General features: G+C 39.4%; 1 protein-coding gene across 1 annotated transcript; it reads right to left on the bottom strand.

The window, feature by feature from the left end:
- Window positions 1-14581: 14581 nt before the first annotated feature.
- On the bottom strand, window positions 14582-49601 carry LOC136121199 (zinc finger protein 474-like). Its single transcript, XM_065875028.1, is given in 5 exon segments — window positions 14582-14748; window positions 17927-18107; window positions 48586-48771; window positions 48773-48878; window positions 48880-49601. Coding segments are annotated over 5 exon segments (1347 nt in total). The 3' UTR covers window positions 14582-14596.
- Window positions 49602-72089: the final 22488 nt, after the last annotated feature.

The raw sequence follows: 72089 nt of genomic DNA, 5'->3' as shown, positions 1-72089 counted from the left end.
AATATTTGAAAAGACTATAGTTGAAAACTTCCCTAATATGGGAAAGGAAATAGTCAAGTCCAGGAAGCACAGAGAGTCCCATCCAGGATAAATCCAAGGAGAAACATGCCAAGACACATATTAATCAAGCTATCAAAAATTAAATACAAAGAAGAAATGTTAAAAGCAGCAAGGGAAAAACAACAAATAACATACGAGGGTATTCCCCATACGGTTAACACCTGATCTTTCAGCAGAAACTCTGGAAGCCAGAAGGGAGTGGCAGGACATATGTAAAGTGATGAAAGAGAAAAAGCTACAACCAAGGTGACTCTACCCAGCAAGGATCTCATTCAGATTTGATGGAGAAATTAAAACCTTTACAGAAAAGCAGAAGCTAAGAGAATTCAGCACCATGAAACCAGCTTTACAACAAATGCTAAAGGATCTTCTCTAGGCAGGAAACACAAGAGAAGGAAAAGACCTACAAAAACAAACCCCAAACAATTAAGAATATGGTAATAAAAACATACATATCGATAATTACCTTAAATGCAAATGGATTAAATGCTCCAGCCAAAAGACATAGACTGGCTGAATGGATACAGAAACAAGACCATTATATATGCTGTCTACAAGAGACCCACTTCAGACCTCGGGACACATACAGAGTGAAAGTGATGGGATGGAAAAAGATATTCCATGTAAATGGAAACCAAAAGAAAGCTGGAGTAGCAATGCTCATATCAGACAAAATGAACTTTAAAATAAAGACTATTACAAGAGACAAAGAAGGACAGTACATAATGATCAAGGGATCAATCCAAGAAGGAGATATAACAATTGTAAATATTTATGCACCCAACATAGGATCACCTCAATACATAAGGCAAATGCTAACAGCCATAAAAGAGGAAATTGACAGTAACACAATCATAGTAGGGGACATTAACACCCCACTTTCACCAATGAACAGATCATCCAAAATGAAAATAAATAAGGAAACACAAGCTTTAAATGATACATTAAACAAGATGGACTTCATTTATATTTATAGGACGTTCCATCTAAAAACAACAGAATACACTTTCTTCTCAAGTGCCCATGGAATATTGTGCAGGATAGATCATCCTGGGTCACAAATCAAGCCTTGGTAAATTTAAGAAAATTGAAATTGTATCAAGTATCTTTTCTGACCACAATGCTATGAGGTTAGATATCAATTACAGGGGAAAAAATCTGTAAAATATACAAACACATGGAGGCTAAACTATAAACTACTTAATACCCAAAAGATCACTGAAGACATCAAAGAGGAAATCAATAAATACCTAGAAACAAATGACAATAAAAACATGATGAACCAATACTTATGGGATGCAGCAAAAGCAGTTGTAAGAGGGAAGTTTATAGCAATAAAATCCTACCTGAAGAAACAAGAAACATCTCAAATAAACAACCTAACCTTACACCTAAAGCAATTAGAGAAAGAAGAACAAAAAACCCAAAAGTTAGCAGAAGGAAAGAAATCATAAAGATAAGGTTAGAAATAAATGAAAAAGAAATGAAGGAAGTAATAGCGAAGATCAATAAAACTAAAAGCTGGTTCTTTGAGAAGATAAACAAAATTGATAAACCATTAGCCAGACTCATCAAGAGAAAAAGGAAGAAGCCACAAATCAATAGAATTAGAAATGAAAAAGGAGAAGTAACAACTGACACTGCAGAAATACAAAGGATCACGAGAGATTACTACAAGCAACTCTATTCCAATAAAATGGACAACCTGGAAGAAATGGACATATTCTTTGAAAAGCACAAACTTCTGAGACTGAACCAGGAAGAAAGAGAAAATATAAACAGACCAATCACAAGCACTGAAATTGAGACTGTGATTAAAACTCTTCCAACAAACAAAAGCCCAGAACCAGATGGCTTCACAGGCGAATTCTATCAAACATTTAGAGAAGAGCTAACACCTATCCTTCTCAAACTCTTCCAAAATATAGCAGAGGGAGGAACACTCCCAAACTCATCCTACAAGGCCACCATCACCCTGATACCAAAACCAGACAAAGATGTCACAAAGAAAAAAAACTACAGGCCAATATCACTGATGAACATAGATGCAAAAATCCTCTACAAAAGAATCCAGCCACACATTAAAAGGATCATACACCATGATCAAGTGAGGTTTATCCCAAGAATGCAAGGATTCTTGAATATACACAAATCAATCAATGTGATAAACCATGTCAACAAACTGAAGGAGAAAAACCATATGATCATCTCAATAGATGTAGAAAAAGATTTCAACAAAATGCAGCATGCATTTATGATGCAAACCCTCCAGAAAGTAGGCATAGAGGGAACTTACCTCAACATAATAAAGGCCATATATGACAAACCCACAGCCAACATCACTGTCAATGGTTTAAAACTGAGACCATTTCCTCTAAGATCAGGAACAAGACAAGGTTCCTTACTCTTACCACTATTATTTAACATCGTTTTAGAACTTTTAGCCAGAGCAATCAGAGAAGAAAAAGAAATAAAAGGAATCCAAATCAGAAAAGAAGAAGTAAAGCTGTCACTGTTTGCAGATGACATACTATACATAGAGAATCCTAAAGATGTTACCAGAACACTACTAGAGCTAATCAATGAATTTGGTAAAGTAGCAGGATACAAAATTAATGCCCAGAAATCTCTTGCATTCCTATACACTAAAAGTGAAAAATCTGGAAGAGAAATCAAGGAACGACTCCAATTTACCATTTTACTATTGCATCAAAAAGAATAAAATAGGAATAAACCTACCTAAGGAGACAAAAGACCTGTATGCAGAACACTATAAGACACTGATGAAAGAAATTAAAGATGATACAAACAGATGGAGAGATATATCATGTTCTTGGATTGGAAGAATCAACACTGTGAGAATGACAATACTACCCAAAGCAATCTACAGATTCAATGCAATTCCTATCAAACTACCAATGGCATTTTTCACAGAAGTAGAACAAAAAAATTCACAATTTGTATGGAAACACAAAAGATCCCGAATAACCCAAGCAATCTTGAGAAAGAAAAATGGAGCTGGAGGAATCAGGCTCCCAATCTTCAGACTATACTACAAAGGTACAGTAATCAAGACAGTATGATACTGGCACAAAAATAGAAATATAGATCAATGGAACAGCATAGAAAGCCCAGAGATAAACCCACGCTCATGTGGTCACCTTATTTTTGATAAAGGAGGCAAGAATATACAATGGAGAAAAGACAGCCTCTTCAATAAGTGGTACTGGGAAAACTGGACAGCTACATGTAAGAGAATGAAATTAGAACACTCCCTAACACCATATACAAAAATAAACTCGAAATGGATTAAAGACCTAAATGTAAGGCCAGACACTATAAAACTCTTAGAGGAAAACATAGGCAGAAAACTCTATGACATAAATCACAGCAAGATCCTTTTTGTCCCACCTCCTAGAGAAATGGAAATAAGAATAAAAATAAACAAATGGGACCTAATGAAACTTAAAAGCTTTTGCACAGTGAAGGAAACCATAAAGGCGAAGGTGAAAAGATAACCTTCAGAAAGGGAAGAAATATTTCCAAATGAAGCAAGTGACAAAGGATTAATCTCCATAATTTACAAGCAGCTCATGCAGCTCAATATCAAAAAAACACAATCCAAAAATGTGCAGAAGACCTAAGTAGATATTTCTCCAGAGAAGATATACAGATTGCCAACAAACACGTGAAAGGATGCTCAACATCACTAATAATTAGAGAAATGTAAATCAAAACTATAATGAGGTATCACCTCACACCAGTTAGAATGGCCATCATCAAAAATTCTACAAATAATAAACACTGGAGAGGGTGTAGAGAAAGGGGAACCCTCTTGCACAGATGGTGGGAATGAAAATTGATACAGCCACTATGGAGAACAGTATGGAGGTTCCTTAAAAAACTAAAACTAGAACTACTGTATGACCCAGCAATCCCACTACTGTGCACATACACTGAGAAAACTATAATTCAAAAAACGTCATGTACCACAATGTTCTTTGCAGCTCTGTTTACAATAGCCAGGACACGGAAGCAACTACGTGTCCAGCAACAGACAAATGGATAAAGAAGATGTGGCACATATATACAATGGAATATTACTCAGCCATAAAAGGAAACGAAATTGAGTTATTTGTAGTGAGGTGGATGGACCTAGAGTCTGTCATACAGAGTGAAATAAGTCAGAAAGAGGAAAACAAATACTGTATGCTAACACATATGTATGGAATCTGAAAAAAAAATGGTTCTGAAGAACCTAGGGGCAGGGCAGGAATAAAGAGGCAGATGTAGAGAATGGACTTGAGGACACGGGGAGGGGGAAGGGTAAGCTGGGATGAAGTGAGAGAGTGGCATGCACATATATACACTACCTAATGTAAAATCGATAGCTAGTGGGAAGCAGCCAAATAGTAGAGGGAAATCAGCTCAGTGCTTTGTAACCACCTAGAGGGATGGGATAGGGAGGTGGGAGGGAGACACAAGAAGGAGGAGATATGGGGGTATATGTATTTGTATGGCTGATTCACTTTGTGATAAAGCAGAAACTAACACACCATTGTAGAGCAATTATACTCCAATAAATATGTTAAAAATTAATAAATAAAAGACCATCAGTATTTATATCATTGGGAATTACACCCTTGTGTGCTTCCAACACCAACAGAAATTCCAGCTTCCCAGAGCATCAGGGAAACTCTTATCCACAGACAGATCTGGAAATTCCCTAGTCTTGTTTTATCCAAACTTCCACATACCCCCGACCTTCAGGTACACAAATTACAGAGCCTAATGTAAAATGAAAATGGGAATCTCCTGTTCAAAAATTAGTAAGAATTTCCTGCTTGTAAAATCAAGACATTAAATCAAGCATGGGGCCTTCTAAGTGTGGTGCTCCATGTGATACCCCGATTATACACTTATGAGGCCGCCTATGTTTCCTACCTCAAACCCTTTCTTTATTCCTTAATACTTTGTTATCAGCAGTTTATCTGTAATTTACCTCTAGCCCCAATTTCTTAATATTCAAAAAATTTCTTCTTACTCTAACTAAGTCTATTCTGTCCCCCATGGACACTGTCAGATCCCCATATCCCATATAACATAATGCCTGGGGATGGGGCAGGTGTCATCTGTACACACCATTGCTTTCCCTTTTTAGAACTTTCTTTTCCTTCTTCAAAAATCCAGTTTCTTTCAATCCCACATCATCCATCTATACCACCTGGTTGTTTACATACCTCCCCCTTGTCCAGGCAACCCATGACACCTCACAGGTGCTCAAGAAATATGTGTTGAGAAAGTTAATAAGTGACTTGTGCAATCACTAAAAGAACAACAACAACAACAAAAAAAACCGGTAGAATACAAATTCAACCTTGCCAACTGCATAATAAGAGCCAGCATACTTTAAATAAAGTGCCTCTTTGGCCTGAATTACTCACAATATCTAGATATTTGCATTCAATAGTCTATGTAAGTTTTGTCAGAAAACTGGCTGAAACATCGCCTGTGATGAAGCCAAGTTGGTATCTATACCCTGAATATTTATGATTATTCCTTTAAGAAGCTGGGAGCGGGGGAGATGAAGGAGTCACTTGATATGACTTCAGGGATAAATTCATGTTTATTTCAGAGTTTGCTGCTAGAATAAACAGAAAGCCAGACCCTGTCTCTGCCTGGCGGGACTTGTGCCTGCACAGTGAGGATGCCTCTGCTCATTGCTTCCCAATGCTGTCCTCTTCTGGCAGAGCGTACTCATTGCTAGAGCTGTGCGAAATGAGCCCGCTTGGAAATAGAAAGGGAACTAGGGGCCAGAGACAGTGATACTATGAGAGGACGAAAAGGAGGAAAAGGCAAATGTGGGAACAAAATGGGAAAAGCAGATTTATACTCCTCCTACCCTTTGTGTTCACTCACCCTCATTTTTCCTTTAGATGTCATCTTGTCCAGTGCCCTCCTGAACAAAAACAGAAAATTGTACACCTCTTCAGATTTGCTTTGCACCTACCTCAAGTTGCAGGGTTGGAAGAATAAATCCATGACCACCCTGGCCTCTGCCTTGTCATTGCCCCTCATCTTCCTTACACACAAATCCTGCACATGCCCTTTGTCCTTGCTCAGCTGTTCCTCTCACTTGCTGTCCACTGTTGCTCTCCTAGATAATTTCCACACACAACAGGGCTGCTCTTGAGCCCCCAAGCCTGCCTGTTTGCCCAGCTATATATGGGGACTGCTTCTAACCCTCTGTACTAATGCTTTACCACCTTCTGGATCTGGGTTCTTCATCTCTGGAAAATACCAAATTGGTGACAGAAGTTGGGCAGGAAGCATGTTTAAAAAGAGAAAGAGAAATACCTTTATCCAGAACAAATAACTCAGCTGTTAACTTTGAAAACTTCTTGTATGAATTGATCCCATAGGTCTAAAAGCTCTGTACTTGTCTTTCCTGTGGTCAAGTCACCCATCAACATAAAGAATATAACAACATTGTAAATCAGCTACACTCTAATATAAAATAAAAATTAAATTTAGAAACACCCATAAAGGATATAGAGCTTCCCGCTGTGCTTCACCTGGAAAATGCTGATACTGGTATTATACAGAGTGTTCATCCCTGAGGCTGCTTACAGGGATATGGAGTAGACCACAGTTTCTGTAAGCTTCTTCCCTCGTGTGTCCTTTAGTACCCCTGCTGCCTCTACCTGTTCATCGTTTCAGGGACAGCTCCGAACTCCCTCTGCCTTGAGGTCTTCATAAAGATGTCATTTCCCCCATCTGCTTTGGCTGCAGGAGTCAGAACCTGTGTACCACCACTTGTCAGTTACATGCAGTGCTGTGTTGTTCACTGATGCTTTACTGAAGCACATTTAACCATATACCTACGGTCTCTGGCATTCCAGGGTTTGCTAGCTGAAAAACCAGGATCTAAGTTGCTCATAGATGATGTCAGGAATCCCAGTCCTCTCCTCAGGTGATTCTGAGGATTCCTGGAGACTCTGCACCTGCCTTGGCTGTTGCTTGCCATCTGTTGCTCCTGACTGCTGCTTGGGGGCTCCTTGTAGCTTCAAGGGCTTCCTTGGTCTGGTTCTCCATGTGTAGACATTGGCTTCTCTCTTATTTCACAGCTCCACCCCACACCCCAGCACAGCTAACAATAAGGCAAAGTGAAGGCTCGAAGATAACATACAGCATTAGAGTGCAGGAAAGGGACATTTAAAATTCGGCAGCAGTGACTGCTGCTCCTAAGTCCACCAGCCTTGTCCCAATGTAGGGCGCCCCCTACCTGCTGTCTTGCTGAGGTGTTGCTGTGGTTTCAGTCCCTCGTCACATAGGTGGGAGTTCCCCTTGACCTAGTTCTGAGTCCCAAACTCCAATTTCTTTTTTGTCAGTCTCTAACAAGAGGATGAAAAACCAGTGTACTCAATAATACGTCCTCAAAGTTGGAGCTTTGTCCACTGTAAAGGTGGCCATTCACATTCTTTTGCAAAACTGCTCTTCTTTGCCCCAGCTACCCTTGTGAGACTAAACTCAGGACTAAACTTTGCATATCAAAAATGCCTTTTAAAGTGTTTCCTCAAATAATAAAAAGAAAAAGGGCAATCTTTCCTTCAAATATTGAATGCTGCTATTTCTGATATGTGAAAATGGCTATAATTTTTTAAAGTTTTATCTTTTGGGGGGCCTAATTTACCAACCTTGCCTGCCTTGATGGCAAGAATAATTTCTCGTCCTCTGAGGTTTATGCCCAAATATTGTCAATTTCCCACAAAAGGGAAAGTGGTCCCCTAACAAGAAGCCAGGAAGAGATTTGAGCTCATGCCAGAAAATCCTAATTATTCCCCCAAATCCCTGGTCACCTCTTCCTCCTGCTGTGGCAGTGAGAACACAATGTCCAGACCTCCTTGCACTCAGGTACAGTCATGTGGCTGAGATTTAGCCCATGAATGTGAGTGGAATGATGAGCATTTCTTCTAGGCCGAATAGGTAACTCCATGCTCTTTTCTCCTCGTGCATGAGCCGAAAAGAGAGGACCTACCAGGGCAACTTGTGTGTCACATGTTGAAAGTGGCAGAGATTCCATCAGCCTGGGGCCCTGAATGATGTCACAAAGGAGGGACGCCTCACTATACTGCTCACTTGCCCAGGGCAAGAAATAAAATTCTGTCTTATTCAAGCCCTTAGAATATTTTGGTCTATTTGTTACAGCACTTAGCCTACCTTAATACAAGCTGTCCGTAGAAACCCTGTCAGAGGTGTCTCTGCTCAGGTGTGGAGTTAACAGAGGTCTATGTGGTGTGATGAGGGTCACTAAAGTCAAGGAGAGACCTGCTTCCCATGCCCATTGACTTCCATCCCAACATTTTGTCTAAAATTCCACCACATGGACTTCATTACTTTGGATATAGACATAATACTTCTAAGAAACTTTTTTAAAAATAACCATACCATCTGAGAGAGATAGAGCATCAAACCATCAACTTCCATGAACCCCTTAGCGTGGATGACTTTCTCAAGTTTCTTTCTAATGAAATAGCTAGTGAAAAGTCCAGAAAGGGACACAGGAAGAGAAATGTGGTTGAGCAGACTAGGAGAGATGGAGGGATATCTGGAAGGTGGAGCACCTGAGTTTCTTCTCCAACAGAAACAGAAGTCTGGACAGTCATAGATAGAAGACAGGACAGCAGGATCCTGGAGAAACCTTCATGGGGGTTGGGAGGAAAGAGTTCAGAAGGTTCAAAGATGGGAAATGAAGGCATTGAAGGGAAACTTCTTGCTTGATAATTCGGCTGAATGACGGTCCTCAAATCAGGTGCTTTTTCTACCCTTCCCCTAAACTTTGAGCACGTTTCTTTGATGGTCCAGCCTACTTTTTAGATCCACACATGGCCCCTCAGAAAAGCCCTGCTGAAGATCATAAGAGAACGATGAGATTTGTTTAAGCCATATCTGCATTTTCAGTGCTTGGATATTTTCACTGTTTTTCAGCTAGTACCTTATTTAGAGATTTGCATCACAATAACCTTCTACCATTTCAGATTATACAGTTATTTTCTTTCTGCAGCTCGTGGAAAAGACAGACAGGTGGGTAGGGCAAGGTCATGGGGTCATTGGCATGAAAAGTCAACTGCCAAGTAATTCAACTGCATTTGTCCATTTATTAGTTTTTAAACAAGTGTGTACATCTAACAGAATCCTTTTTATGATTAAAAATATTAACAGAACATTAAAAATTTGCATCCATATTTTGTGAATATTGTAAAATAGCTAGGTATTTTGTGGGTAGCAAATCTTGGAGCCAGTTTTTGTTGGGCTATCTGGCCCTACTGAATTTGATTATGGTGCCTTCTCACTAATGCAAGCAGTGGAGGTGGCCAGTGTCCCATGTGGAGTTGAAGACTCTATCTCTCTGATCAGTAGAAGGTTTGGGGGTCCTACCCTGTGCCACATACAGGTACACCTTATTTTATTGTGCTTTGCTTTACTGTACTTTGCTGATGAGTTTTTGTTTTGTTTTGTTTGACAAAAGTTTGTGGCAACACTGCATCAAGTAAATCTATCAGCACCATTTTTCCAACAACACTTGCTCATTTCATGTCTCTCTGTCACATTTTGATAATTCTTTCAATACTTCAAACTTTATTATTATTATTATATTTGTTATAGTGATCTGCATTCAATGATCCTTGATGTTGCCATTGCAATTGTTTTGGCATTTTTTAGCAATAAAGCATTTTTAAAATTAAGGTATGTGTATTGCTTTTTTAGATATAATGCTACTGTCCACTTACAGACTACAGTGTAAACATAACTTTTCTAAGCATGAGGAAACCAAAAAATTTCTGTGATTGGCTTTACTGTGATATTCACTTTATTGAGGTCATCTGGAAATGAACTCACAGTATCTCTGAGGTCTGCCTGTGGATGCTGCTTCTACATGTTGCCTGATGCTTTCATAACCAATTATTATAAACAATGGGTTAAACAACACACACTTATTTTCTTACAGTTTTGTAGGTCAGAAGTTCAACCCTGCACTCACGAGATAAAAACAAGTTGTTGGCAGGCTGTGTTCCTTTCTGGAGGTTCCAGGGGAGAATCTGTTTCCTTGCTCATTCAGGTTGTTGGCAGAATCCAGTTCCTGTGGTTATAGGACTGAGGTTCCAGTTTCTTTGCTGGCTGTCTGCTGGGGATGCCCTTAACTCGGAGAGGTTTTTCTCTGGTCATTGCACATAGTTTCCTACATCTCAGAGCAAGCAACAGACTGTTGAATCCTTCTTATGCTGCCATCTCTCTCAAGCACCCGTTTTTCTTCTTATTCCACTACTAAGGACTCATTATTATACTGGGCCCACCCAGATAATCCAAGATACTCTCCCCATTACAAGGCCCAAAACCTTAACCACAATCTGCAAAGGTAGCATAACATGCAAGGTAACATATTCGTAAGTTTGGAGAACTAGGGTATCAACATCTTTGGGGACATTATTTTGCCAAACACACTCTCAATTAAGTATTATCTGAAAACATCGGTCTATAGGTGACCAATATGAATCAATGATAGGACTTAGCCTCCATGATGCCTAGGCCAGGTTTCACTTTCTTACTTGCAGTTGGTTTATATCCATGCTGGCTTAATCTCATGTTTCCAGAAGTAGAAATAAAAGGCATTATCAGAGATACTCTGCAATCTTGTGCTCCCAGCACCTCTCCCCACATCCTTCATCCTCTTATACCCAAAAGAATAGTAGCTGAAATTTAGACCATTCAGATTCAACCTTAGTGAGGTTTCAACTAAGTTTGTCTGGATGTGGAGGACATAAAACTTCATTATCCTTTACTCTACAGGTGTTATCTATTGAATATATTTATAACAAAAATTTAAAAGAACTAAGCACAAGAGTGTACCATCCTATGCTAAATTAACAGTGTTTTTCCTGGTGTAATTCTCTCTATACCATCCAGTTTGGCCCCCGCCGGAAACTCAACTGCCTCTCATGTGTGCTGTTTCTTCCAAGTGCAGGAAAACCTCATTTCCATCTCTGGCCACAGTGCTCACAGAGAGTGGGCAGGGCCAGCTGAAACAGGCACAGCCGTTCATGTGCACCAGACAGAGAGTCAGGAGGGAAGTAATAAATGATAAGGGAAGGTTGTCCATTGCCAGAGCAGGGAAAGGTCCCCACAGGGTCGGGGAAGGAAAGGGCTGAACTTCCTGACTTGACCTGGTATGGGATTAAAGCCATATGAGTTGGTTTAGATGAGGGTGTAAAGAAGAGATGCTGCTAATGTCAGAAGTACAGAGAGACCAAGGGCTGTTTTCAGGTTTTCAGGAGATGGAAGGCTTTGGATATCTGCCCTCTTTATCTTCCCTGCTCACAAATGGGTCTGCTTGTCAGTAGAAGCTTCTTTTTCTGTGAAGAGACTCAGGCCAATGTTCCCCAAGCTGAAGCAGTGTCATCTGGGAGCCATCCTTGGAAATACTGGGACCCTACTTGGAAATACATCCAAGGCTGCCAGATGAGGAGAAGCTCCCACAACCTGAGGAGCTCCCACAACGGAGCTCGAACAGATCTCCATGCTTACTCACCAGAGGAGAGTCTCCCCATCCACATCCCTTAGTAGGACAGGCTTGTTCTGTCTCCAGTGTTCCCTTCTGATAAGACATGCCCCACAACTTTGATGTGAATTTAATGTGCAAATGAGCATCAAGAAATCCTGGAATTCTTCCCATAACCTCAGCTAAAGGGGAATTCAATAAAAGATTGTGCAGCGCCAGTTGCCAGAGCAGAGAGGGAATTGTATTGTTGCCGATGCCTCTAATAACATTGCATCCCAAGCTGATACCTACCTGAGCCAGTGTAAGAGCTCCAAGTACCTTCATCTAGTATCTGCTCTTCATCACCTAGGAGACTATCTATGGGAACCATTACAAGATTCAGATTCAAAGCTCATGGATGTGCCAACCATTGTTAAAAAAATCATTTTCCTTTTTAGAGTAAAAAAATCTGCACAGATGTGAACAAATTGGGGGGAGGGCTGTCGGCAGAGAGCAGGTGAGCTCTGTCCTATTAATGGTGAGACTTCAGTGACTTGCCTTGATGAAAGATGGGAGCCCTTGGATTGATGTCATTGTGACTGAACTTGCTTCAGATTCGATCCCCTGTAACGTTTCCAGGCCAGCTCAGATGGAGCTGGAGCTGGAGCCAGAAGTGGAAGTCCCACGGTCGGCACCTTGACATTCCTCAAGCTGTTCCCTGTGGAAACACAGTTCTTACAAGAGCTCATCTTCTTCAACCACTTCAAGAACTCAGATTTAATAATTCCTACAGATAAAGTAGTTTTGGTTTGTTTTTCTCATGCTTTGAAAGCGAAGGCCCACGAATCTCTCTTTATGACCCCAAATGGCCACTCATTTCAAAGTTGAGGCCAGAACTCTTGCTTTATTTCCCTTGCTGTCTGGCTTCTGAACATCAGCAGAATACAGAAGTGGCTTTTAAAACACAACGCAGGGCTTCCCTGGTGGCACAGTGGTTGAGAGTCCTCCTGCCGATGCAGGGGACATGGGTTCGTGACCCGGTCCGGGAAGATCCCACATGCCGCAGAGCGGCTGGGCCCGTGAGCCATGGCCTCTGAGCCTGTGCGTCCCACGCCTGTGCTCCACAACGAGAGAGAGGCCACAACAGTGAGAGGCCCACATACCGCAAATAAATAAATAAATAAATAAATAAATAACACACAATGCAGTTCAAACTTTTGTTTTCACCTCGGGTTTAAGATAAACCCAGACCAGCAGCCAAACTGCAAGCATGCTAAAATTCCCATTTGCCTTAGTTACTAAACATTGTACAAAATTGACATTTGTCAGATCATTTGTGTTGGAGTTAATCTTATTAATGGTGGTATCTAGCACACAAATGGCAATGGATAAGATTATGGGCTTGGAAGTCCAACAGTCCTGAGTTTGCTTCCTGACTCCAACCCTTAACTCAAGTCCAGTGTGACCTTGAATTTGCTACTTTAGTCTAAGTATTAGTTTCCTCACGTATAAAATAAGTATACTATCTACTTGTAGGGTTGATGTGAGATTTATATAAACTGATATATAGGAAGCACTAGGCACAGTGCCTGACCCACAGTACACTCACTACACATTAGATGTTGTTGTCATTTTTTTTAACAAAAGAAAAGAACAAACCATCAGGTATGAGTCATTAAGGGCTATCCTTTACAAGATGCTAATCTTATGTGGGGATATCTAAAAGACTTTTTAAGAAGTTCATCTCTTGCTTCCTTTGGAACAGGCAGGAAAACCCAAATAATTAGCACCGTTATCCTAACCTAAACTTTTATAACCTGTAGATTATGACCAAATTATTAGGTCAAATAAATTTGCTTGTATAATTTGGACTTAACTGTGCTGTGTAAGGTCATGAATGCAAGGTTTGCAGGAACCTACCTGGTGGATCCAAAATGGCGCTGAAAGTCAGCCATAAAATGAGCAAAGATCTCAAGCAAAACCGCTGGGAGTCCAGGCAAAGCAGCGCTGCCCCGGGGGAGCAGAATTTCCTGGGCAGAGCACCTCCCTGGCCCTGGCCTCCTCCCAGGAGTCCCGCCTCTCTGAATACACATTCAAGGACTCAAATCCAGAGCAGCTTCACAACCCATGTACTGTGCGTGGCCCTTGGTTTGGGAGGCACAGGACTTCCAGGCAGGCTTTTAGATCTCCACAATAAAACACCTATAATCCCCTAGGAGGGCAGAGAGAACTCTTGCTGGACCTCTTCTATAGGAGGAGGGAGCTAGCTTCCACCCATGTGATGAATCACATCACAGCAATCTCCCAACATATGAGGCTGGCACTGATGCTGAATTTTCCTTGTAGCATTTTTCACTATTTGTAAGGGAGCATAAGTTCTGTGTGCTTCTAGTACTTTGAGTCCTTAGCTCTTCTTTTGTATGTGTCTCCTGTTGAACAATTTTATAGAGAAAAGAAGATTCCTGGTCACTAACTCAATTAAAAACACTTCCCTGGATCAGAAATAGCAGGGAGTGGCACATTATTTCAGAAAGCACAGGGATGGGAGGGAATCCAGTTTTTCTCGGGAACTAAAGAGTTGCCTGAAGTCACCACCCAAAGTCTCTGTTCACTGAATAATAGTCCTAAGTGTGAGGTTCAGAATCTTGTTCAGGAAATCAGACCAGAAGAAAAACAGCAACAACTGGCTCTGAAATTTCCTGGAGATAAAAATGCCAGCTCTGATGAGGGGCGGCCACGTGTAATTCTGCCTGACAACCGTGTGACATGCGAGGCCCTGGCATACCAAGGCACACACACACAGCTGCACGCTAAAAGCAGTGACACAGTGGTCACACCAGGCCCCCAAAGCACTGAGCTGGGCGTCTCGTGCTCGATGGCCTTTGGTCAATTCCACTTTTCCTTGTTTCCTCTCCTCCCCTCCTTTTCCTCCTCCCCGTCATATCCCAGCTCTTTCCAAAGGATTTAATTCCTGCAACTATTTCGTAGGGGGAAAGAGCTTTACTTGGCGACTTTTGGTTTACAGGATCGTTGGTGAACAATCAGTCTGTCTGGCAGGAAGGTACGCCCACAAATATTACAGGGAACCAACTGGCTCTGGGCACTTCTCCAAGCAGCTTCGTTTAAGGCATCAAGATCATAGAAACCCTTGGCTGAAAAGTTAAAGAAAAACAGAGGAGAAAAAAAAAGAAGAACAAAAAATAAAAGAAAATGGGAAAATGGATCAGTTTTCATTCTGGAGAACCATGCTCTACTTTTTATGGAAAGTATTTTCAGGAAATACCTGTTGACTGAGGCTTTTAAACAAATCGTATTACTTTTGCCAAAAAAAAAGTGCTGCTCGGTCTTTTAAGGGTTGAGTACAGTTAGCTCTGAACTAGAGGTTTTTCAGTCCTCAGATTTTAAAAAGGGGAAGACATTGTTTTATGTGTTGTGATATGCATTCTTCACTAATTATTAACATCTTTGCTTACACATTATTATCTTGCAAATATAACTTTTGGCTTTCTTTCAGTTGACTCTAAATATAAGCTTACAAAAGGAAAAGAACATTTATTTGAATTTTCTTCTCCTGTAATCCTTCAGTGGAATGTTTTTAGAGGACATAACTGACAATTGAGAGTGAATTTAAGATGAATTACATCCTAAAACTTTATCATCTCTTTATGGCCGTAAACTCAGAGATTCTTTAAGTAATTAAAGTGAAGAATGCAAACAGAATAGTTCATCTGATGAAAAAAAGAGTCCTTAAGAAAACAACAAAGGCAGCTGAGAGATATATAATCTCCATTGGCAGAGCACAGGAAAAAAGGCATATGGGTTTATTTTAGAGAAACAGTATGGGATTTAACTTTAATAAACCTTATTTAAATAGAATGGCTTTAGTACATTAAATTGACTATGTCTTAGAATTGCCCAAAATAGGCCCCCCCAAATGTAGCCAGGCATGCAAAAATATATCACATAGTTTTTAAAAAATTATTTTCACAGCATATACTTCTTCATTAAAGCCCAGGCAATACCCATATGACTTCTGTATAGTGGTTCACACAAACATAGCAAACCTTAGATTCTTTAACAAGCTTACTCATGTTCTTTTTCTTTTATTTTTTTCTCCGTGAGAAATTAAACTCCAGCACAACAGGACAACCTAGTATTTCTCCCTTGGATAAAGGAAGTGTCACTTTCCATGCAGGATATGAATGTATATATATATATATTTTTTTTTTTTTTTTTTTTTTTCCGGTACGCGGGCCTCTCACTGTCGTGGCCTCTCCCATTGCAGAGCACAGGCTCCGGACACGCAGGCTCAACGGCCATGGCTCACGGGCCCAGCCGCTCCACGGCATGTGGGATCTTCCCAGACCAGGGCATGAACCCATGTCCCCTGCATCGGCAGGCGGACTCTCAACCACTGCGCCACCAGGGAAGCCCTGAATGTATATTTTGAGTGCTTTAAAAGCAGTTTAAAAAGGAATGGCACTGACTTTCTCTTTACTCATATAAGTTTTAATATGGACTCAAAAATTCCAGAGTATTCACTGATTCTCAGTTGAAGATGATTCATCACATTTCTAAAAGTTTTAGGGCTTGTACTTTGGATCTGGAAGAAGGGCTATTTGAATCCTATGACTACAGTAAGTCCACGGGATGGAAATGTTCATGCGAATTCTCTTTGCCTAGAGAGGAAGGGCAACCTCGGAAATAACAAAAGCATGGAGCCAAGAGAAAAATTGCAGAAAGTACAATTATAGGACCTGCCTTTTCCATCTGTAGCCAGTAACAGAATGGCGAACACTCCAGGGTTTCCAAACCAGTCGTTTCTCTCACCTCTTCTAGAATTGTGATAAGCATGCTCAAGCAGAGAAAGTGATAAAGATCAGAAGTGAAGGAAATAGATTTTTGACACCAAATGAGAAATGATGGGAAGACAGTCTCAAAGAGGCGAACAATTTCTTTGTGAGCAAATGTTCTAATTTCAGTAGATGGATATTTTCATCTTGAGCTCTTTTCCAACCTTTTTCATGCAGAGTCTTCCTTTAGGCAAGGACTGTGAATAGTTGGGTTCTAGCAGCCTTTAGAACTTTATCATGACAATCTAGATTCCACTCTGTGGGTTGTTAAAAAAAAGTCTCTTTGGGTCACATCTCTAACAAGAGTATTTTGGGCTAACTGATACTAAATGACCTCCAAGGTACCTATGGTTACATAAAGAAAATCAATTAATTGAATGATTCTCTTAAAACCAAGAATAGTTTTCCTTTGAGGGGAATCAGGAGATCAACTGAGAAAATGACAATGGCAGATGATGAGCAAGTCTGAGCTTGTATGGCAAACACACTCTCTGAACTACTTCTTTCTCACCCTAAATGAGTAAGTAATAAGGCTCTGTAATGTGACCACACATGGCAGTTTATGAAGTTCCAGTGTCAACCTGTGCAGTGTTTTACAAAGTATTCATTGCAAAATTTTTAAAATCTGGACATTTCATATAGAAGTCTAGATTTCCAGTTTCTTTTTTATTATTGAAAGATACATCACAGTAAATTTAAGGCTAAATTTCTTAAATGTAACACCAGCTGGAACTGGATAGCAGCTGTCTCCTTTAGAAAGGCAGTGTTGGGCTTCCCTGGTGGCGCAATGGTTGAGAGTCCGCCTGCCGATGCAGGGGACATGGGTTCATGCCCCGGTCCGGGAGGATGCCACATGCTGCGGAGAGGTTGGGCCCGTGAGCAATGGCTGCTGAGCCTGTGCGTCCGGAGCCTGTGCTCCGCAATGGGAGAGGTCACAACAGTGAGAGGTCCGCGTACCGCAAAAAAAAAAAAAAAAAAAAAAAAGAAAGGCAGTGCTCTCCCACTCATAGTCTCCACCTTCCCTTTTTCCACACATGGACAAATTTATTCAATTGTGTATCCTGACTAGCAGACCCTATAAGCATTTCACTTTCGTACCCCCGCTCTTCGAACACTAAAACACATTCATATTTGAAAACATGTTTCCAGATGTCCCCAAAGGTTTTTTAAGCTACAAAGTTTTCAAGATTTGTGTTTGATAATATATGAAAGCAACTTTTGGGAAATATAGCAAATACCAGTGAGTCCCTCTCCTTGTATAGTCTGCCAGGATATAGTATCTTTATGTCTCAGCATCTGAAGACAACACTTTGGTCAGGTATTCTGGAACTGTTTTTTCTATTTGGCTGTAGCCAAGACAGTAAATGTTGCTGATTTCAGTTACTTGAACAAGTAATAAAAGAATACCTCTACTCTTTTAAGTTTAGAGGGAAAAGTCTTCCCTTATACACTCAAGTCTTTTTTTCCAAAAACTTACCAGTAATGGTCCTGACTTCTGGCTTTTTCGGTTCTGGTCTCCTTAGCTCTTTAGGCAACAAGTTGTTTTCATTATGCCATTTTTTCAGACATTGTGGCTCATGGATGAAAATTGATTTTGTTCCATATTCACGACCACAAATGTAGCAAACAACTGTTGGTGGATGCCTTATCATTGTTGGCTGCAAGTAATACAAAATATCTGTTAGATAAAGTTCAGGTTTGGAAATTATACTTTTAAATTATAATACATTTAAATTAGCTAGAAAAATCAGTAATTTTTTAAAAGAGTCTAACCATTCTGGTGAGTTTAACCTTTTTGGCAGTTAAGAGAATAAACTATACTACCTGGGTGATTGAGGTGGGGGGTAAGGATGTTGGTTTGGGAGGAGGACAGGAAATGAAGAAGAGCTAACCAGAATTTTACATATTTGTATTTTATAAAAGTTATTTTCTCATTGAATAAATAGTGATTGATTGTCTTCTGACTATTCTCCATGCTGGGAGAATACAAAGATACATCAGGTATGAATCATCCTCTCAGTACATCAATATGACTGAGGAATAAAGTAATTAATGTCCTAACTGGCACAGAGAGAGTTTTTGACAGACACTGTTGTGCCCTCTCGCATTCCCTCATGTATAAAATTTCTGCAGCACCTGCGAGTCTCTGCCTTTTTTGATCTCCAGTAGACTCCGCTTATAGGCAGGACAACTAATCAATTACACTTGGGAGTTGGTGGATAAAGACCCAGCTTGCTCACTTAGGCTGTTTCCATACAGTGCTCCAGAATTCCCCAGTGGGACTGTATCATAGTTACTCATTAACACACTATGTAGATTTCCTTCTTTCCCTGTCTCTCCTCCCACTACTTTTATTGGGGTTCCTGGGATCACCTCCCCCCAGACTACTTGAACTCAAATCCTTTTCTTAACGTTTGTTTCTGGGAGAACCAAATCTAAAGAAGAGTTAAGGATATAACCCTTCTGTCTAGGATATAGAACATTACAAGAAACATTTTTCCCACCTAAACAATGAGAACAAATCAGATAGCCTGCAGAAACATAATTTTTGAGCCTATTAGATACTCAAAGTTGCAAGGTAAACTAATGAACTAAAAGGAGTGCCTCAGTTTGAGGGTGGATCAGCAGAAACAAGAGAACAACTCCCACCCTCCAACTTTACATGAATTAGAAACAACATTTGTCTGCCACAGAGATAAGGGCAGGACAGCTGAGTGTGAGCATACAGGTCCTGTCTATAGAAACTTTCCCACCCACTGGGTCTTGCACCTAGTAACAGAGGGTGACAGTCCAACACTGGAGAGAGTCAGGAGCATTGAGATCAACGCTCACCAATTCAGGAACATAGGGCCTGCCTAAATGTGACAGTAAAGCTGGAGAATTAGGCCATGTGCTAGTCCCAGATAAAAGCAGTATACTGCTGGGGAGGCTTGGGAGTACTAAGAGGGAACCCCCCTCTGTTGCAGGCATGTAGAGTCCACAGGAGTCTAAAGGTGTAGTAGAAGAACCAGGAGGAGACCTTTGGCTCCAGGCCTTACACTAAGTACAAAGCACGGGCAGTTTACCATGGAGGAATTTAAAGCCTATAATGCATTGAACATAACTAAAAATGACATACCTGAGAAGCTCAGAGAAATCCAAGCACGATAAACAAAAAAACAGAACTAGATATGTACTAGTAAAACTGCTAAGAACCAAAGATAAGCTTGAAAGCTCTCAAACAGATACAATACATACAAGGGAATAAGGAAACGATAAGAATTTCAGGTGACTTCTCATCAGAAAAAAAGAAAATGAAGAACAGGAAACAAGAGAATGACATTTTAAAAATGCTTAAAGGGAAAAATTATCAAGTCATTTCAAAATTCCATAGTCAGTAAGAATACCTTTCAAAAATGAAGGTGAAATAAAGACTTTTTTTTTTTTTGGCTGCACCGTGTGGCATGCATGCAGAACTTCCCTGACCAGGGATCCAACCCATGCCCCTTGCAGTGGAAGCACAGAGTCTTAACCACTGGACCACCAGGGAAGTCCTAAAGATGTCTTTATCTAGACAAAAGGTGAAAGAATTTCCTCAGCAGAGTTGATTTACAAGAAATGTTAAAAGACATTATAAATGCTGTAGGAAAATATCAGCTAGAAATCTGGTTCTGCAAGAAGGAATGGAAAAACACTATAAAATGCAAATAGGTCAATAAATTAAAACACTCTTTTAAAAAATGTTTCTAATTTTTGTACATATATATGACAAAATCACTTTAGACCATGGGCTCTTTAAAGAAAAATAATAACAAAAGAAAATGGAGTTTATATCCTCTAATGTGTAAAGTTATAGTAAACAAGAGCATAAATTGTAGGGACTAAAAACTGGAAATAGATTGTCATAGAATTCTTATATTTTTCTTGAAGTAATTTTTAAACATAGAATGTGATATGCTAAAGATGCATGTTTTAGCCTCTATAATAACCACTAAAGTATAAAGTCATGCCAAGAGGAATAACTAAAAAGTCAATGAGAAGAGAGAATAATTTTTAAAAGTTGATGAGTTAACCGTCCCCCAAAGAAATATAGGAAAAGAGGAACAGAGGATTAAAAGAAAAGGCAAGGAGAGGACCTTCAAGATGGTGGAGGAGTATGATGTGGAGATCACCTTCCTCCTCACAAATACATCAAAAATACATCTACATGTGGATTAACTCCTACAGAACACCTACTGAACGCTGGCAGAAGAAATCAGACTTCCCAAAAGGCAAGAAGCTCCCCACGTACATGGCTGTGTGGCTGACAGGGTCTTGGTACTCTGGCCAGGTGTCAGGCCTGAGCCTCTGAGGTGGGGAAGCCAAGTTCAGGACATTGTTCCACCAGAGACCTCCAAGCCCCTTGTAATGTCAATCAGTGAGAGTTCTCCCAGAGATCTCCATCTCAATGCTAAGACCCAGCTTCACTCAATGACCAGCAAGCTCCAGTGCTGGACATCCCATGCCAAACAACTAGCAAGACAGGAACACAACCCAACCCATTAGCAGAGAGGCTGCCTAAAATCATAATAAGTTCACAGACAGCCTAAAACACACCACTGGACGAGGTCTTGCCCACTAGAAAGACAAGATCCAGCCTCATCCACCAGAACACATGCACCAGTCCCCTCCACCAGGAAGCCTACAAAACCCACTGAACCAACCTTATCCCCTGAGAGCAGACACCAAAAACAATGGGAACTACGAACCTGTAGCATGTGAAAATGAGACCCCGAACACAGTAAGCTAAGCAAAAAGAGAAGATAGAGAAACACAGAGCAGATGAAGGAGCAAGATAAAAACCCACCAGACCTAACAAATGAAGAGGAAATGGGCAGTTTACCTGAAAAAGAATTCAGAGTAATGATAGTAAGGATGAGCCAAAATCTTGGAAATAGAATGGAGAAAATGAACGCTTAACAAGGACCTAGAAGAACTAAAGAGCAAACAAACAATGATGAACAACACAATAAATGAAATTAAAAATTCTCTAGGGGCTTCCGTGGTGGCGCAGTGGTTGAGACTCCGTCTGCCAATGCAGGGGACAAGGGTTCGTGCCCCAGTCCAGGAAGATCCCACATGCCGCAGAGCGGCTGGGCCCGTGAGCCATGGCCACTGAGCCTGCGCGTCCGGAGCCTGTGCTCCGTAACGGGAGAGGCCTGTGTACCACCAAAAAAAAAAAAAAAAAAAAATTCTCTAGAAGGAATCAATAGCAGAATAACTGAGGCAGAAGAACGGATAAGTGACCTGGAAGATAAAATAGTGGAAATAACTACAACAGAGCAGAATAAAGAAAAAAGAATGAAAAGAATTGAGGACAGTCTCAGTGACATCTGGGACAACATTAAACACACCAATATTTGAATTATAGGGGTCCCAGAAGGAGAGAAAAAGAAAGGGATGAGAAAATATTTGAAGAGATTATAGTTGAAAACTTCCCTAATATGGGAAAGGAAATAGTCAGTCAAGTCCAGGAAGCACAGAGTCCCATCCAGGATAAATCCAAGGAGAAACACACCAAGACACATATTAATCAAGGTATCAAAAATTAAATACAAAGAAAAAATATTAAAAACAGCAAGGGAAAAACAACAAATAACATACAAGGGAATCCCCATAAGGTTAACAGCTGATCTTTCAGCAGAAACTCTGCAAGCCAGAAGGGAGTGGCAGGATATATTTAAAGTGATGAAAGGGAAAAATCTACAACCAAGGTGACTCTACCAAGCAAGGATCTCATTCAGATTCGACGGAGAAATTAAAACCTTTACAGAGAAGCAAAAGTTAAGAGAATTCAGCACCACCAAACCAGTTTTACAACAAATGCTAAAGGATCTTCTCTAGGCAGGAAACACAAGAGAAGGAAAAGACCTACAGAAACAAACCCAAAACAATTAAGAAAACGGTAACAGGAACATACATTTGGATAATTACCTTAAGAGCAAATGGATTAAATGCTCCAACCAAAGACATAGACTGGATGAATGGATACAGAAACAAGACCATTATATATGCTGTCTACAAAAGACCCACTTCAGACCTAGGGACACATACAGACTGAAAGTGAGGGGATAGAAAAAGATATTCCATGCAAATGGAAATCAAAAGAACACTGAAGTAGCAATTCTCATATCACACAAAATAGACTTTAAAATAAAGACTATTACAAGAGACAAAGAAGGACGCTATATAATGATCAAGGGATCAATCCAAGAAGATATAACAATTGTAAATATTTATGCACCCAACATAGGAGCATCTCCATATGTAAGGCAAATGCTAATGGCCATAAAAGAGGAAATCAACAATGACACAATCATAGTAGGGGACTTTTAACACCCCACTTTCACCAATGGACAGATCATCCAAAATGAAAATAAGGAAACACAAGCTTCAAATGATATATTAACAAGATGGGTTTAATTGAAAGTTATAGGACATTCCATTCAAAAACAACAGAATACACTTTCTTCTCAAGCTGTCATGGAACATTCTCCAGGATAGATCATACCTTGGGTCACAAATCAAGCCTTGGTAAATTTTTTTTTGTTTTTTGCAGTATGCGGGCCTCTCACTGTTGTGGCCTCTCCCACTGCAGAGCACAGGCTCCAGATGCACAGGCTCAGTGGCCATGGATCATGGGCTTAGCCGCTCCGCGGCATGTGGGATCTTCCTGGACTGGGGCAAAAACCCATGTCCCCTGCATCGGCAGGCGGACTCTCAACCACTGCGCCACCAGGGAAGCCCAAGCCTTGGTAAATTTAAGAACACTGAAACTGTAACAAGTATCTTTTCCGACCACAGTGCTATGAGACTAGATATCAATTACAGGAAAAAAAAAAACTGTAAAAAATACAAACACATGGAGGCTAACCAATACACTAATGAATAACAAGAGATCACTGAAGAAATCAAAGAGGAAATAAAAAAATACCTACAAACAAATGACAATGAAAACACAACGGCTCAAAACTTAGGATGGGATGCAGCAAAAGCAGTTCTAAGAGGGAAGTGTATAGTAATACAATCTCACCTCAAGAAACAAGAAACATCTCAAATAAACAACCTAACCTTACACCTAAAGCAATTAGAGAAAGAAGAACAAAAGAACCCCAAAGTTAGCAGAAGGAAAGAAATCATGAAGATCAGATCAGAAATAAATGAAAAAGAAATGAAGGAACGATAGCAAAGATCAATAAAACTAAAAGCTGGTTTTGGGGGACATAAAAAAATATTGATAAACCATTAGCCAGGCTCACTGAGAAAAAAAAGGGAAAAGACTTAAATCAATAGAATTAGAAATGAAAAAGGAGAAGCAACAACTGTCAGTGCAGAAATACAAAGGTTCATGAGAGATAACTACAAGCAACTGTATGCCAATAAAATGGAAAACCTGGAAGAAATAGACAAATTCTTAGAAAAGCACAACCTTCCGAGCCTGATCCAGGAAGAAATAGAAAATATAAACAGACCAATCACAAGCATTGAAATTGAAACTGTGGTTAAAACTCTTCCAACAAACAAAAGCCCAGGACCAGATGGCTTTACAGGCAACTTCTATCAAACATTTAGAGAAGAGCTAACACCTATCTTTCTCAAATTCTTCCAAAAGTTTGGAGGAACATTCCCAAACTCATTCTACGAGGCCACCTTCACCCTGATACCAAACCAGACAAAGATGTCACAAAAAATGAAAACTACAGGCCAATATCACTGTAGTTTGAACATAGATGCAAAAATCCTAAAAAAATACTATCAAACAAAATCCAACAGCCATTAAAAGGATCATACACCATGATCAAGTGGGGTTTATCCCAGGAATGCAAGGATTCTTCAATATATGCAAATCAATCAGTGTGATACACCATATTGACAAACAGAAGAATAAAATGTATAAGACCATCTCAATAGATGCAGAAAAAGTGTTCAGTAAAATTCAACACCCATTTATGATAAAAACTATCCAGAAAGTAGGCATAGAGGGAACTTATCTCAACATAATAAAGGCCATATATGACAAACCCACAGCCAACATTGTTCTCAATGGTGAAAAACTGAAACCATTTTCCCTGAGATCAGGAAAAAGACAAGGTTACCTACCCTCACCAGTATTATTCAACACAGTTTTGGAACTTTTAGCAAGAGTAATCAGAGAAGAAAAAGAAATAAAAGGAATCAAAATCGGTAAAGAAGAAGTAAAGCTGTCACTGTTCGCAGATGACATGATACTATACACAGAGAATCCTGAAGATGCTACCAGAAAACTACTAGAGCTAATCAGTGAATCTGGTAAAGTAACAGGACACAGAATTAATGCACAGAAATCTCTTGCATTCCTATTTGAAAGAGAAATTAAGGAAACACTCCCATTTACCATTGCAACAAAAAGAATAAAATACCTAGGAAAAAACCTACCTAAGGAGACAAAAGACCTGCATGCAGAAAACTATAAGACACTGATGAAAGAAATCAGAGATGATACAAGCAGATAGAGAGATATACCATATTCTTGGATTGGAAGAATCAACATTGTGAAAATGACTCTACTACCCAAAGCAATCTACAGATTCAACACAATCCCTATCAAATTACCAATGGCATTTTTCACAGAACTAGAACAAAAAATTTCACAATTTGTATGGAAACACAAAAGACCCCAAATAGCCATGCAATCTTGAGAAAGAAAAACTGAGCTGGAGGAATCAGGCTCCCTGACTTCAGACTATAATTCAAAGCTACAATAATCACGACAGTACAGTACTGGCACGAAAACAGAAATATCAATCAGTGGAACAGGATATAAAGCCTAGAGATCAACCATGCACATATGGTCACCTTATCTTTGATAAAGGCAAGAATATACAATGGAGAAAAGACAGTCTCTTCGATAAGTGGTGCTGGGAAAACTGGACAGCTACATGTAAGAGAATGAAATTAGAACACTCCCTAACACCATACACAAAAATAAACTTAAAATGGATTAAAGACCTAAGTGTAAGGCCAGATACTATAAAACTCTTAGAGGAAAGCATAGGCAGAACACTCTATGGCATAAATCACAGCAAGATCCATTTTGACCCACCTCCTAGAGAAATGGAAATAAAAATAAAAATAAATAAATGGGACCTAATGAAACTTAAAAGCTTTAGAACAGCAAAGGAAACCATAAGCAAGACAAAAGACAACCCTTAGAATGGGAGAAAATATTTGCTAATGAAGCAACTGACAAAGGATTAATCTACAAAATATACAAGCAGCACATGCAGCTCAATACCAAAAACACAAACAATCCAATGCAAAAATGGGCAGGAGACCTAAACAGACATTTCTCCAAAGAAGATATACAGATTGCCAACAAACACATGAAAGGATGCTCAACATCACTAATCATTAGAGAAATGCAAATCAAAACTACAACATGGTATCACCTCACACCGGTCATAATGGCCATCATCAAAAAATCTACAAACAATAAATGCTGGAGAGGGCGTGGAGAAAAGGGAACCCTCTTGCACTGTTGGTGGGAATGTAAATTGATATAGCCGCTATGGAGAACAGTATGGAGGTTCCTTAAAAAGTTAAAAATACAGCTACCATATGACCCAGCAATCCCACTAGTGGGCATATTCCCTGAAAAAACCATAATTCAAAAAGCATCATGTACCATAATGTTCATTACAGCTCTATTTACAATAGCCAGGACATGGAAGCAACCTAAGTGTCCACTGACAGATGCATGGATAAAGAAGATGTTTATATATCTTATATAAACATATATACAATGGAATATTGTATATATATTCAATATTCCATATATACAATGGAATAATTACTCAGCCATAAAAAGAAACAAAATTGAGTTATTTGTATTGAAGTGGATGGACCTAGAGTCTGTCATACAGAGTGAAGTAAGTCAGAAGGAGAAAAACAAATACCATATGCTAACACATATATATGGAATCTAAAAAAAAAAAAAAAGATAAAGAAGTTCTGAAGAACCTAGGGGACAGGACAGGAATAAAGACGCAGATGTAGAGAATGGACTTGAGGACACGGGGAGGGGGAAGGGTGATCTGGAATGAAGTGAGAGAGTGGCATATACACACTACGAAATGTAAAACAGATAGCTAGTGGGAAGCAGCCACATAGCATACGGAGGTCAGCTCAGTGCTTTCTGTTCACCTAGAGGGGTGAGATAGGGAGGGTGGGAGGGAGGGAGACGCAAGAGGGAGTGTATATGGGGATATATGTATATGTATAGCTGACTAACTTTGTTATACAGCAGAAACTAACACACCATTGTAAAGCAATTATACTCCAATAAAGATGTTAAAAAAATAAAACCCCACAATGAGGTACCACACCTTACACCATTAAAAATGGCCATCATTAAAAAGTTTACAAATAACAAATGCTGAAGAGGGTGTGGAGAATAGGAACCCTCCTACCCTGTTGGTGGGAATGTAAATTGGTGCAGCCACTATGGAGAACAGTATGGAGGTTCCTCAAAAAACTAAAAATATAGTTGCCATATAATCCAGTAATCCCACTCCTCGTCATATATCCAGAAAAAAACCTCCATAATTTGAAAAGGTACATGCACCCCTATGTTCATAACAGCACTATTTTCAACAGCCAAGACACAGAAACTACCTTAATGTCCATTGACAGAAGAATGGATAAAGAAGATGTGGTATGTATATATATATATATATATATATATATATATGTATATATACACACACACACGCATGTGCGCACGTGCACCCACCCACACCCACCCACCCACACACACACACACACACACACACACACACACACACACACACAATGGAATATTACTCAGCCATAAAGAAGGATGAAATAATGCCATTTGCAGCAACATGGATGGACCTAGATATTATTGTAGTAAGCGAAGTAAGTCAGAAAGAGAAAGACAAATACCATATGATATCAATTGTATGGGGAATCTAAAATACAACACAAATGACCTTATCTATTAAACAGAAACAGACTCACAGACACAGAGAACAGACTTGTGTTTGCCAAGGGGGAGAGGGAGTAGAGGAGGGAAGGGTTGGGAGTTTGGGGTTAGCAGATGTAAATTATTATATATAAGGTGGATAAACAACAAGGTCCTGCTGTATAACACACTATATTCAGTATCCTTTGATAAACCATAGTGGAAAAGGATATGAAAAATAATATATATATGTATAACTAAATCACTTTGCTATACAGCAGACATTAACATATTATAAATCAACTATACTTCAATACAATTTTAAAAAATAAAATAAAACTGAAAAATATTTAAAAAATTAAAATAAGAAAAATAAAGGCAGGAGGAATAAGTATGATTAATACACCAAGGTGGTAGACTTTATTCTATGTATATTTATAATTGGGGTAAATATAAATGGACCAAAGAACACAATTAAAAGGCATGGATTGACAGACTAGATAAAAAGAAAAAAGCAAGACCCAATTATATGTTGCTTATAAGAAACACATTTTATGAACATAAAGACACAAACTGATTACAAGTAAAAGGAAGGGAAAAAATTCATATAAACATGAAGCCAAAGAAAATAGTATGGTTATATTATTAAAATCTAATTAAATTCAGAGGTTGGAAATGTTTCTTCCAGTTGTGAAGATCAGGGAAAGCTTTAAGGAGGTAGCATTAGAAGAATGGGTAAAATTTAGACCACAAGGGCTGGGAAGGATGGAGAAAGATTTTGGAGGCTGAGCAAAGACAGCATGAGCAAAGCCCCATGGACAGGAATCTGAAGGTTAGTACAGAGAATAGCAAATAATTCGGCTTGCCTGATGCTCAGTGTAGCACTGAGAACTAGAATCAAATAGGTAGGTGGTGGCCATGCTGTGAACAACCATGAATGCCAGGCTAAGATCTGGATTTTGTTTTGTAAGTGATAGGAAGCTGTTAGGCAGGGAAATAACCTATAACTTCACTGCAGGAAAGTCTGTTTGGCTGTATATAAAAGGAGTAGCAGGGCAGCGTATCTTTGAGAGCTTGAGCATTCATGGCTCTGGGGGGTAAGTAAATCATGGGTCCAAGAGAACACCAATGTTTTATTCTAAATAACAGGGAAGATGGTGATGTCACTTTCAGAAAGGGAGAAATCTGGGAAGACAGGTTGGGGAAGGAGAAAAAAGGGATTCTGTTCTGGACCTGTTGAGTTTGATGTATTAGTGGAATTTAAACACAAATTAGTCCAGGCAAAATAAGAAACAGAGGCCTGTAATTCAGGATTAGTGGGATTCAGAACTGTTTGCACAGAAAAGAGGTTTAAAACCATAAAAATTCTAGAAGAGGCATATATAGAGAGTGTATGGAGAAAAATTCCCAGGAGAATATCTACAATAAGGAGATCGAGCAAGGGAAATTGCAGCCTAAAAAGATAAAGGTTCAAGTTTGAAGTTAAAGAAACTTGGGCATGGAGGAAAAAAGACTCCCTTCAGAATTCTGGAAACACTTCTGGTTCCAGAAAGTTGGTGTCATCAACTCTGTCAAATGCTACAGAGAGTAATGGGTGGCTGAGGAAGGAAGGTAGATCTGGTTACCAGTAGGTTATAAGCCAGTGACATTGGATAGCTTAGTTCCAAAGGAGTGATAAGAATAAAAACTAAATTGTTAGGAGTTAAAGATTAGGTCAATAAGAAGAGGAATACACTTTCCAAAAGTTTGCAGAAAGAAAATCTGAGAGATAAGTAGAGTTAAGAAAGATTTGTTTTTTTGCTGTTTTGGGGATAGGAGTGTTTGGGATGGAGATTAAGAAACTGTAGGCCTGGGAATTCCCGGGCAGTCCAGTGGTTAGGACTCCGAGCCTCCACTGCCGAGGGCCTGGGTTCAATCCTGGCTGGGGAACTAAGATAAGAGAAAAGGGATAATCAATAGAAAAAAGTCTCTGAGGAGGCAAGAGAAGATTGGGTCAAGGGTGTAACTGGAAAGGGGAAGGGGAAAAGGAAGAAAAATAAAATAGGTGGAGTTAGAGAAAGATTACTGTAGAGAAGCGAGGCACTAGTGAAGCTAATATAAAATGAATTTAGTCTTCTAAGTATGAGGCAAAGTGATCTTTAGAGAATGAAGAGATTCTGATTCTGGGAAATAGAATAGTGAAAAATACTGGGATTAAGCACTGTGGGAAATAGTGATTCAATTAGGGAAGAATACTCACAGAATAATGGAAGAGGCCCAGTTAAGTTGAGCTGCAAGAAATTGCAGTGGAATTAACTGACCTTTTTCAATATTTCTGAAGTAGCACTGGGGTGGCATGAAAGCAGAACCAAATTAAGTTGGTCGTGTGGTCTCCGCTGGGGAAATAAAACATGGTGAAATGTGTGCATGTTTTAGAATCAGCTTGCTTTTAACTAAGACTCTTAGGGGTTACATCTGCAGTGGAAAAAGCACAGGGAAAGATCAAAATCAGAAGGAAACAGTTTTATGATTTCTGCATGCCTGAGGAGAAATAACAGATTCTAGATGAGTAAATCCACAATTAATGCAGACCAAGCAAAATGGAAAGTGGAGTTACTTCCGGGATGAGCCAAGTCTTTAAAAAAGCACATTGTTTGAGGAAAAATATTTTTATTCTATTTTCCTATACTGACCTATGTCAATATACTACCTTAATCAAAATAATGAAATAGTTCTTTATCTTTCCTTCTTATTAGCCATGTAGCAATGTCTAACACTTGAAAAGTGGCTTTATAAATATTTAAGGAATTCAAGTCCTAAGAGAAAGAGTAAGGCAGAAGTAATAATCTTCAAAGTATCCAAAAGTTCCTTCTTATTTTTATATGTTTATTTACTTGAAAGATTAATTCGATGCAGGTTTTTGAAGTTTGAAAATAAGAAGTTATTCTTTTTACTTTGAGAATAATGAATTTCTTAGAACTCCATATGGAAAGTATGGGCCAAATGTAGTATTTAACCAAGCATGTAAGCAAAATAATGGGTATGGGTCACAAACGAAGACATTTCACATCACACTGTCATAAGGCTTCTTCTGGAAGGAAAAATTAGAAGAAAATAGGCAGACACAGAGGCTAGAAGACAGGCACAAAATAACTTACAGGGATGTGGGAGAAAATTAATACCATAAAAAGGCTAAGATATTCTATATTATATTTTCCAAAGCCTGCCCCATGCTCTATATTTGTGGGTGAACTGCAGTTGAACTTGCAATATTCTCCATATTCTTAGGTTTTGAGCATCTCGCTCCTAAGCCACGCTCTAGGGAAGTGCAAGCAACCCAGACACACAGCTGAAGAGAAAAATGCATCCCCATGGGTCTGAACAGAGATAAGAGAACCTCTTTTATTGTTCATTAATTTCACAACTGTCAGTCTGAAACTTCCAGAGAAAGTTGAACAATCTCCAACTTGTGGTTACGGCCACTGCCAAGGTTTTACTCTTCAGCATTTTCAGTGTTTTCAGATGGAAGTGGATGAGTGGGGGATGGAGAGTAGGAACAGGAAGAAGAGACCATGTTCCAGGTGGAAAGGGTAGACGGCCGCTTCTTGGCTAGTGTGCTACTGGGACTCACATAACTGAGCAAGGCGGGTGGTGGAAGGTGTGCCCAGGGGGCTTGTCTACACAGGGCCTGCCAGGGCAAGCCAACTCCAGGAAGTGTAATCAAAGGAGGGCAAAGAGGAAGCCAGTCAGTCTAAAGTTTCTGCAAAGCAAAGGATTAGATCAACAGTTTTGATCTACATAAGCGCTACATAAGCACTATTTCTGATGTGAACTGTTTTAGGGGGGCAGCTAAATGCCCCTACACAGCGAGTTTATTAGGGCTCATCATATTTTGCCCTTGTTCTTTCAGTTTCCTGGGAAAGTCTGTTTAGGTTGGATGTAGCCAGAGGCACTTGAACACTTCAGGGGAAGTTTTCATATGTGTATATTTCTTTCACGTTGAATCCACTAACTTTCATATGTTTTCAATCATTTTTCTGGCCACCATTGGAATTATTATTCTATTTTCCACACAGCATTTTTTTTTTTCTTTCTGTTAATGTCTCTTCTTTGTCAGGAATGCCTCATGTTCAATCTTTTAGGCCAGGACTGTGCAATGCAAAGGGAAGTGGACATTTAACAACTTTTCTCCTAATCAGTGTAGATGACCTGTCATCCATCCATTCTTTTTTACAATTTGTAATATCACCACTGAATCAAAGGGAAAAGAATAAGGACCAAGGAAAGAGGGTGGTTTAGTGGAGAGCCTTAAGAGAGATGTTGATTGAAGAGGAATGGACATAGTTCCAGAAAACCTAGACTAGGATACCTATTTCAAATAGCTTCACATAGCTTTTGACGACCTCCCTGAGTGCTCAGGTGGAAAGAAAACCATAGTGAACCACACAACTCAATAGGTAACAGAGCTTATAGAAGGAAGTATAGTAATTGGTCAGAAGGAAAAGATATTCCTAACATTAAATACTATTGCATGAACCTTAATGAAAGAGACATTAAAAACTAAAGTGGAAGTTATGACTAGTACATTTGGTCATTTCTTATATTAATCCCACAATAAATACTAAGTAATAATAGTGTGAAATTATAGTTGTGTGATATTATTTTTAGGAGAACATGCACCAGTGATGTAGCTTTTGGGAGCTATGTTGTGAAATATCAATTAGTAATATATATGGAGCCATAAGCCCCTTTGAAAATCTAATGGTTGCAAAGGCCATCTCCTCAGAAAAACGCACATGTACAGAGAACTGTGGATACGATTTGGAATGATTGGGGGACTCCCTAAAACCCATCCATTAACCCCAGGAAGTGAGATGTTGGGCCTTTAGTCAGAGTCAAACCTTTTCTTTCAAATAGATGCTCCTTTGTGTAAGGAGCCATTTGGCACCATTTAAATGCCTCTAAAAGTACTGAACTGAAGCCTGCAAGAACTTATGAAATATACCACCTCTAGCTTTAGGAAGATCTTAAGTTCTGCTTTGTGTAAAACAGTTCCTAATGTACCTGTTGTCTTGACTAAGTATTAATAGTCCCTTCTTTTACTCTCTAAAATGTCCCTGTTTCGTCAATAAATTACACACTTTTGAAAAACATCAATCCATAAAATATAAGCAATCAAGAGATGAAACAAAAACAGCAAACAAAAAAAAGCTCAGAAATATTGAAGCTGTAATCCACATGGAGAAATATAGACTTATAAGAATGGCAATGAATCCATTTAAACACAGAACTAAGGTAAAATGACTATAGAAATTATGGTTAGGGAAGAGAACAGAAAAGCAACACACCTTGACAAATAAAAATACTTTACTTACAAAAATTGGTCACAGGAGAGGTAGGTACAAAGATGTTAATGGTACTAATTTCTCCACCTTTCATGGCAAACAGTCAATTAAAGCAGTATAAAATTGAAACATGGAGTTAAATTTTTTTTCATATTCTTTAATAACGTATCTTTGTTTCTTAGCATTAGTGGGTCCTTTAGAAACTAACATTCTTTTAGTGAAGAAATATTTTTCTGAAGTTCAGCAATATCAGTTTCACTCTGCTTTCTTTTTGTTGAATTCAAGTAAAATTAAATATATTACCTCTATAATAACTTGAATGTGATGATCTCATTTCTATGAAAACCTGCATGTCTATTTATTTATATGTTATTTACATAGATGTCTGGAATGATACTCACTAAGGTCAAACTAAGCTGGGGTAACTGTTATGCTAATTTTATACTTTTATGACAGCTTGAACTTTTATAATGAACTTGTGTCATTTTTATAAGAATAATAAAGTAATAAAAAAGAATGTCAACTCCCAAGTCAAAACTTAAGCAGAGATTAGGTAATAAACTCAGTCCTAAAAGGAAAAATCAAGTGGAGCCCCAATTACTTTCTGAAAATTCCTTAAATAACTGATAAAAGATGATATTCAAGGTATTGTACATATTACAGTTTAGTAATGCAACCAATTAGTAACTGGAATTAAAATAACGTTAAGAATGAATACACCTCTGCATAGCATAAAAGTACAATGCAAAATGAAAATATTGACAATATCTTAAATTACATTATTCCAATACTATTTTCTTCTGTCAATGGTTTATAGTTGAAAATACATTAGTTAAATGCTTGCATGATGTAACTCAACTGAAGTCCTCGAATTCAGCTCTATTACTTTAGAAAGCAGTAACAAAGGCCTGGAAAAATAATCTGAGGACAGGATTTAGCACGAGTCTGTTTCCACCATAAGATGATCTAAGTATAGCTCTTCCTAATATTTTCATTTTATTCAGGCTTGTTTCCCTAGCTTGGTTGCATTCACCAAAAAGTGAATTCACAAATAACTAGATGGGATTGTAGGGTATGAGCCATCTTATGTTGAAAAGATGATTTGGGAGATGGATGGACTGAACCATCCCCTTGGGTCCTGTGTCACCCACTGTAGCTGGACTGACAAATCATCGTATGATATTCAGCCTCCCGACTGCTTCCTCACCCTGTGCACTTGATTAAGTTTTGTACAAACTTGGCTGGTCTGATTTGATATCAGGAATGTCTGTGCTTCTCTATGACTACAGAATAAAGTCCAAACACTGCAGACTGATTTCATTCAGGCCCAGCCTAAGCCCCATGAAACAGGTCTGCTAGCCACACCAAACTCACCATTATTCCCCAAGGTAGAGACCACAGTCCTCTATTTTATTGCCTCCATGGATTTATTCATCTGTTCCTTCCAACAACAAGCATTTAAATTGAGTATACACCTTCACCCTGCTGGAGGTTATGGGGAACCCCAATCCTTAGCTTTCCTTAGTAATGGAGACAAGCATGTAAACTAAATTAGAAGGCAAAATTTACGTGTCATGATACAGAGACAGAATGCTATAGGAGCCTGAAGTAGGAAGAAAGGGAAGAGTCTTGACCAGAAACCAGTGAAGAGGGTGATAATTGGAACAGGTTTGTTGAATGGGTAGAATTGTACTGATGTGGGCAGAACTCCCTCAAACAAATTGCCCAACAACATGACCTATTCAAAAACTGCTTAATAGTACTGTAGTATGTTAATATGAAAGCTTTAAAGTCCATAGTGGAATAACTGACCAGAGGAAGTGTGAAAGCAGGAATCGGGCTATTCAATACAGGACTAAAACATGAGTATCAGACCTCAAGAATGCAGTCAAAGATCAGCACCTTTTCTAAGGGTCTCCCTGGCTTCCCACCTTGGTCCTGACCCCAGACTCCATCCTCCTGTCATTAGAAGGTAGCCATGCTTCAGTAGCTGGGGAGGGACTTGACAGACAGTACTAGAAGCAAGTACTTCCCACACCAAGAGTGCTGCCTTGGCCATGTGAAGGCATTGTATTATTTGGGAGTCAGGCAGAGACTGGGCAATGAAAAACAGTAATGGAAACTGTCTTGACTGCGTTGAGACCTGAGTTCAAAGATGAGGACCTTTGAGACAGAATCAGATCAAGGAATGGGCCAGATGAGGCAATTTATACTTTTCACATATTAAAACACCTTGATTCTTCCATATTGAAGAAATGTAAACTGGTTCTGTCTGCACTGAAGTAGACAGCACTCCTAAGTGATAATAAAAACGAATGCAACTGGAAACATCCATGAATAGATAAACAAAGTGTAATTCCACCCTTCAATGGACTATTACTCGGCAATAAAAAATAACTACTGCTACCCACACCAACATGGATGAAACTCAGAATCATTATGCTGAAAGAAGTCAGACATAAAAGACTACATTTCTGCCTGATTTCATTTACATAACATCCAAACTAAGCTGTAATGGCTAAAAATCAAATCAGGGGTTATGGTGGTGACAGGTATATAAAACTTTCAAAACTCATTGTATTGTATGTGTTTAATGGATGGAGTTTATCGTCTGTATATCATTCCTCAGTGAAGCTGATTAAACACCACTCATGCAGACCTAGCTTAGTGGAGTATTTTTGCATCTCCCTGCTCACGCAATGCAGTCAGTTCAAAGTCAGCAATACACATTGTCAGATGAAATTCCAAAATCAAATAATGTGTTTTAGGGTTACTTTTGCCAGAAACTGGAGAATATTTTTAAGTGATCTAAATTCTAAACCCTTTAATTTGTCACCCAAGAAATTCTCCAGTTGAAAAAAGAAAAAAAAAAAAATACCATGGGAGGAAAAAAAAAGAAAAAAAAGAACTAGAGAAAATTATAAAGTGTTTTACTGAGTTTCTTTTCCAGGACATTAACATTTTTGCCAGAGTAAGTGCAGTGGGTAACAATTCCATTCACATACAATTTCATCCAGAAAATACAGTTTTAGAATGTCAGGGCCTGAGCCCCTGCACCAGGGACGGATAGATTAAAAGCAGGGCTAGCCCTCTGTGCCCATGTGTATGGCATCTGGCATTTGAAACATAACTGACACCAGTTTCTCATCTTCTAGTAAGAGAAAGTTCAAGGTCCTTTAGTATATGAGTGTGTGTGTATGTGTGTGTATGTGTGCACGCGTGCGCACACATGCACGAGCATGAGTATGTGTGCACAAAAGACAAGTAAGTTAAGTTAGTCGTTTTCCTCAGTTAATGTCAGGGGTACTGTAAGGCTCCCTTTGTATCGCACTAGTCATTCCACTAAATTTTCCCTGGCTTTGCCTTTGCCCTCCTTTCAGCCTCCAATGATCATTTCCAGACTCAATCCCCTCAGGAAGAAAGAGAGCTGAGAGCTTTGCCTCTAAAAGGTCACACGTACAATTACCTCCCTGCTACCAGGGAACAAAGGAAGCCTCGCACATTTGCACATTGTAAGGCCATAGTTACCTGGATTTATTTGCTGTCATTGAAGCAGTTGGCCTGTTCTTTTCGAAGAGGCTATTTTAGTGGGGCTGGGCCAAAGCAGCTATATCAAAATGTAAAAGATGTCTTTTTTATTACCAAATTATGTATGTAAATAAAATGCCTCGCTCTTTCCCCAGGTAACATGCTTCACACGTTACTTAGAAACAAACAAACACTGCTAAAAGTTTAATGGTCCTTTTTCTTCCTTTTAGGTTGCACCATAACATCCCTGTAACAAAACAGCCACATGTCCTGTGTTCATTTGGGGACATTCATTAACCTAAGCGTCAAAGAGAAATCAAAGAACCCAGAGGTGTGAAAATGTCTTGAAAGGGAAACTGTCCCTGTGGCCTGCACCACCACTTTGAGTAAATTAGAAAAAGATGTCCCACCTTAACACATTTTCAAACCATCTGGTTGTGATCTATCATCTGTAATGACACAAGTCACAAGATAACAAAATTTAAATATGGTGGCCGTGGAAAAGAATACACAGGACAACCCTTGCCCTGTCTCAGGACATGGCCTAGAATTGGCCCTATAGGTTGATGTGTACTTTGTTTCTTGGATGGAGCATGACTGGTAAGGAGCCAGTCTGTAAATATCTGAGTTGAATCAGAGATTTTTCAACTTCGTGAAAGCCAATAAAGCACTTGGATTCTAAATATTGACACTGAAGTTGCACTGTGAGTGGAAAGAAACCAGAGACATCGGCTGAAAACACAGCTGAGACTGATTCGGCAGATGAGAATGGCACTAAATGGAAATGCGTTCGGAGGAAAGGGCTGTCTCTCAGGAGGTGGTTCAAGTGTAGCCCAGATGCTGTTGCTCAGAAGAATGTTCTGATTACAGGCAATGTGCAAGGCACTATGCTAGGGACAGAACTGGGAATTGGCCCTAACTGTGGGAATGATCGTATTTAAATTCACCACCTTTATTTGGGAACATTTTAAATTTTTTCCTAAGCTCTCTGTCTGAGGCAATAAGTCTAGTTGACAGATCCCTATTTGGTGTGCACAGAGCCCATTCCCCATGAAATTAATCAAGAAACAGGGGCCGGGGGAGAAAGGGGCTTGCTGAGTGGAGTAAGCATTCTTGACTCCTTTGCCCATTGATATGTTTGAACTCAATCAGACTGATTAGTTCTGAAGACTACTCTCCAGATGGGAAGCCTCTCTAGGGTCCTGGACTTTTTGTGGCCTTGTAAAATTCTTAGAAGCTTTGGCTCCCAGATATCTGATCCACAAGAATCGCCTCATTGTTCTGGAGTCTCCCACACGTGATCCAAATGGTGTTTGGCAGCTAGGGTGAGCTACCCTTTGCCCCGGCACGAAGCGTGTGTGCCAGTGGACCCTGCACTCAACTACTACACAACTATGTGGGTCCCCTCATGGGTCCTTCATGACCCAGGCTGTCCTCTTTACAGCATCTCACCCAGGCTACCCCGTGGAACTATGTCTCCTCTGTTTTACACTCTGGATCTCAGATTGTAAACTGATGGACTCGCCTCCATTTCAGCCAATGGACTTCCATGTTTTATTTGACTGGCACAAAGTTCTTAAAAGTTTCCAGTGTGAATATCCTTAGGTGGGACTTACTCTCCAGCATACCACAGGCTCCACCATTCCCTATGGCCCTACATGCAGCTGCCCAAACCCTGAAAGCATATGAGCTTGTGACTTAGAGCAGCTGTTCTTTCACTCCCTCTCCCCACTTATCTCCCCAATAAAAGGTATTTGCCTTACAACTCATTTTTAAGAAATGAGCTAAACTTATGGTTAATCTGTATTAATATGCCAATAGCTAGACATGGTTTGCTACCTAGCTAGGGAATCTTTGCATTTTAGCTGGGACTTCCTATGGAGTCAGTGCTTTGAGTCAAAGGACTGAATCTCTGGCTCTGGAATTTAAAAAGTAGGGGAGGTATTTTAGAAAACAAATGTGCAGTGGTACATTAGCAATTGTCACACTGAAAATTACCTGCTCCCTTTGAGTATAAGCACTTAGGCACTTTGAACTTGACAGGAGGCTGGAAACCTATCCTTAGGCAAAAGAAAACCCTCCATGAAGGGAGGAGGGTCCAACAGCACTTCCACACAGTAACTGTGCATAATCCTTAAGTCATTTACGTGCTGGAGGATTTTTTGCTTCCCTCACTTCTAGCTGGATCCCAGGTTGTCAAAAACAGGGCCAATCCTGCCAGGGTCTGAGGGAATTGTTATGTGACTGTGCAGCATTTGAATGGGTATCATTCCATCAATAGTGTTGCTCTTTCTGCATGACAAAATTAAACATAAAGAATTTGGGCCATAGCTGCTGTTTTAGATTTTCCACACTCTTGATCTCTTCTATTAGGCCAAATAATTGAAATGTCTGTGGTAAGTGCACAAGGCATGTCGTAGAATGCAGTAAGGTTAGATGGGGAAATATGAGGGAAAGTTTTTCTTCCCTGTACTTGCGGAAAAGAGAGTAAAACCTCTTTTAGAAATCCATGTGCGTATTCCAATATTGAAAATGTCTGACCAAGTAGCAGCTAACAATTACGAGGCACTTTCTATGTGCCAGGCCCTGTACTAAGCACTTAACATGCTTTATCTCAATATTTCTCATAATAATCCCCTGGATAAAATGTAATACCCCCATTTTACAAACCAGGAAACTGAGGTACAGAGCTGTCAGTAAACGGTGAAGTTGCTTTCCACCCAGACAGTGGATCTGCAGACTGCCTGTCACTGCACCGCCACTGTGAAGGGAGCACGGAGGAGATGACAGGTGGCAGTTTCTCAGACACGATCCCAGGTCTTTTGCGGGTATTCTCACATTTAAGCTCTTGCCTGCCAAACTGAGGCTGAGGGAAGAAATTTGTTCAGAGATATGTGATTTTGTTGTGCATCTGTCAACTGATTCCAGGTCTGTCTGATTTCAGCGGCTTCTAGAAACATGGGGCGTCATGTCGTCCGTCGTCGGCAGAGTATCATGCTCTACCTTGTGTGTCCACAGTCAGCCGTCGCATGGGATTTGAGAGAAACCTGTAAAATTCCTACTTCTGCTCTCTCGACTACCTCAAAAGCTCATTCCTTTGGATTAAAATCCTTTCTCCCCAGGTCCTCTTTCAAAATGCAAATAGTCCTATGAGAGATTTTTCCATGAAGGATTTTATCAGATTTTCCCGACCCCCTTCCAACAGTATCAAAAGATGGGGGTTGGCAGGAGCAGGGAAGATGCAGAAGGTGTTGAAAGGGAAAGGAGATCCAGGTCACCCAAAGCCATTCCCAAAGTCAGAGTTTTGCCTGTGGCCATTTAAAACACAATTTCAACAAACTTGACTGAGACTGAAAGTGTATAATTAAGTTTCCATTCCCCCAGGCATGTCCTACACACGCAGACAAAGTACTAATAGCATTCTAATATATAGGAGTAACTGTGTAGTTCAGTCTCAAACCTCAACAATCGCAGTGTCTCAAAACCACTTGGTATTTCACATTTCTGGTGTTTTCAAACAATCCTACCCAAATGTCACATCTGGAAGGATCGTTGTTTGAAATTAAATTGTTTTTGGAAATCACTGGATGCCACGTAAAGGAATTTTCCAATCCAGCCTGTCTATTGGCCAACTATTAGAGTCTGCTATTTGTGATTTGGAGTTTTGTTTTGCTCCTTTTAACAATAAGAAAGACTTGGTCATTCATTTGGAAATGCTGTTAACATTATTTTCATGTTCCTGATTTTTTAAAACAAACTATTGGTATTTTGAATATATGTTTGGCATTTTAGCTATTTACTTCCTTGTCCTGACATACAAAGGCTGAAAAATCTAAGTCAAAGAACGAATTCCAAATTAGTTTCTGTTTATGAAAGGAATACAGTTTCTTAGCTGAAGGTTTTTCTTTTTCTTTTCACATTTGAGATAGAAGCGTTCTTTTCTGATCCCTTGGAAGGATATTGGTTAGAAAGTGAGGTGTTTGAGATATTGATTCAACCTCTTGGCAAATTCTTATAAGAATGACTTTCCTTGAAGAAAATGGATGTGTCCCTGGTGTCTGGTTCCTGTGATCCTCAGTTTAGCACCAGGCCTGACCTTCATGGTCAGATGCCTCCGGGTCACAGGGTAAAATGAAGCAATGGGGACAAGAAAGGAAAAACCTAAAAATTGTGGCAGACACAGTTTTTCCAGCTGCTATAGTTAGAGAGAAAAAGAGTAAAGCATAGGCACTATCTGACCTGGAACTTGGAAGATGGGTTATTTCTCATGACTGGTTTGTCTACAACTTGTATGCTAAAGGGCCCCCAGCTCTGGGGGAAGGCTCAGGAAAGAAGTTTTCCAATGAAAGAAGAAAGATATCATCTTGGATATGGGACAGAAAGGATTCTAACCTTAGGAGATAGTTTTGTTCTTTGGTTGTTGTCTTTTCGTTTTCTTTTCTTATCAGAGTTTTTGGTCCCAATCTCTCCCTTTCCTCTCTGTCTCTCTACCCTCTGCCTCTGATTTCCTGAAGCTTTAGGTTGGGACCAGTGATATCTTTATGTTTTTACCTTTTCTGCTTAAACAAAGGTAGCCCGAATGTGAGAGCTGCTTGGGGACTTTTAATGACAGCATTATGGCATTAGAGTTGGTGCTTGGAGCAGGATTATTGGAAATTTATTGATTTCCTCCATTTATTAGACCCTTCTTCAATTTGTAGGACATCTCTCTTCCTATAAGACAGCCTCACAGAGGTAAATATGTGAAAGAGACAATGGATGTAAGAAGGAGATGAAATACATAATATAAAGGGAAAGCAAGAGGTGAGTCCTAAGTCAAATTCTCTCAATTTCCACCTATTCATAAAGCTGAACTTGTCCTCACATCTAGCAGTGAGAGTCTGTTCATAGGACAATCACCTCCATTTCAAGAGGAACTTTTTCAAGGTTGTGTTGCACTGCCTTTGGTGGAGGTCTAAGAATTTTGGGAGAGATTTTAATTGTTGACCTTGGAATTTAAGTTTCTAAGAACTATGTATATCCATTCAGTCATTACATAAAGATTTCCTAAGCGTCTATCACTAGAAAATGTGGATGTCTGTGTGTTTGGGGCTGGAAGGAGCGCGATGGGGGTGACATGGAGAAGCAGGCTTAGGAAGACACATGAAATCATTTAAGCTAGAAAAATTATCTGAGGGTACAGCATGTTGTAGTTCTGTTCATTTTAGGCTTGAATAATACCTGAATTTATAATATGTGATCCTCTCTTATCACAGAGGTTACCATCAGTATTCTTCTTTTCAGAGGAGCAGAAATCCACATATTGGAGTACCAATGCAAGGACCACCTATTTTTGCTTTCATCTTTGGGCTCTGAGAGAGGTAGCTACATCTATTATGGTCTCTCTCATTATGGATACGTAGGACATATGTATAATTATAATTTGAGGCTGATTTTTAAAAATGAATATGTTAGAGTGTAATTTGTACAGATGAGAATTATTCAAATTTTTATATTAGGAAGTAATATATATCAATTTCATCAGTGACGCTGTTGCTCTCACATCAGATGTGCAACTCTCTCTCACCCTCAACACATATTTCACACACGCTATATACACACAGATTCCTTTGGGTTGGTTTCTGGAGCCAACAGGGCAGAAGGGAATGCTCTTGTTACCTTGAAGTTGCGCTTGGTACACCTGAGAGCCGTGGGATCCTAGAATGCTGCCCCCTGATACTCAGGCATGGTTGGCACCAAGGAAAGATGAAGAAATGGCACATGGAGCTGGATGTTAGTGGCCCAGCTGGCAGCATCATCAGGGGCTGGTTTGTGAGGTCGAGCCTGGTTTTTATGACATCAGCACTGATGAGTGCTAGTTCAGAGGTGAACTAGGGCCACTGAAGATGGCTAAAAGGATAAGAATCCGCAGAAGGATCACACTGAACTTTTTATCTACCACCTCCGAAGAGTTCCAAGTCATGCTTGTGTTTGGGAATTAAAGAGGCAAACGGTTCTAGGAGCCTGTCTTTATTTCAGAAACTCAGTTTAACTGAAGGCATGAAGAGACAAAGGACTAAGTAGACCCTTAAGATTCACTTTTCCCTCTCTCTTTATATGTCTCTCTTTCTCATCTGATAGGCCTGATAAGCTTACCTGGTATTTCACTGAGAAAATATCAAATCTAAGCTAACAGACTGTAGCTCCTTCATCTTCCCACTAACAACCTACAATCTTACCTCCACCTGCATTCAACCTCCTCCTGAAATGGAGAAATGTCCCCTCTTGTTAATCCTCTCCATTTGCAAAGGCTGGGATCCCACCTTGGTGCCCATTTCTCCTCCAGGTTTTACATTTGCTCTTATCACATCTCCTGCTCTCTACTGGATCGATATCTAGAATATTCAAATGTAGTCTACAAGCTCCCATCTTCTAAGGGAACCTCTCTTAAGCTAAGATCTCTATTTCTAGCCTACCCATTATTTCTCTTCTAGTCTCTAAGCCAAACTTCTCAAAACACATCCTATCTTTATCATCCATACAGTCTGCAGCCCCCGTCACGACTCTGAATGTGTTCTCTCCAAGTGTGTCAAACTAAATCCACATTGCCAAAACAAATAGATTTTTTGGCCTTCATCCTACTCCATCCTTCATCCTACCTCTGTGCGTTGCAGACTGTTTTCCACACCCTTATTCCTCACATTTTCTCCCGTCACAACTTTCAGGGCACCATGCTCTCAAGTCGTTCCTCCAGTGTTTCCAGTCCCTTATTCTCCAGCTCCTTCTCCTCTAACCCCTAAATACTGCAATGCTTCAGGGCTCGGCCCTGGGTTGATTTTTCTAGCCCTATACTCATTCTGACAACTTTAAATATATATTAACAATGCACAAATGTATACCCCAGCCCAATTCCACTTTGGAGATCCAGACTTATATTTTCAGCCTGACTGACCTACTTAGATATCTCACAAGCATTTTGAATTTGCTATGTCCAGAAGGAAACAATTGGTCTTTATCCCCAAGAGCCTACCCATTTCTCAAGTTTTTCCCATTTTAGAAAGTGACACAAGCAGTGCAGTTGCTCAAGCTAGAAATCTTAGTCATCCTTGACCCCCTTCCTTACTCCTCCACATCCCACCTATTACCAGGTTCTGCCCATTATTCCTCATCTCCATCTCTGCTACCAACACTCTAGGCCAAGCTCTCATCTGCTTTCACCTGGATTCCTGCAGTAGCCAAATAACTGAGGTCTCTATGTCCACTGGGCAGCTGGCGGAAACTGTGCTGTTTCCACAGCTTTATCTTGTGTGCCTGTCCCCTCCCTTCATCACACTCTGGCCACATGTGGACTTTTTAGTTCCATTTTAAGATCTCTCTTACCTCAAGGCCTTCATACGTGCTACCTTTAGCCAGCATATCTCCTCCTCCTGTCGTTCCCATCCCCTAACATCCTGACTATTGGCTAATGCTTTTGTACTTTTCATGTCTCAGCTGAAATGTCACGAGGTTGTCTCTAACCAAGAACCTAAATGTCCACCTCCCACCATTAGACACTGTCACATTACAATTTGAATGTTTATATTTATTTTTATTTATTTCCTATCATTTCTTCCATAAGACTAAAAACTCCAGGAGATCAAGGACTGTGTCTACCTTGTTTATGACTCTATATTTAGTACTTAGTCCAATGCCTAACAATAAATATTTATTGAATGAACAAACTTCTGTCCTCTTTGTCCTGCTTAATTAACACTTATAAGCTTGGCAGCATAGCCATACCCTTTTTGTACCACACATATGCCTCTCTCTTTAGTGACATAAAAAGGTATTGTTCTTTGGAATTAGACAGATCTGGCTCTGACACCATTACCGAGCCCACCGTGTGACTTTGGGCTACTTGCTTAATCTCAGTTTCCCCACCTGGAAAGTAGGGAAGCAATATCTGTCATGTAGTAATATTACGACGATTAAAATGAGAACATGTATATGAAGTACTGATCATAAAGATATTTAATAAAAGTTACTTCCCTTTATTCCATTCCTCCTAATAAAATCCAAATACTTTTTACCTAATAGACACACACACACACACACACACACACACAGGCACACAACATTTGACAATGTGAGAACATCCATCCTACCCTTCTGAGTCTTTCTGATTGTGACCTTCCCACTGAGGGGTTTGCCTTTAGAGAATGAGATATTTAGCTATGGAACAGCACTGATGCTATTAAACCAAATATAAAACTGTAGCCCTAAATAAGTTGAGTTTGTATTATAAGGGCACGTTCTCAAATATGAAGGTAACACAAAGAGAAAGGCAATAATATTTTTGAGTGTAGAAGACATTACATTAAAAGAAAACACCAGATGGCAGCACCTGATGCTAGAGATGTGTCTGATGGGATTTTAGTTCAAACCTGAGCATCAAGGATGCCAAAGGTAGCTTAAAACTACATTCAGAGAGAGAACCTTTTATTAAAAAAAAAAAAAAGACATTCCCTAAAGAAAAATAATGCCTATTTTGTAATATAGTATAGGGTTTTTAGAAACAGTGTTTCACATGTTACCAGAAAAATACTAAGAAACTAACCCTAAGCATTATGTAACTAATAAAAGGTAATTAAACAAATGCTTCATTTTAGGTGGTAGTTATATTTAATTAACTCTGTCAATCTGTGTTCCAATTAGCCAGAAAGGCCTTAAGTCAAAGAATGAAATACTATCAGCTTATAGAAAAGGGAAAATTTTCACAAATATTAAATGCAAATATTAAAAGGTATTCACTCATATTAAAATAAGAGGCAATAGTGACCTCTATTCTTGTACACTTTTAGTGTTACTTAGACCATTGCTTGCTAAAACAGACATCAAATTGTTTCATTAAATAAATGCAATATTAAAATTTAAAATGATAATCTATAGTTTTCCATATTATGCATCAAATTTCATCTGGAATTAACACTACTTTTAAAACCTTGCTAAATTGGATATTGCTTGCTCAGGCTTTCCTTCTTTTAGAGGCAAAAAGGGGAGTTTGATGTTGCTCTGACACCATATAATGGGAGAGCAACACCCCAGGCAGTCACACCTTTTATTTAGTTTTTAATTTTTTTATTTTTAAACATCTTTATTTGAGTATAATTGCTTTACAATGGTGTGTTAGTTTCTGCTGTATAACAGTGAATCAGCTATATGTATACATATGTCCCCATATCCCCTCTCTCTTGCGTCTCCCTCCCACCCTCCCTATCCCATCCCTCTAGGTAGTCACAAAGCACTGAGCTGATCTCCCTGTGCTATGCGGCTGCTTCCCACTAGCTATCTATTTTACATTTGGTAGTGTATATATGTCCATGCCACTCTCTCACTTCGTCCCAGCTTACCCTTCCCCCTCCCCGTGTCCTCAAGCCCATTCTCTACATCTGCGTCTTTATTCCTGTCCTGCCCCTAGGTTCTTCAGAACCATTTATTTATTTATTTATTTTAGATTCCATATATATGTGTTAGCATACGGTATTTGTTTTTCTCTTTCTGACTTACTTCACTCTGCATGACAGACTCTAGGTCCTTTTAAATAAAAATCCACATCAACGGTTTTATTCCTCTTACCACGCTGCTTGGGATCCTTCACAACTTCATTGTGAGATCAGAGAGAGTGAATTCAGCCTTACGTTTTGGATGAGAAGCAATGGAACAATTCAAGCCCATTCAGTGGTGAGAGGGCAAAGCAGAGCTGGCACAGAATGCCCATCGACGACTTGGAGGAGGACCGTCTTAGCGGCGTTTGTTTGTTTAGATTTGATTGACGGGTAACAGGAGCATCTGTGTCATCAGAGAACTGAGCCAATCTATGTAGGAGGAACATTCCGAGCGGAGGGTAATCCACTCTGCCAGCGGAACAGTCATTGTTGCCCAACTGCAATGAGTTGTTTCCAAGTTCTGTGATCATGATTCTGAAAATATTTTTCTCACCTGAGTTCACTACAAGATTGAGCCCCCTGAGAACATTGGGCAAGATCGCTGATTCTAATCTGAAGTCAGAACAAGGATTCTAGAGGGAAATTGTTCTGATTGACATGAGAAGAGAGGAAGCAAACATCTGAATTGAAAAAAACAATGCATGTGTCTCACAGTCAGCCAAAAGCTGGCCGCCACAGGCAGATGAAATTCTGAACTCTAATAATGCACAAGGCAGTGATCTTTATGGAAATGAATGATTCACTGCACTATCTAAATCTTAAATGATACAAAGATAGAAAAACAGCAATAGACAGGGTCAAAATGCAACCAAAGGAGAAAACTACACTACCCAGGAGAGGCTTTCTGCTGAAAGCACAATGCAGTGGCAAATGTCTTTTCAATGGAAGGGATAAAGTCTGTTGGTTCAAGAGATCTTATGCCTCTCAGAAGACTAGGAGTTTTCTCCATTTTAATGAACCCAAGCTTGCTCCAAATTGGCAGCTAAAGGGACCCTATGTTGGATGACATTTCTATGCCCTCCACTAAAGCCTGTGTGGTCCCCAAAAGGGCCAGCACACATCTGACGGCAGTGGGTGCCAGTTTCTCACTGACACGCACCTTTTCAGGTCGGGAGCAGAGTTGGTCATACTCTGACAGAGCCGTGTCCTCTAGATGCCCCTGTTCCAAAGGACTCCCTCTACTCTGATCTCAAAGCGCAAGTCACCGACAGCCCTCACTGGCCTCTCCTCCTGACATTCTCCCCTCCAGATGACTGCGTGAGTCAGGGGTGTCCTCTTGTGAAGCCAGGGGCCCAGGCCAGCCTCTCTCAGCAGTCGTGACTGAGTGAGAACACGCTATGCTCAGCCTGCTGGCTCCACTCTTGGGAGCACAAAGTATGTGTTACAGCAACAAGCACGAGAATTCTGACCACACTCTTTCCTATCTTGAGATCTGTAATGAGAACACTTAAAGCAAATGCACACAATCAGGAAACAGGGCTGAAAGTCAGAACACTAACGGAGTTTCAGATTTGTGGCTCTAAGACATGGATTCTTTTTCTCACTGGATCCAGACCCCACACGTTTTGGAAGAAAAGCAACAGCCAGAAGATGAGAAAAACAGTTCATGTTTATGAGACCAGCCTGAAGCCCATGCCACACTTATGAGTTTGGGTTTTCATTCGGCAAAGAAACTAGCTGTTCTTTTTCCATTTCATCGGAAAATATGCCCATTAGTCTGACTCTTCAGCTTTAAGATCATTGTCTTGGAACCTTCTAAACCAGTAAGTGAAAGATCTCACTTAAAGATTTCATTTTAAACATAGAAGTTAGGGAAAAGTACCCGACATTTGCCAAAGTAATGCAATAAAAGAAGTAACGAAGAAAAACTGGGTAAAAAATGAAGTATGGCTATCCATCCCCCAATCCCTCTGGTTTAATTTTTGCAATAGCTTGGGTAACCTTAGTTTCCTGAGAACAGTTCGTTTAAAAAACTCCTGCAGGTGGGACATTTCAAGTAGCAAGTCACAGAGAAAAGCCTTTGACCACCTCCTATTTCTCACGACTTGATGTTCTGTAAGGTGTGACACATGGCAGCACAACCACTTCCCTGGCTTCATGGAAGGACAAAACACATGGACCACACTCTATCTTGCATCCTTCCCCGTCCTGGCTGAGGATGAAATTTCAGGTGAAGGCCCAACAACATTTCACCATACAGGTTGGGGATCCCTGGGGTCATGCTTATTTACAACTGCCCAAGTCATGGCCTGGTGTTTGACCCAAACACAGGGTACAGAGCAGCAGCAGAAACTGAGCACTTCCTAGATCCAAGAACACACCTAGTTGGCTTTGGGTCTGCACTGGGGTTAATCCCCCAGATACTACAACCATATAAGTGTTAAAAGAAAACATGCTGCATTTTAAAGCATGTTTATTTCTGCAAGTGCTCCAGTGTTTAATTATGCTAAAGTCATTTGGGGTTTTTGACACAGATTTTATTTTAGTACGATAAACTCAGTATAACCAGCATGGCCAAAAATGAATTCCTAAGGTAGATGACTAAAATAAACCAGTAATAAATATTGGCTGTTGGAATGGGAATTATTTCTCTGTAATGTAGACACAGCATTACTGACTCATTTTCAAATACCAGTCTCTCCCAAGGATTATTGGTATGAGGGATCAAGGAAGAAAGAAGTCCTTCTCTCTTTTAGGTGCACTGAGGCAGAAATAAGGCATTGAAAGAAACCATCCTAAGAGTTGAGGGAGCTGATTCTGGGGACATTTTTCTCTCATTCCCCTGGAGGCAGAATGTACCCCCAGACCCACCCAGTGCATATCATGTGGCACGAATTACCTTATCAGTCACAGTGGGTACTGCCGTGCTCCTTTGCTGCTTGGAATTAGTGGACTCTTTGAGGCCACCTTTACTCCATAATGTCAAATCTTGAACTTTTGGCCCGCTAGGTTGAGCTGTACAACTTCTCTGGTGCACCAGAAAGCTGTCAGGGGCAAAGGTCCGGCTACAATTTGGGCAGGGTATGAACTTGAGCTTGACTCGGCCCCTCTTGGTTGGACTGTCCAGTTGGAAGGGGCTGAGGCTTTCACGGTAGTGCCTGGCAGAACTCGCTGGGGAGCCGGTCATTTTCTCTTTTCCAGGCATTTGGGCTGATGTATAGGAAGGGACAGAGTGCCAAATTCCCTACCACAGACGTAGCAGATGAGAGCCCTTGGTCGGGTTGTGATGTCACCGGAAGCTTTCTTGAGAGCAGCAAGATTATCAGAACTGTTGGGGTTTGGTGCCTTGGGCCCCTCACCCTTTGGCTTGCAGCTTCTCTAATGAACAAGAAGCGGATCTGGCAAGAACTTGCGACCACAGGATTCACAGGGCAGTAGCTGAGCCTGGGAACTCTGGAATGCTGCCTGAAGATTGTAGGATCCACTTCCACTGAGAGGCAGTGGTTTGGAAGGTTCTGGCCTCCTCAGGTGCTTGGGCAACTTGCTGTTTTCAGTACGCCACTTCTCCAAGCACTGGGGCTCGTGAATGCCAAGCGATTGGGACCCAAATTCTCGGCCACAGATATGGCACACCTGGAACGCGGGCCTGCGGGATGGGATCACAGAGGGGCTGGGCTGACTTTCCGACCTAATCCTCCTACTGGACCGTTTTAGGAGTATTACAGTTCCAGGTCTGTTTTTCTGAGGGTCCGTCTTTATTTTTTCACCAGGATTGACATGCTCAATTTCTGGCAAAAAGCTAGAAAGGGATGCACTAGATAGAACAGCTTGGTTTATAAGGAAGGTAGGCTCTTTAGAATGGTGGAAAGATTGTTGCAACGTGTTGGAAACCGTTTTCTCCTTTCCTCTTTCCATTAACAAAGAAGTCTTTCTCTAGTGCTTGCTCTGATTTCAGGCCAGACATATTTTGGGCTTCTGCTTAGAGAGAAGGTTAGTCAGGTTGGCTGTTCTGGGGTTCCACATTGTAGCCAGTACCTTAGACCCAAAGACAATGACTCAGAGCTTCATTGCAAGGCAGCAGTCTGGAATGCTGGAAAGTCCCCATGAAACCTCAGATGCCTCCAAGATCTGCAGGGGAAACATAAATCAAGAAGTTATTACATACACACACACAGACACACACTTAGATTTTAAGTTGATAAAGAACAGTGTTATTTTTTTTTTTTTTTTTTGACCTAGTATCCTCTTTGGCTAGCATAGTAACTAGCACTTAGGAGTTGTTCAGTAAATGTTGAAATAAGTACGAAAAAAAATTCCATTATGAATTGCACTGTTACTGTGGTGAAAGTAGTGTTCTGCCCAAAGGAAGATGGACATTAATAGCACATCACAGACATATATGGCACAAACCAAGAGGCATGGTGGTGAGATCATGGAGGAGAGAACCAAGGCCTCTGAAAATTAGATTAATGAAACTGCAGATCATGTAAAAAGACCTCCTTCCACTACCTTAGGGATTCTTTTTAGTGCCATGGATTCCTCTGTCAGTTCTTTGAAGCCTAGGGACCTCTTCCCAGAATAATAATTTTAAAAGCAAAAAATAAAATTCTTACTAGTACAAGTGAAACTAATTTTATTGAAATAATTTATCAAATATTTTTAGTTGTGATTTACTTGAGCTACAGTAATATGCTAGAAATTTTGAGTGTCCATGGGCCTAGGGTTAAGAACTGGCAGAAGAAGTAATTCAATAGTGAATAGGAGGATTACCAGGGAAACCATCAGAGAGAGGTAAACTTCTTGTAACCTACCAGATATCCACTCTTCTTCATCATGGGACGGGAGTATTATTAAATTGTGGCCATAACTGTCAAGCCAAGATGCAACCCAGGGCTATACCCTTCCTGGCAGTATATCTGTACATCTTTCCTGGGATGAAGATGCTCAGACTTCACTTGATGCTCTTTTTATAGCTATTGTGTTCACGTTCTTGTTTTATATAGATATATCTCTATAGAGATATTATCTATCTATCTATGTATCTTCAAAATACCTTTTGTAAAAAACATGGCCAACAATTTTATTAAACCAGAAGAAAGGGCTGATAAGATCTCATTATGGTCAGAAGCCAAAGGAGTTTTTACCTTGGGTAAAGGCATGAGTCAGTTTTATCCCAGGTCTACAATCTAGCTCAAGAAAGGTAATTTTCAAAAGTCTTAGGACCTTCTTCATTTCCTGAAGGATGACCTCACTCCGGATTAGAGGCTCCTATTCACAGAGGGAGAAGCACCTGATCTGAGGCTGGACCCTGCAGACCACAGCAGACACGGCTTCAGGCACAGCAAGGACAGCTGTGCTGGTAATATCAAAACACTGTTTGGGCATTGCGGTTGATAAGGGACAAAAAGAGCTGTGAGATATGCACCCAGTTCCCATATTTTGGTGCCAAGAAAGGTCTACATCTTTGCAATTAAGGCTATCAAATCAGGTCTGGCACAGAAAAGGAAGTTATTCTTCATTTTGACAGATCCTAGGACAGTGATATTAACACATGTGACAAAAGAATGTGTTGGCCCCAAACAGAATGACCAACACAGAAAATGAAGTTTGAAGGAACAAAATTTATCACTTGATCATCACCATCCAAAGAGAAAATGGCTCTAGAGAACACAAAGAATCCAGTAAAATTATTTCATCAGGTTTTAAACAGCACATGACTGAAATAATCCTCCAAACCACTCTTGCTTTTTTGGTTCTGATTTCTTGTTCACCAAGGATCTCCTGGTTCAGTTTCCCATTTTCCTTGATACCAGGAAGTTGCAGACAGCAAAAGTACTTAAGGAGACAAATTGGAAAAATCAATGCGATCAAATGAGCTTATTTCCCTAGACTTGCCTGCAGTCTCCCCCCCTCCCCACACTGCTCCCTGGAGGTGAGAATTCTGAGAAAGCCCCATGACTTGCTCCAACACCTCCTGCATCTTTCCCTAATCATAAAGTAAGAGAACTAATATTTACTGAGTGCCAACTATGCATCAGATATTGTACTAATTTTTATTTACATAATTTCATTTAATTCTCAAATGATTATGAGGCAGGTATTATTATTTTCTTTTTACAAATGAAGAAACTGTGACTCAGAAGAGACAAGTAACTTGCCCAAGACAGTCAGTTTCTAAATGACAGAACTGGGAATCAATTCCAGCTCTCTTTGGCTCCAATGCTCGACTCTTTCCATTATTCATTCTGCCTAAAATTCCACCGGCAGAGCTTCTTCTCTTAAGTTTTTTTATCCCTGTTTTAATGTACGATTCATATGCCCCATGGGAAGGTAACTAAGCTCTCACCTGCTTTTATGCTCCCTTTTAGAAGAAGGAAGAGGTGAAAGGGAGGAGGGGAATAGGACACAGAAGAAGAGAAATCTCCAAGATGGAAAAAGCAGGTGAGAAACTGAGGTTACTGAAGACAGCGTTTTTCCTTAAGCGATAGGGATCACTTTATTTTGCTGTGAATGGTTTTCTAGATGAAGTTTTTCCCTGTGTGGTGTGCAATACATAATCCTTTCCTGATCTCACCAGTATCCTTAATAAAAATCTACACTACTACCTGCAGGTGGCGGGTGAGAGGAATTGGCTGCAGGGTGAAAGTGAAGGCTTCCCAAAGAGGTCAGAGGGCATTCCGTTTGCAGCCCTGTCACTATTTTGATTAGGGATGGATCTTTATGCATGCAGGTGCTTGTGCACTACAAATATTTTCTCTGCAGCAAAAATGACAAAGCATCATAAAATTCCCATTGAATCTTCATCGGTTCTTTTTTAATCATCCTCTTTCTTCCTCCAGTGTCCTCCTGAAAATGGTCTTATTGTGATTAAATGTATCAATGTATGGAAGATGAGGTAGCTAGAAGCCAGTGAAGTTTTGGGGAACTGGAGAAATTTATGATGTTTCTGCCAGTGATTCTGCTAAGGCAATGTGACAAGGCACAGCACAGTCAGCTGCTCTATCCTATAAGTTAGTTCTAAAAGTGAGAGTGCTGGAAAATACTAAATACATATACTTAAATCACTTAAGAATTTGGCCTGTCACCCAGATACATCGTAAAGCAACGTTGCTAGTTTATAAAGAGAACCACTTTGCAAAGCCAGCCAGTTTCACCCCAAGCATCCATGGAGAAATGTTCACTCCAACTGGCCTGAATTATTCATTTTGACCATATTTGCAAATAGACTGTTTAAAGAATGTCTTGGAAGGCATCACGTTTTATCAATATGATGCCATTTTTCCATGCCCTTTGGTGTTCATGGGAAGGGAGAGACAAACTCACAAAGATGAATATAATAACCATGAAAATCCAAAACTCATCTTAGCATTAGGAGGTGTTTCTCTATAAAAGAGGGGAAAGAACACAAGCAGAAGTGTGATGAAGTCTTTTGAAAAATAATTTAGCTCTTTGAAACAAAATAAACATGGATACATGACATTTTCTCTGTTAGTATAGAATCCAAATTCTTTAAATGGACAAATGAATAAATAAGAAAGGTGGAGTTGGGACTTATGCTGGCTCTGAGTAAAATTATAAAATAGAGGAGGTTTGTCTTCAATATCTTCCATCCATCCCATTCAGTAGCCTCCCCTGCCTGGTATCCTCATATACACTCCAGTCTTCCTTACCAATGAAATCTTGCTTTCAGAAAAGAGCTGATAGACTCTTTTACACCAAGAATTATGATTGATGAGGTAATATCCCTCCCAGAGTCTGGCAGAGACAGCTAGTTCCCTACCAATAGTTACTCTGTGCAAATTCTCTCAAGTTAACAGAGCCTCACTTTCTAGCTGGGCACATGATTTCCCAGCCAAAAGTCTACAGGTTTCTTTGTAGCTAGTGGAAATATTATGTGGCACTTGTAAAAACTCCTATTGAAAAGTAGGGGACACAACCTGCTCCTCTGCCCTTCCTTCATACTGATAACTGATGGCTGGAGCTCTAGCAGCCATCTTGGGCCAGATTACATTCATGTAACCCTTGACATGACAGAGTAGAGATGCTGATGAACTTCGGTCCCTGATAATATTAGAGCCATCATAGAAGCTCTGGAGTGTCTTCCTTGGGCCTTATTTACATAAGAGAAATAAATGTTTATTTGTATCTTAGCCAATTTTTAAGAGTCTTTTACTCATGTGAAAACCTAACACTGAGTTATAGTTTAATAGTTGTCATTATCTAGGCACAAAATGAATTCTAATAGTGACATTTCAAATTTCAGGAGATTTTTTTGATGAGGAAAAAAATTGAGAGGTTTTATGAGGCAAAACTGACTTATTAAATATACAGTTTTTCCTAAAAATCAGAAATAAAAAAGCTTGAAACTTTAAATACTGAGCCAATGGTTCTTAAGAAACTGATTCACAATACCTCCTTTCCTGGAATTTTTTTTTTTTTTTAAGAAAAAAATTAATTGACATTTTGCTTCAGAAGGATAGAATCCTATTTTTTTTCCATGAGATTTTGAAAGAGCTAGGAGGCATCATTGTTGTGCCAGTTATTAATGCATTGTCTCTGTATTCCATACTCTCTTTCCTATATCCATCTTTGTGATGCTGGCACCGAGACTCTGCACACCCCATTTCTGCTTTGCCAGCCAGCCTTGCATTATGATTTACCAATACTGGTAATGGGGGAAGAATGTGAGGTTAGAGGAGAGAGAAGACTTGTGTCTTTTTAAAGGGTTTCCTGCCTGCTTTTGGTTCTTGTGAGTATCACCCCAGCAATACTTCTTTATCTCAGCAAAAGCGGTTCTTTCATATAGCAGTAGCTGAAACCAGTTTACAGTTTTTGCAACATTTGCAAATCAGATTGATTTCCCCTCCCCCAGCAGAAAGCACCATCAGCCAGTCTGCTCTTCCTCTTTGGAAATCGGATTTTCAGCTCCACGGGGTGCTTCTTCTAAGTTGCTAAGTCTTAATAATTCAAACCTTTTCCCTCTGATCCTTCAGCCCTAGGAATGGTAGCTGCCACCTCCCTTATACAACAGTTCTCTCTTTTTACTTTGCTAGTTACCTAGGTAACAACTTCATTCCTGGTTAACAACTCTTTATATTCTCTCTGTTTAAATAACTGGTATGGTTTCTGTCTCTTGACTGATACAGCCACTCTCAGAATATAAGCAATAAAAATCTGTGATATTCAAGCTGCATATTACCTTACTATTGCAATAAACTCAAATGAATTATTTCATAGCAACTTAGAAAATAATATGATGCTTAATATTCAACCCCCAACTCATTCAGACCACTGAAAACATATCTTTATAATGTTTACACCATCACTAGCCTTCAAGAGCTAGAAAATGTTGCTCTTCCATTGTGATCAACTGAATTATATCATAAGGGGAAACCTGCCATTTTAGGCATATTCATATTCTTCTTAATTTTATATGATACTCTTCCTGTACTGACTACGCAGCCATATGGTCACCACAGCCACAGAGGGAGTCAGAGTAAGGTAATCCCATTCATAGATAAGAGATGACCAGGAAGTGTTGAGGGGAGCTGGTCCAGTCACCCTGGTTGGTTCTCTCACTCCCTTCTGGGTAGCTCCTGGGCCAGTAGCATTTGCAGTCCTCAGTAATTCTGATATGCATGGACAAAAGAGCAACTGGGAACTGGAGGTGGTTGGGCTTGGGAAAGACAGGAGCAGTGTTTGAAAGGTAAAAAATGGAAACACTTTCAGAAAAGCCATTTAGCCTGAGGCATGACTTCTAGGGAATCTGGGTGTCCATACTGACATTCCCAGGCTGATTTTGAATAGCTAATGAAAAATTTCCCCTTCCTTGTCTCTCCTTCACTGTGAAGAATTTTAAAACAAGATATAAGTTCTTTCACTTTTATTCCATCTAATTGTCAGGTGTAGACATAATAGTCTACGGTGTTAGGAAAGCTATGAAAACCAAAAATGGGAGAAATGCACCTTTATGCTTCTAAGTAGAGCCTTCTGCAAGGGCATTTTATGTTAAGGCTCATAATATCACCCTATGAAAGCTATTATTAGATCGAGCCTGTAATTTTCACTCTATATTGAGTATCCAAATCACAGAGTACTCAAGAGTCATAAATGCCACACAGGTATGACTGTGTAATTGTAATATTGACATTTGGAGCGATGGAGAACTGGTTATGGAAACCACCAGGATAGTAGCGTTAGAGGCCTCTAATGTATAGAAATTCAAAGGATAGACAAAAAACCGGGAGAGTCAGCCATTGAATAACAAACAAATCTACATGCCATATTTTCTGACATCTGGGATAGTTCGATTCCAATAAAATAACTCTATTCCAATAGCTCTTTTTTAAGACTTTAAAGAAATGTTTCATAAGCCAGACCTGGCTCAGAGATATGCCCCTTTTGGCCTGCATAGAGTTAAAAATGTTTGAATTAGTTGCCATTATTTTAAAATTGAGAGATGTGACACAAAATTGGGATTTTTGGTTTCTTTTGAAAAATTGGAAGATCAGGCCTAGAGCCCATCTTCCAACGTGGCAACATCGAACATAAGCTGGGATATTGAGTAAGGGCTGAACCTATAGATCGGACAGCCAATCTGCACTCTTGCAAAGTTTCTCATCAGCCCCTTGTTCAATTCAAAATTCATGCTTGGGGCTTCCCTGGTGGCGCAGTGGTTGAGAGTCCGCCTGCCGATGTAGGGGACACGGGTTCGTACCCCGGTCTGGAAAGATCCCACATGCCGCGGAGCGGCTGGGCCCGTGAGCCATGGCCGCCGAGCCTGTGCGTCCGGAGCCTGTGCTCCGCAACGGGTGAGGCCACAACAGTGAGAGGCCCGCGTACCGAAAGAAAAAAAAAAAAATTCATGCTTGATTCTCAAACTCAATTGAGTTTGTGATCTTTTGTGATTCTAGCTTTAAAATGCCCTTTTCCTCCATTTTTCTCCTCCGTTAAATATTTGAAAATCACTATAAAGAGCACTTGCCCTCGGAAGACTGAGAACCCAGTTGAAGTCTTTTCTCTGGGAGACAACTACTAAAAACATGACGTACTCATTGGTAAAAACTCAGAAGGGAAACTTCCTAATGAAAGTTGAGTCAGGATGAAATATTTGGTTCAAGGAAGGAGAGAAATATCCAAGGCAAAAAAGAAAAGAACCAGTGACCTGAGAAAGAATTTTCATACATTATTAAAGGGTAATAGGAAATGATGAACCTAATTTCAGAAAGAAAAAAAAAAAAAATCAAGCAGCCTGTGTTTAGATCAGCCACAGGAGAGATGATAGAAGGAAAAAAAAAAAAAAAAAGGAAGAAAGAAAGAAAGGAAAAAGAAAAACACAAACAGGCAAGAAATGTGTTTTGGAAACCATCTGAACTTTTTGGAAGCATTCCCATAATTATTTAGTTATCCATTGATATAATAAGAGCTACTCTTCTGTTCTAGTCAGGGCCCTTGATTAACCATTAAATGATTTCCCAAATGAAGAATGTTGGATATCTTAAGTTATTAGATTAAGAAAGAACCAGTCAATAAAAAGAACCATAAATAAGCTATTAATAATATAGAATATTGTTACATTTCCAAGATTTGGGCTGGAAATACTTCCTAAGAGACTTATGCTTCCTTGCAGGGATTATAGAATTTGGTGAACTTTTTCTTTCTGCCAAGCTGACCATTTTCTCAAGTACCACCTATGTTAGTTTAAACTGAAAATGTATAAGAACAGCACAGTACAGTAATTCCTTCTCATAAAGAATGAGATATCCAATATCCATTAAGTGTCTAAATTTGATGTATTATGATAAAAAATAATGGGGGAAAAAACTACAGATACCCTTGTTTCAGTATTAAATTTTAAAAAGAATTACAAATAGATTCATTGTTTACCAGTTCCCATTATGTGATATGCTTGCACAGAGTTCCCACCGTCTTCACACTCTTGATTTACTGTCTCAGAGCTAACTCAGTGCAATATCTTTGGCAAAGACTTCCAAGCCACAGAGTATTCGTGTCAGAAGTGCAGTTACTAGACTAGTGCCTCCAGGTTAAAACAAACACAATGAAGAATATAGCTGCCTTTGATGGGATCTTCTTGGCCAAGATAGATTGGCATAAGAGAGATGGGCCTCACTGTATTCTGAAGGAACCTTTTTTAACCACATCACCCACTTGTCCTACAAGAGCCTCAAAGTTGTGCCTTAGCTCTACCCACCTCCAGGAGGTCGGTGCCTCCCAAAGCCTGGTTAACACTTAAACTGATCATCATTACCATTCGTTACAGACATCAACACCCTTTGTTAATAATGCTCTTTCCACGCAAAGCTGTTTCTGAGGAAAGTCCCTGGGAAGAAAGTCAAAACCAGGATGGAGCCCAAAAGGCAAGGCTGGGTTTCTGCTGTGTGTAAATGAATGTGCCTCTTATTTCCTGGTACATTTAGCATGTCTTCTCTGGTGGTGACCCTGGAGTCTCGGTCGTTTGGGTACACCCACCAGCTGAAGGCTGTTTCCCAACAGGGGCTTTCTGTTGCTCTTCTCCCCACATCTCTCATCCTCCTATGTAAATAAGTCATTAAAAAGCTATTGTCATTCATTCATCTCTGAATTTTGTGAACAAGGAACTCTTTCACAGGCCAGATGGTTTGAACTTGTCGATGGTTAGAATCCTCCACTACAACCTCTCATTGCTCAGGAAATCTTACAAAGGCTATCCCCTGCTTGAGAAAACCACTGAAAGGAGTCTCTTGGTGTCTAGGAGAAACTTGTTCATTCTCCAGGTCCCCAGAGCCCAGGCCAAACATAAAATGTGGTGACAGCTCTTTATTTGCAAACGTTCTTAGTTTGTACTTTAAATTTTTTGTAGTTTAAACTTTACTGAAAACCTCCTTCCAGCCCATGCCCAATAAGTGTCAAATAGCAAGGAAGTCAGTGAGAGTATCAACTGCATTGTTCTCTTTTCCTTTAACAAACAAAAGGAAGATCTGTGTGTATTTTAAGTCACACCTAGGATCGGAAAGATTGGAGTATTTGATTGGAAGAACTCAATTTAAAATCAATTCTGTGAATGCTGTTTTTTACTGTTTCTTGTGTTTTCAGCAGGCTTTTTTTCTCCCACTGCCTGTGCTCTCTTTCTCTTTGTTTCATTGTTCCCATTGTCTGTCTGTCTCCACTTTAAGTCTAGAAGGACAACCCAACACATTAAGGACAAGGTGCCATCTGCAAGGGAGTGAAGAATGCGGCATCCTGTGGTTGACCTCACTGCTAATTTGCTCTGAAGACACAGACCAGCTCACCACTAGAAAAGTGTGTCTTATATTTCAACTCCATTATATTCTGGAGAAAGCAGGATGAGAAGTGACGGGCCCAATCTAATCACATGAGTTCTCAAAAGTAGAGAACCTTTCCCCCATCTAGTGAAAGAGATGGGACAACTGAAGGAAAAAGGGATTCAAGTAGCCATTGCTGACTTTAAAAGAAGTGGAGGGAAGAGGCTGTGTGCAAGCAATGTGGGTGGCTCTAGAAGCTGGGAAGGACAAGGAAACAAACACAGGGTCTTCAAAAAGGGACACAGTCTGCTGACACCTTGATTTTACCCCAGGATACCCATGTTGGACTTCTGACATAGAATGATAAGATAATGGATTGGGGTTCTTTTAAGCTGCTTATTTTATGGTATTTTGCTAAGGCAGTAATAGAAGACCAAAACACCCCAAAAGAAAGAGATCAGCATTGTGAATGGAGCCTTCTGCAAAAATGTTGCTCAACTACTTTTGGCCCCCCTGTGACCCAGAATCTTAATAGTCAGCTCAGGGTCACCCAGCTCTAGTCTCCATTGGAAACCCCACCAGGGTGACTCCATCCCAGAGGCCTTGCTGAGAAGCCCCAGTCAGCCCTCTACAATGAGAATTATAATTCAATTTACTCTATAGTAACGAAAACATAAATATTCACATAACATTATAGAATGGGTTCCAGTATCTCTCTTTAGCTCTTGTGAGAATCCTCAACCAGTGTGACTGAAGAAATAATCCTTCAGATTTTGCATTCTCCTCTGTGTGGTCTATGTGTCTTTCCCATACACACTTCAAGCTTGCTCTCCCGTCCTCTTTGACTGTATTCTTTGTTTCTGTATCTGCATATTTACAACTGGTAAAGCCTTTATTAACTATTATCTTCAGAAACTTGACTTTAATACACTCTGCTCTTGGTTAACTGACTATATTTCTTGTCAAAGTGCTGCATGCATAATATTTTCCTTCTCTCCTTTTGACTCTGTCCTCAGGACCTCAGTCAGCCTTCTCTAACAATTGGAGGTGGATGTTTAAACCCTTCCTGGGTGGAAAAGGTTACTTCCAGTTTTGAGTCTGAGCTGAAAACACATTTCCATTTTGTAGAGTCATTTCCTATTTAGAATTGTAGGAATCAGAATATGCCACTTTGACATAAGGATTACTTTGAGCAAATGGGAAGGCAGATGGGTGAGATTATAGGTATATATATGAATGTATGTGTACGAGTGTGAGCGTATGTATATGTGAGTGTGTAGATGGTGAGTGGTTAGGTGTGGGTATGTACATGACTGTGAGTGGATGGGTGTGATATGAGTGTATGGATAGAGGTGTGAATTGTTAGATGTGGTATGTGTATGGATGGAAGTGAATGTGTATAGGTACATGGATGTCAGTGATTGGGGGGTGTGTGAATATGTGTGAGTGGAAGAGTGTGAGTGTGTATGTATATGGATGTGTATATATGAGTGTAGATGGATGTGAGTGGTTTTGTGTGTGTGTGCGTGTGTGTAGATGGGCAGTAAGGTGGGTAGCGGGTAAAGTGAGAAAGGGAAAAGAATGGTGAATAATTTATATAAGTAACTGAGAAGGTATACTGGGAACAAATTATGAAAAGCCTTATAATGAATCGCAAGAATTTTGACTTCCCTATAGGAAATGGGGAACTTTTATAGAGTTTCTTATATATAACATACAACTGAAAAAAGACCATGAGTGTGGAAATCTGGAGAACATCAACATTTAACATCTAAAGACCAGGCAAAGGAAGTTCTTTGGTTTCCTAAAAGGATCCATTGCAGACCTTACTCTGCAAGTAAACTTTTAGTAGGAAAATAGATCCCTCTGGTTTATTAAATGCAATTTGTACCTAACTTCTTGAGACTGTGTATACTACACAGAGCCAGACTTGTATGCTCCTTCCAATTCTGAAATTCTGTTTAATGTTGCTTCAGGCAGTTAGCTCCATGTTCCATCTTATGTTACTAGTAGTAGCTGACATATGTCTAAACATTTTTGCTAAAAATCTTGACAAATACTTCTGGACTAGCAAGTGAACTTCTGCTGTAGAATTTTGCTGCATTTAGACAGAGCTTCAAGAATGAAAGAGTTTATTTACAACAGCATCTTCCCTTTGGATGCTAAATCAATTCCCATGCCTCTTTCTGTGTGTCATGGGCTCAGGTCATTAAAATCTTAATCAAGATTTCACTAACACGTCTGGGAAATAGAGTCCAAGTTCAAGCAAGCTCTCAAATACATTGGTACAGTCTAATTTGCTGAGTAAAAGCAGAAAAAGTAGCTTACACCAAGAACCCAGTAATACTCTGTTAATCTCCACTTTAAAGTACTTTTGCAATAAACTCAGGTCTATTTTAAACACTTGCTCCAAAATGTCTATCAGCTACAGAATCTTGGGATAGGTAACCTCTCTGTGCCTCAATTTCACCTTATGTTTGGTAGGATGATAATACCTTGCAGAGTTATTATGAGGATTAAAAGTAAGAAAAAATGCTTAGCACACTGTCTGGTAGGTGGTATGATATCATAATTGTTATTATATGGTTCTAATAGGTCTTCTGCCCCATATTTTCATAAATAATCCTGTAGGCTGAAAAACGTAATTAGAAGACTAACTATAGATTTTTAAAATTATTCTTCCTTTTAAAAAATATTCTGATGAATTCCAAAATTTTCATTCTGCAGCTAATTCAAATAACATTTTATTCATATTTCATTAAAAGACAATCCAACCTGTAGTCCTGAAAAGGAAAAAAAAAATACTGAAAAGTTATGGGAAATATGAGTACATTTTTAAAAATTATCAGATCAAAGCAGTATGAAATATTATAATTATGGTGCTTGTCATACTCAGCCCCTGCTAAGGAAATCTGCCCCACCCCCTCAGCGGATAGGTGGCCCTGGGTGGTCATGTTCTGTAGCATATTATTCAACTCCTGATCCCCAACCCAAGCTGATTGTGTCAGAACTTGGACATTGGACAAGGGCTATCCATCATAGGCTCACCAGTAGTCTATGACATGAACACATGAACTGGTTCAATCACAATTCCTCTCTTGGAAAAGATAACAGCAATGGTTGCTAAAGCAGAAAGGACACTGAGAAAGAGTTGTGAAGCTGAAGAACAGCAGCATGAAACATCACAACAAATAAATTATGCCTAAGAAGAAGACAGACTATGTAGAAGAGCTAAATATTTCTCCAAAGAAGACATACACAGATGGCCAAAAGGCACATGAAAAGATGCTCAGCATCACAAATTATTAGAGGAATGCAAATCAAAACTACAATGAGGTATCACCTCACACAAATAAGAATGGCCATCATCAAAAAGAGCACAAATAATAAATGCTAAAGAGGGTGTGGAGAAAAGGGAACCCTCCTACACCATTGGTGGGAATGTATATTGGTGCAGCCACTGTGGAGAACAGTATGGAGGTTCTCTAAAAAAATTAAAATAGAGTTACCATAGGATCCCGCAATACCACTCCTGAGCATATACCCGGAGAAAACTCTAATTTGAAAAGATATGTGTACCCCAGTGATCACAGCAGCATTATTTACAATAGCCAGACATGGAAGCAACCTAAATGTCCACAGACAGATGAATGGATAACGAAGATGTGGTACATATATACAATGGAATATTACTCAGCCATAAAAAGTTTAAAAAATTGGGTCATTTGTAGAGACATGGATGGACCTAGAGAGTGTCATACAGAGTGAAGTACCTCAGAAAGAGAAAAGCTAATAATGTATAATAATGCATATACGTAGAATCTAGAAAAATGGTACAGATGATTTTATTTGCAAAGCAGAAACAGAGACAAAGACATAGAGAACAATTGTATGGATACCAAGGGGGAAAGAGGTGGGGTGGGAGGAATTGGGAGATTGGGATTGACACATATACATTATTGAAACTATGTATAAAACAGGCAACTGATGGGAACATACTGTATAGCACAGGGAACTCTACCTAATGCACTGTGGTAACCTAAACAGGAGGGAAGTCCAAAAGGGAGGGGATATTTGTATGTGTATGGCTGATTCATTTTGTTGTGTAGTGGAGGCTAACACAACATTGTAAAGCAACCATACTCCAATAAAAATTAATAAAAAGTAAAATAAAATAAAATAAAATAAAAAAGGAGATGTGGAATATATATACAATGGAATATTACTCAGCCATAAAAAGAATGAAATAATGCCATTTGCAGCAACATGGATGGACCTAGAGATTATCATACTAAGTGAAGTAAGTCAGACAAAGACAAATATCATATGATATAACTTGCATGTGGATTCTACAAAAAAATGATACAAATGAACTTATTTACAAAACAGAAACAGACCCACAGACATAGAAAACAAACTTATGGTTACTAAAGGGGAAAGCTGGGGAGGGAGATGGTGGATAAATTAGGAGTTTGGGATTAACAGATATAAACTACTGTATATAAAATAGATAAACAGTAAGGACCTACTGCATAGCACAGAGAACTATATTCAATATCTTATAATAACCTAATGGAAAAGTATCTGAAAAAGAATATATATACTTGTGTATATATATATATATATATATGTGTGTGTGTGTGTGTGTATATATACACACACACACACATATCACCTTGCTGTACACCTGAAACTAACACAACATTGTAAATCAACTACACTTCAATTTTTAAAAATTAGAAAAAAAAGAAGATAGAAAAGAAGGAGATGGAGTGACTGTGGGTGAAACAGGGTAGAGCATGGGAACAGGCCAATGTTGGAACACTCAGGTGAGCAACCATGAGGGGCTGTCACTACTGCCTGGGTGCAGAAGATATACAATGTTCTTTAGTCTTTATATCTTGCACTATTTCTAGAGAATATCTGCACTCCTGGAGATTTGTGATAATTCTATTAGAAAATGGAAGAAGCTTGTCACAATGTTCCAAATAAGAAATGAGAAATTATATTCAGATGTTACTAATGTCTGTAATGTCAAATATAAAAGAGGAAGTGGGCCACCTCACAGGTGGAAAAGCAGTGACCAGGTCAGGCTTGCAGAGCTTGATTGTGGATAGGGCTCTTTCTTCACCTCTCCTAAAAAGGAAAGCAGGGTCGGGTCTCTAGTTCTATGCAGGCTTTTGAAACAATTCAAGAAAGAGACCTAATGAGTATAGAACTGAAAAGCCAATGGGGATAATACCTGATTATTAACACTGAATAATCAGCAGAAATTAAAAAGAACTTGGTTTAAAATTCCTTTGATTTCCCTCTAGAATTCTGAAGCTTTTATAAAAATTACCTATTCATTATTTTGGTGTTTGGTCTGGAGAACAGAGTCCACTCAACTCTTTGGCTAGGAATTCCCCTGAACAGGTAGTTCTTGAGCTTCCTGAGGCCTGGCTGTTTGATTCCCCTGTGTTTCCATGCACAAGTATCCTTATAATAAATGCCCTAAGTACACTTGAGTCCACTAAGAAGGCCTGGCTGGAGCTGGATTTATTTAATAATTCATTCAGCCCAGAATGCTGCCTCTGGCAGTGGGGCCTGGAACAGATATTTTGGACATAATTTTTGAGTTCCCATTACCACGACCACCATTAGAGATATTTCCAAATAATCCAACCCTTCCATCTATGAGTTAATAGGCTATTACAGTACGTTTACTTCACGTATGTATCTGTTAGGATTGTGTGTCACTACAAATAAAAAGAATCCTACTCTAGTCACTTAAAGAAAGAGAGGCATATCTTTTTATCAAAGTAAGAAGTGTTTTTTGAAAAGAAGCAATCAGATTCTCAATAATACCAATGCTTCAGTGATGGTCTTGGCCTTTCCTTCATGGATGCAACTACTGTACTATTACTATGGCATTATTTGAATTATGTGATTCTACTATCTTCATATAGGACAGATGGACCAATCCTAGGGTCTAGCAGAGCTCTTTTCCTTTGTAGTTTTTCTGTAAAGGTTTGTGGTTATCCTAGCCTCCAGGTGAACTTTTCAGAGAATGCCATCAGCCAAGGTCCATGGGACACCAACAAGAGTCATTGTGAGCATCCTCTTCCTTTCATTCTCCTCCTTTACCTTTCCTGTCCTTTTAGGCCCAGAAGTCCCATTTGCAAAGGCTACTCCACTAAAAGACATATATGGCAATTAACTCCTAGGTGACGAAAAAGGCTTTTCCTTTCTCTCTGTCTTGAGAATTATTTCATTATTCTGGATCCCAGGGTGGGAAGGTGTAGATGAGATGCATTTAGTAAGTTCACATTTACTTTCAGTGGGCTTTATAAATTTCTTGTTTTCACTTTTTCTGTTCACTGTTCTTTTCTCACAGCTGTCTTCTGAAGCTTCCATTTAAGTGTTATAACTATTTGTTCATAGCTTTTCTAGTTTTCTGATTTTTTGAATACCAGAATCTTATAATACCACAATTATATGGGAGAAGTAGAATAAGCTGAACTATCTTAAGACATTATGAAATCACTATTTGAAAATGTATAGATTTTAAATCTGTCTTGTAAATATCATATGGAAGGATGACACAATTTTAGGCTACAAATTTTTGTCTCTCTTGATTAATTATAAAATTCCAGTTACAAAATTAAGATTGAAATAGATTCAGTTACACTATATGTTATTAAATTGTTGGTGAATCACAACCTAACCTATTTTATTTAGTCACACAATGGATAGTGTCCATTTCAGTAATTACAGCTAGAACAGTGTTCCTGTGCTACTTATCAGTAAGCATTTCCTGAGAGTCTCTGTTGAAAAGTTTATTTGGAAACTTCTTGTTACCCATAACCACCCCAATAGTTAAAATAATTAAACTCCACTTGACATGGTATTTGACATAGGAAATAGGCTAACTGAAGAGGAAAATGTGATTTTAATTTTTGTTGATTGAAATGTTATGTGTTTCATATATAATATGGTTCACTTGGAACTGAACAGATAAAGCAATCCAAGATTTATCTTATTTTAATATTGCACAATCATTTGGTATTTTTGAGAGAAAATGCCTTGAAGTGATTCAAATAATATGAAAACTACTTACTTACTACACATTTCTGATTTTAAAAAGAGCCACAATATAAATTTTTCACAAACTATAGGTATTTCCATCCTTTCAATGAATATATACACTTGGCGAGAAGCTGGAATCTTATTAGTTATATTTATTATCACTTTGGTGAGCACTCTGCTTCTAGTTGCGCGCGCACGCGCGCGCGCGCACACACACACACACACACACACACACACACCCCCCTCCATACATTTCTCTCCAAATTCCTTCTAGGACAAGAGAACAGACTGATAATCATTGTCAAAATCTTCATTTGGCAGTGAATCCATGCCAAGATTCCAGTCCATCTAGCATGTATTTGGTAATGATATGCTGGATTGTAACTAGGTCAGATGGTACTAATAAGGACAATTGTTGGCTAAACATTGAATTCTGAGTCTTTCTCCAGCCGTGTATTTCTTCTATCTCCAATCCTCAATACTTTTCACTTTGTTCTTTGTTCATTTCACGGTAATTTTACTAAAATAAACTTTGACCACATCTTTCAACTTGGGAGAAGTCATACTGATAGTGAAGGCAGGTGAGATGATCACGAGGATGCCTTCCTTTGCTCCAGCTCTCCAACTAAGTTCTTGATCTTCTTGTGGGCTTGCATGGGAGATGTGGGGTTGGGAGAGGAGAGCAAAAGGTAAAAGGGACTAGTAGACAGTCTAAAAAAAGGATTTAGTATTTTTTAATCCCTGTATAAGTGCATTTGAATGATTTCACAGAAAAGTAAACATTTTATTTTACCCTAGTCATCTTCTTGTATTTTCTTTCTGCTCACTTTCTCCTCTCCTATCTTTTTTGCTTTTTGCGTCTTAATGCCTCTCCTTTCCCATATTCTTTCACACCTGTCTCCATTCTTCCAGTGATGTTGAAAAACTTCTTGTGATGTTTTGCCTGCCCTCCTAAGTGTACTGCCACGCAGGTGAATGGGGGTGCCTCGCCATCCACGTGCTGTTTCAGGCATAATGGGTGAATAACCACTCCCACTGCCTAATCTTTCTTTTTTTCAGAGCAGTCATATTCACCTACTTAAGTTATAAAACAAATCCTATACCTCCCCTGACTAAATGTTCCGTGGTTGTTGCACTATTCTCAAAATAAAATCCAAAATCTTGAACTTCTGTAACCTGGTGTGTCCCTAAGCCTCTGCTTTGGTCTCCATTTACTCTCTCCCACCTGTACTGTGCTTCATCCATGTTCACCTTTTGGTTCCTCAAATAAACCGAACTCGTTCTCACTCTGGGGTAGGTTAGGGGGGTGAGTGAAAAGGAGCTTTGCACACGCTCTTGCCACTGCCTAGAATCTTCCCCGTCTTTGCATAGCTTTCTCATTTCATTTTCCAGATCTCTGTTAAAATATCATTGACTCAAACAGACAGACCCTTCCTGACTACTCTTTCTCAAGTGATTTCTTTGTTTCTTCCTAAAACACAGAAACACACACATACACATGCAACATACAGAAACATGTGTGTGAACACATGCACACACATGAACATACACATGCACACATGTACCACTGCCACCACCACTATCACAGTTATGTGCACAGTTATGACAATGCTGTTTATTTTCTTCACAGCTCTTACAGCATGTTTTTACCTTGTTTGTTTGTTTACTTGTGTAGTATTCTTTTCCTTCACTTGGATGTAACCTCCATGAATATTAGGGGCTCATCTGCTCTCTACATAGTTAGATGCCCAGCACCTAGTCCAGTGCCAGGCACTTTGTAGGCACTGACAAAATATGTTGAATGTTGAATGAGCTGAGTAAGATTAGCTTAATTTTAACCTAAATTTTTAAACAAGTATCAAGCTCATTAATTAAATAGATGAATAAAAACAGAAAAGGACTTTTGGAAAGAAAGGATTCAAAGCTAGTTTTGTGGTATTTTCTCAAGTCTTAGGAATATCTGACCATCTAACCCTTGTTTAATATTCCTAACAATATTAACTCAAGGGATTAGTAATCTGCAGCAATATCTTTTTGGATCCACCTTCTAGAGTAATGAAAATTAAAACAAAAATAAACAAATGGGACCTAATGAAATTAAAAGCTTTTGCACAGCAAAGGAAATAATAAACAAAATGAAAAGACAACCAACAGAGTGGGAGAAAATATTTGCAAACAAAGTGAGTGAAAGGGTTTAATCACCAAAATATACAAACAGCTCATGCAGCTCAATATCAAAAAAACAAACAACCCAATCAAAAAATGGGCAGAAGATCTAAATAGACATTTCTCCAAAGAAGACATATGATGGCCAAAAAACACATGAAAAGATGCTCAACATCACTAATTATCAGAGAAATGCAAATCAAAACTACCATGAGGTACCACCTCACCCTGGTCAGAATGGCCATCATCAAATAGTCTACAAACAATAAATGCTGGAGAGGGTATGGAGAAATGGGACCCCAGCTACACCATTGGTGGGAATGTAAACTGGTACAACCACTATAGAGAACAGTATGCAGGTTCCTTAAAACTAAAAATAGAGTTACCATATGATACAGCAATCCCAACCCTGGGCACACATCTGGAGAAAACCATGCTTTGAAAAGATATGTGTACCCCAATGTTCATAGCAGCACTATTTACAATAGTCAAGACATGCAAGCAACCTAAATGACTATTGACAGATGAATGGATAAAGCCAATGTGGTACATATATACAACGGAATATTACTCAGACATATAAAAGAATGAAACAATGCCATTTGCAGCAACATGGATGGACCTAGTGATTATCATACTAAGTGAAGTATGTCAGACAGAGAAAGACAAACATATCACTCATATGTGGAATCTAATTTTAAAACATGATACAAATGCACTCATTTATAAAACAGAAACAGATTAACAGATTTCAAAAACAAAGTCACGGTTACCAAAGGGGAAACGCTGGGGTGGGGTGAGGAATAAACTAGGAGCTTGGCATTAACATATACACCTACTATATATAAAATAGATAACCAACAAGGACCTACTGTATAGCACAGGGAACTCTACCCAATATTTTGTAATAACCTATATGGGTAAAGAATTTGAAAAAGAGTGAATGTATGTATAACTGAATCATGTTGCTGTACACTTGAAACTAACACAACATTGTAAATAAACTATATTACAATAATTTTTTAAAAAGGGATTATCATTCTAGATTTAGAAGCATAACTACAGTCAGTCACTCATATCTGTGTGCAGAATCAACCAACATCAGATCAAAAATATTTTTTAAATGTCCAGAAAGTTAAAAAAAAAAAACTTGAATTTTCCATACACTGGGAACTATTTACATATTATTTACATTGTATTTACAACTATTTACATAGCATTTACTTTGTATTAGGTATTACAAGTAATCTAGAGAGGATTTAAAAGTATACTGGAGGATATGCATAGGCCATATGCAAATATTACACCATTTTGTATAAGGGACTTGAGCATCCATGAATTTTGGTTCCCACAGGAGGTCCTGGATCCAAACACCCAAGGATACTGAAGGAAGACTATCTATTTACCAAATCTAAGAGAAAAGAGAATCCAGTCATTGGCTTGGACCAAGCCCTGGACCTTATGGTAAAGACTGCTCATCAAGTAATGAGCAACGAGCATCTACGGCATAGAGCTCCCCCCAAGAACAAAGCTAGACAAGCACACCAGAGGTAGCCTTATGATTAGGTAGACACATGTATCAGGTGCTGTATGACTAGGTAGAAAACTGAAGGAAAAACACAGAGTTAGGCTTTCCTGAGCTGAGCTTATTCATATATTGTCTTTCTTGACCACATGCATTTTGAATACATACTACTTTCAAAGTTTAATTCTCCTTTGAAGTCATATTTCTTCTGAAGAGAGCCCCCCAAAGTACTGAGCACTCTGAGGAAGAACAGTTTCAAGGTCACAGCTCTTTAAATGTCAATGTATAATTTTGGAAGATATTTTATCAGAATTCCTTGAAGATTAGAACAAGTGTCAACAAACTAGGGCTCACTGGTCAAACCTGGCCAGCCGCCCACCTCTTTTTGTAAATCAGGTTTTACTGGAACAGAGCCATGCTTGTTCATTTATGTATTTGTCTTGACTGTTTTTGCCTATGAGGGCTAAATTATTTACTACGTGGCCATCTATAGGAAAAGTTTCCTAACCCCTGAATTAGAGTATACAAATGAGACTCCATTTTATTTTAACAGTGAAACATCCAATTATTAATCAATGTGAATCTACAAAATAGCACTCAGCGCAACCAGAATCCTACTAAATTTTGTTTGCAGAGAACTCCATTAGCCTCCTCTTAGAGGCTTCTCTGAAATAAATGTTTGGTTGCACTGCACTGTGGAAATTCTATTTGCAGCTTGTCATCACTTTTGAACTGTTAGCAACTTGCCTCCTTTACATTTTCCTTTCCTGTTGCCCCCAACACTGTGTGTGCCTCCTGCTGTACTTGTATACTGTACTATTTAGAAAAGCTTTCTCTATGTTTTTAAGACTCCATGGGAATCTCCACTGCTGCCTCAGGAAGGGTGCTCTGGAATCATTCACATTCTTCACCACTCACAACTTATTTCTTGAATTGCATATATGCCTGAAAATGTTTCATTCACCAGAGAGTTTGGGGAAATTACTTAAAATAATAATACTGATCAGAAAATCTACACAAGCCTCTTAGATAGCCTCATCCACCAGAGGGCAGACAGCAGAAGCAAGAACTACAATCCCGCAGCCTGTGGATGAAAAACTACATTCACAGAAAGATAGGCAAGATGAAATGGCAGAGGGTTATATACCAGATGAAGGAACAAGATAAAGCCCCAGAAAAACAACTAATGAAGTGGAGATAGGCAACCTTCCAGAAAAAGAATTCAGAATAATGATAGAGAAGATGATCCAGGACCTCGGGAAAAGAATGGAGCCAAAGATCGAGAAGATGCAAGAAATGTTTAACAAAGACCTAGAAGAATAAAAGAACAAACAAACAGAGATGAAAAATATAATAACTGAAATGAAAACTAAACTAGAATGAATCAATAGCAGAATAACTGAGGCAGAAGAACAGATAAGTGACCTGGAAGACAGAATGGTGGAATTCACTGCTGCGGAACAGAATAAAGAAAAAAGAATGAAGACAGCCCGAGAGACCTCTGGGACAACATTAAACACAACAACATTCGTATTATAGGGGTCCCAGTAGGAGAAGAGAGAGAGAAAGGACCCGAGAAAATATTTGGAGAGATTATAGTTGAAAACTTCCCTAACATGGGAAAGGAAATAACCACCCAAGTCCAGGAAGCACAGAGAGTCCCATACAGGATAAACCCAAGAAGAAACATGTAAAGACACATAGGAATCAAATTGGCAAAAATTAAAGACAAAGAAAAATTATTGAAAGCAGCAAGGGAAAAACGACAAATAACATACAAAGGAACTCCTGTAAGGTTAACAGCTGATTTCTCAGCAGAAACTCTACAAGCCAGAAGGGAGTGCCATGATATACTTAAAGTGATGAAAGGGAAGAACCTACAACCAGGATTACTCTACCCAGCAAGGATCTCATTCAGATTCGATGGAGAAATCAAAAGCTTTACAGACAAGCAAAAGCTAAGAGAATTTAGCACCACCAAACCAGCTCTAGAACAAATGCTAAAGGAGCTTCCTTAACTGGAAAACACAAGAGAAGAAAAGGACCTACAAAAACAGAAACAAAACAATTAAGAAAATGGTCATAGGAATATACCTTAAACGTGAATGGATTAAATGCTCCAACCAAAAGACACAGGCTTGCTGAATGGATACAAAAACAAGACCCATATATATGCTGTCTACAAGAGACCCACTTAAGATCTAGGGACACATACAGACTGAAAGTGAGGGGATGGAAAAAGATATTCCATGTGAATGGAAATCAAAAGAAAGCTGGAGTAGCAATACTCATATCCAATAAAATAGACTTTAAAATAAAAAATGTTACAAGAGACAAGGAAGGACACTACATAATGATCAAGGGATCAATCCAAGAAGAAGA

The sequence above is a fragment of the Phocoena phocoena genome, chromosome 3 (assembly GCF_963924675.1).
Source record: "Phocoena phocoena chromosome 3, mPhoPho1.1, whole genome shotgun sequence".
Taxonomy (NCBI): Eukaryota; Metazoa; Chordata; class Mammalia; order Artiodactyla; family Phocoenidae; genus Phocoena; species Phocoena phocoena.
This window is presented reverse-complemented; position numbering and strand designations above follow the sequence as displayed.